The sequence below is a fragment of the Colias philodice genome, chromosome 7 (assembly GCF_061535455.1).
Source record: "Colias philodice isolate Cphi_HAF_F1 chromosome 7, ilColPhil1 Martin Lab GWU primary, whole genome shotgun sequence".
Taxonomy (NCBI): Eukaryota; Metazoa; Arthropoda; class Insecta; order Lepidoptera; family Pieridae; genus Colias; species Colias philodice.
The window spans coordinates 1160048-1232136 of record NC_143092.1 but is presented as its reverse complement, the minus strand read 5'-3'; the positions used below and the strand labels follow the sequence as shown (position 1 = coordinate 1232136).

The 72089-nt window shown below is 33.6% G+C and overlaps 3 protein-coding genes across 4 annotated transcripts; 1 reads left to right on the top strand and 2 right to left on the bottom strand.

The window, feature by feature from the left end:
- Positions 1-25619: 25619 nt before the first annotated feature.
- PlexA (plexin A) lies at positions 25620-33418 on the bottom strand. Its single transcript, XM_089696961.1, has 3 exons — positions 33103-33418; positions 32410-32516; positions 25620-31810 (listed from the first exon to the last, which is right to left on the bottom strand). The coding sequence occupies exon 3, from the start codon at positions 31753-31755 to the stop codon at positions 26065-26067; it is 5691 nt and encodes a 1896-aa protein (XP_089553087.1). The 5' UTR covers positions 31756-31810; positions 32410-32516; positions 33103-33418; the 3' UTR covers positions 25620-26064.
- Positions 33419-33730: 312 nt separating this feature from the next.
- LOC149486906 (fumarate hydratase, mitochondrial-like) lies at positions 33731-52205 on the top strand. Of its 2 annotated transcripts, none has more exons than XM_089697008.1 (11): positions 33731-33923; positions 39304-39420; positions 42300-42381; positions 43488-43609; positions 44409-44641; positions 45291-45496; positions 46601-46707; positions 47231-47327; positions 49360-49521; positions 51701-51831; positions 51950-52205. In XM_089697008.1, exons 1-11 carry the CDS (start codon positions 33810-33812, stop codon positions 52079-52081), a joined length of 1503 nt encoding a protein of 500 aa, XP_089553134.1. In that variant the 5' UTR covers positions 33731-33809; the 3' UTR covers positions 52082-52205. The 2 variants fall into 2 exon arrangements, with proteins under 2 accessions (XP_089553134.1, XP_089553135.1); XM_089697009.1 differs by lacking the exon at positions 33731-33923 and adding an exon at positions 36169-36532.
- A 1745-nt stretch (positions 52206-53950) lies between these two features.
- On the bottom strand, positions 53951-56591 carry LOC149486905 (RUN domain-containing protein 1-like). The gene has a single exon (XM_089697176.1). The coding sequence runs from the start codon at positions 56374-56376 to the stop codon at positions 54736-54738; it is 1641 nt and encodes a 546-aa protein (XP_089553302.1). The 5' UTR covers positions 56377-56591; the 3' UTR covers positions 53951-54735.
- Between the last annotated feature and the right edge of the window lie 15498 nt (positions 56592-72089).

Sequence of the window (72089 nt, the reverse complement as noted above, 5' to 3'; positions counted from 1 at the left end):
ATAACGGTATAATATTTATGAAAATAATTAATATAGTATTTCTTGTCTTTGATTTTAGACCCTTTAACGGATTCGTTTAAAATCATAATATACCAATATGACTGACAAGAAATGTGTTCGAAATGATCCGAAACGAAAAAATTACCATGCAAAAATCTTTAAGTTCTATGGGTATAAATATTTCAATAAATACTATTGGTGGTTTATTTTCAGAATTCCAACGCAGCGAAATATGCGTTCTTCATTTACAGAGTAGACGCATCAAATTTGAAACCGTATATTTTCATTGTAACAAAGAACGAGTTCTGCGGTTTCGTACTATCTTTCGACGACAAAGTACTCGCTAATTTTAGAGCTAATGCGTCAGCCTGCATTCGTTTTAATGGGTTTTCTTTTAAGGGCCGAATAAAATGATAGACCTTATGCCTTTGGTGATAAAGATCAGATTCAATCGTCATCTTGAAACAATGAACCATAGTTTAAGTAGCCGTAGCGACGTAGAAGATGTCCAGGTAAATTTTATTGTTATTCTTTAAGGTGATTGCTACGATCTGTTCCCAGCCAATATCCCGCTAGATGGCGCTGAATTCTACATTTCTAGTTTATTTGAGTTTTTGCGTAATTGGAAAAGATTAAGGTCGTAGGAATAGTCATGGCGGTTACTGAATATTATATTTTATTGAAATATGTCATATCATTGCCTTAAAATCCACCCAATTCGGTAAAAAAATGCATTATAACATCTGTCATTGCATACAGGGTCGTTTACACACACAGACGTATACAAAAATGATAAAGATTTAAGTCTAGATGGCGTGAATGTAAAACAAGTAGGATTGTTATAAAAATAAAAGTTATATTTGTTGGCGTAAACTATTTTGTTGTAATTTTGGGAAATAAATAATGTCAAAATTGATTACAATAAAACGCAGTTTTATTTTATTACCTACATTACACTATTGTTTTTTTTTTATCAAAACATGTATTTAAGTAGCAAATATGATATTATGCTGATCCAAGCATTTTCACTCAAAACTAATATCACTAGTGATTTGTAAAAGTAAATTATTTCAATATACATTTCATAACCAACAAGTAAGAATAATTATTCATACAACAACAAATCAAAAACACTATTTACTATGGAAAAAAAACCAGGAAGGTGAAAAACATATTTACGATTTCGATGCACTCGACTTTTAGTAAAATAATAGGTAAAAATATTATTATGGTTTTGATCACAGACATATTCTGTGGTTTTGATTTTAGCTACTAGTATCAGAAAGCTGCGTGTTCAATGCACGTCGGGGTCCCACAACTGTGGAGGAAGGAAGGTAGAATACCTCCATCGAATAAGTGAAGTTTCTCGACATACTCGATTTGCCGGCCGGCCTCAATGAAGATTGTCCGAAAGTTGTATATGAGCTCTGTAACGAAAAAATTTCGCTAGCGCGATTCAGAGTGAGGTGTCGTACAATATACCTAATGAAGTTTTTCATCTTTTTATTTTACTGCAAATACAAAATAAAAATTAAACAATGGTAATGTAAATTCTAAACAAACTACTACCAAAATACAATTAGAACAAAAATCATTTGACTTGTTTATTTCACCCAGAGGCCAGAGGCGGCTCGTGACAAAATTGTATAGGTGTTTACTTGAAATAAAACAACGAAAATACAATAGCGTTCGGGATGATTTATTACAAAAAAATGAGCACCACATTTTATAAATGTCTATAACACTAAAAATTACAAAGTACAGGCTATTTCAAAACGAATTCAATGACTAGGTATCAATAATTAGTAAATCACCGAATTTGCATTCGCGAGCGTAGGTATCCATAGTGTTTGTCACTGACGGTCACTGACCTCTATAACTTATAGTTATAGAGGTCAGTGGTGTTTGTTGTGTAAACATGTATGTATTTGAGTAGTTAGTAGCATATTATATTCTGAATTTCTAATCCATGCCTATTCACTCAAAACTAATAACACTAATGATTTGTAACAGTAAATTATTTCAATAGGTAGGTATTTGAACATTTCCCAACAAGACGTAAGAATAATTATTCGTAGGTATACAAGATACAATAACAAATCTAATACACTATTTATTATTTTATTATTTACTAGCGGTCCGCCCCGGCTTCGCCCGTGGTACATGTTTACGTTTTCTCTCCATAAGAAGTAATAGCTAGAGAGCTAGCGCAAAGCTACCTGTATGTATTTGACCAGACCTGGATTTTTGTGTGTTGATTCCCCTATACCTACTATACATGAGATGAGGAGTCACTAAGCCCAGAGTGGTGGACGGGGCGCGCGCTCAGGTAAGACAGGTGGAAATTTTTGGCGAACTTTGAAACCATTTGACCACGTCTGCCATTTTGATATTTGAAAATAGATTATTATTACTATCGGAAAATAACAATGGCAGACCATTATCACGCGGATAACATTCTGGCAGACACTTATGAAAGTGCTGAAAAAAATACAATTTTGAAAGTATTTGACCAGATCTGCCATTCATATATTTTATTTATTAGGGTCTTAAAAACTTATTTTCGAAACGGCAGACATTTTCATTGCGTACAGACTTCAGCAGACAACAAAACTTTACAGACTTCAGCAGTCAACAAGACTTAGCTTCTACATGGTCAGATGTATATATGTATTACGTTCCCTGACCTTACATCAATGATTTACTTTATTAATGTTTTTATGGTCATTTACATTTAATTTTGAAAACTATGGAATAAAATTTATAAATTTGATGATACAAAACTAAATATACATTTGTAAAGAATCTCAAATATAAAGTTGTGTTGCAAATAACAAATCATCATTTAAATATTTAGTTTATTTCTTTATTTAAGAAACAATTAACAATTACAAAACAACATAAAAAAACACGCATGCATTTATTGAAATGTTCATTCATCATCACTATCGTATGGCGTTGTGTGACTCGTCTTCATAATCCATTGAATCGGATTCTGTAAAAGTAAAACGTAAATTATATAATAAAAGAAATGAGTCATTATAAACTTACCTAGTAAGGCAATGCCTTTGATGTCGCACGATGCCGCCGCGCCGCCAGTGTAGGTACTTCTGCTGCTACATGAAAATATGCTAGGGTTGCAACAAATGGGAAATAAAACAATTGTGATTATTACTATTATGATGTAATCATTTATTCATATTATGTACATTCAAAACAATTGCTATTATTAAATCTGATGTAATTATTTTTTCATAAATATATAATTATTATTAATTACATAATATATTGCACTGTGAAATATTTACGTATCACTTTATTTTTGATGTTCTTAATTGTCTTTTATAAAATTTAAGTGACGCATTCGCATTGGGATCAACAATCCGATAAGAAAAGAATGGAGACAACATATACATAGCTTTGATTTCAATTCTACAGATACAAAATATACAATCTATCTAAAATGATACAACGGATGTTTCCTGCGTTTTCTCGTCAAAATACCGAAACAACGTAATTATTGTATAGTAGTTGGGCGTGAAAGTAAAAAAACAAATGAAAAGTGTTTTCCATATGATTATTTATTAAATTTACGCGATTAAGAATAATTTCAACGATACAATTTAGTAACCGAGAATTCAGAGGATTAAAGAAAATACCTGCCTGATCATTTTATCAAACTCTAAAAGAATTATGGTTATTTCGCATCACTCGGTTTATTAGTTTGGTAATAATTATTAAAGGTAGTTACAACCCTAGCCATTGAGTCGAACGGTAGGCAACACAATATCGACTTTGTGCGGGTACATATGGTACATTTCTTCTTGCTGTGAAGCGTAATTATTATTAGATTTTTTAGGCTATTTTGAATCAGCTGTTCTAATTTAATTCTAGAAATTTATTAAAACGTGATTTTTTTAAAAGTATATTATGAGTTTATAAATACCTCAACCAATAGTTATTGTGTCCTATCCTCATTTCTTTATATCTTGGTAGTTAACTAAAGTGTTAAATTTACATAACCTCAACAACAACATTTACACTGCCACTGCACTAAAACTAAACTAACTAGCTCTCTAGCTATAAGAACCATCCTCGTACTTCAAGGGATATAATAAAAAAAGAATTATCGAAATCGGTTCAGCCGTTCTCGAGTTATGCGCTTACCAACACATTTTGCGATTCATTTTTATATTAGACTAGCGGTCCGCCCCGGCTTCGCCCGTGGTACATAATATTTACGTTTTCTCTACATAAAAACCATCCTCGTACTTCAAGGAATATAATAAAAAAAGAATTATCGAAATCGGTTCAGCCGTTCTCGAGTTATGCGCTTACCAACACATTTTGCGATTCATTTTTATATATAAAGATAAGATTATGTGAAAATAACCAGGAAGGTGAAAAACATATTTACGAAAACATAGTAACATAATATGGCTGTCGCTACAATAATTATATTTCAATTTTATCTTTTTATACCTAGTAGAACTGGCCGACGAATAAAAAAAATCGTATTAGAATAAATACAATAAATTACGGAACAAAAAAAGGATTGTAACTGAATTAGGTATGTTTGTTTCTGGGCGCACCGTTTTCGACGACGCGACGCGCGACGTAAGCGTATAGGTATAGGTACCTACTTTGCTAAAACAAACTAATAAAATTGTGTGTCTGTCTGAAAATTCGGAAAAGCATATTTTGCAAGTTTGTAATTACTTTGATAGTTTACCGATTTATAATAATTGTAATTGTATAATATATAATTTGCAATGTGGTGAAATTTCATAAAAATCACGGGCCAATTTTTTGTTTTGAATCCCACCGAAAATATAATTGCGTTATTAGAATAATTAATTACTATACCTACCCACGATCAATTATTACAATATAGTCTCAAATGCATACTAGAGAAATATTGCAATTTGATTCAATTAAAATGCATAGCATACAAAAATAAATTCACAACACAAGAAATTCCGCGCGCAAATCATAGCGCGTGTCAATGAAATCAAGAATGTTTTATATCAAGCCGACGCGGACGACGACGCGACGCCGAACAAAAGTACCTACGACGGACGACCACGCTTCGAGTTGCCAAACAACATGAGTAATAAATTGTTTACAAAAAAAACAAGTTTTCCATTTTTCTGTATGAGTAGACAGAACTTCAAAACGCCACCTGCTACGGTTTATATTATGAACGATTGTTATAAAAATAAAAGTTATATTTGTTGGTGTAAACTATTTTATTGATCAATAATTTTGGAATTTAAAATTGTCAACATTGATTACAATAAAACGCAGTTTTATTTTATTACACTATTGTTTTTTTTATCAAAACATGTTTTTGAAGTACCATATAATATTATGCTGATCCAAGCATTTTCACTCAAAACTTATATCACTAATGATTTGTAAAAGTAAATTATTTCAATATACATTTCATAACCAACATGTAAGAATAATTATTATTATTCCTACCTACAACAACAAACCTAAAACACTATTTACTATGGGAAAATAACCAGGAAGGTGAAAAACATATTATTATTTACGATTTCGACGCACTCGACTTTTAGTAAAATATAGTAGGGAAACATAATATTATGGTTTTGATTTTTGCTACTAGTATAAGAAAACTGCGTGTTCAAACTACTTGTTTGTCTGTCTGAAAATTCGGAAGTACTTTGGTAGTTTACCGATTTATAATAATATTGTATATATCGTTGTTTAAAAAATATTCAAACACAATAAAATATGATATATGTACTGATTTATCACTGGTTTCAGTGATGAACTGATGAGTCAATTATAGCCACTATACTTTCGTCATACGTGTGTATGATTGATGTGATTTGCAACGTGGTGATATTTCAGAAAAATCACGGGTCAAATTGTCCCACCGAAAATATAACTGCGTTATAAGAATAACTATACCTACGATAAATTATACATAATACAATATAGTCTCAAATGCATACTAGTGAAATATTTTATTTGAATCAATAAAATAAGAAAATAAATAAAAAATAATAATAATACAAAAATAAATTCACAACACAAGAAAATCCGCGCGCAAATCATAGCGCGTGACAATGAAATCAAGAACTTTCGAGCCGACGCGGACGACGAAGGAGCCTAACAAAAGTACCTACAATCATAGGCGGCTCGTGACAAAATTGTATGGCCGTGTTCACTTGAAATAAAACAACGAAAATAGGTACCTACAATAGCGTTAGCAGTACAAAAAAAATGAGCACCACATTATAAATGTCTATTTATACACTAAAAATTATAGAGTATTTCAAAACGAATTCAATTATTATTTAGCAATAATTAGAAAATCCCCGAATTTGCATTCGTGATCGTATTCATAGTGTTTGTCTACACTAATATTATAAAGAGGAAAACTTTGTTTGTTTGTTTGATTGTAATGAATAGGCTCATAAACTACTGGACATTTTACCAATGTTTGCAAGTTTGTGATTACTTTGATAGTTTACCGATTTATAATAATTGTATACTTATATCATTGTTTAAAAATATTCAAACACAATATGATATAGGTACTGATTTATCACTGGTTTCAGTGATGAACTGATGAGTCAATGTTAGCCACAATACTAATCACTTTCGTCATACATGTGTATGAACTATGATTGATGTGATTTGCAATGTGGTGAAATTTCATAAAAATCACGGGCCAATTTTTTGTTTTGAATCCCACCGAAAATACATATATTACTAATTGCGTTATTAGAATAATTAATTACTATACCCACGATCAATTATTACAATTTACAATATAGTCTCAAATGCATACTAGAGAAACATTGCAATTTGAATCAATTAAAATGCATAGCATACAAAAATAAATTCACAACACAAGAAATTCCGCGCGCAAATCATAGCGCGTGTCAATGAAATCAAGAATGTAATTTTATATCAAGCCGACGAGCGACGACGCCGAACTAAAGTACCTACAGTACCATTTACCTTCAGTGTACAATACAGTTTACAGACCTACGACGGACGAACAATAATGAGTAATAAATAAAAAAAAACATAGTTTCTAAGGTCATTAGTTTTATTTTATTTTATTGTTATTTTCTTTGAACGATTGGAAATGAAATTACTCAATTTTTACACAGAACTTTGATTTATTAGAATTATGCTCATTATGCATAAGATAACGAACGCGAATGCACGACATCTAGCGCGTCAATGTCTAAACATCGCCTTTCGTTTAGACATTGACGCGCTAGATCTGTAATAAGTATATAGTCTATGCGCTAGATGTCGTGCTTTATGTCGTGTTTCGCTTGGCAAAAGTCACGCACACTACTGTAGAAGTGTCAAATTTTTCCGGTATTTTACTGTTGTTTTTCTAAGTAAATATTGTAAATTATTGATTAAAAAGGTCGAACGCGCACACATTTCATTATAGAGAAGTGATAAAATGATTAGTTTTAAAGAAATAGTGTCTGTGTTAAGTGTTTAGAGGTAATCAAAAATGTATGGAGGGACGGTCGGAACATCAACCTTAATAGGAACTGCTATTTGGGAATCTTTTAACCAACTGTGAATGAAGAATCAAGGATGTGTAAGTATACTTGTTTTCTTATCATTCAAGTAACTACATGTGTGTATGATTTTGAAAATCTATAGCGTAAAGGGCTTATTGTAATTAATTAGGCTTGCGATGTAGGTATCATTAGCTTCGTAAAAGTAATTTATTTTGAGAGTTAAAGAACTTTTTCTAAGCAAAATTGTAGAACTCTTTCTACCACAACGGGCTTGAAAGTCACAAAGAATACCCCGTTAGTAATTAAGAGGTTATGTCAGTAGAAACGCGACCAAAAATGCTAATTATCGACCGCATTATACAGGCCTCGCTTGCATGGGCGTAGCCACGGTGGGGCAGGGTGGGGCACTTGCCCCACCCTGGCTCTGATCTGGAAGGTACCTAACCAAATCTAAAAAACGTAATTATCTAGGTACTGACTACAAAACTAAATATCCGTTAAAAAATTCTCACTCGAAAGTTGTCACTTGCAGTCGACACAAAAAAAAAATGCGATCTAAACAAAAAGCTTGCGCTTCTATGTTACATGATTTAAACCACTTTTGGTGCCAGAAAAAGTAGTGCCGTACTGTTACCCCATTCAAAGCTGTTTTTATTTAGCCAAATTCGCACTAAATTTCCCATCCAATTTCACTTTTGTTTTAGGATAAGTTACTGACCATAAAAGCACAAAATGCTGACAGATCCAGGTGGAGCTACGCTCGCAATCTTACATAAAAGTTTTTGGCCGATATCTCGGAAACTATCCATTTTAAGGCAAAAAATATGGGGAATTTTTTGTAGGTAGTAAAATTTTACACCTTTTATACTTTGTAAACTTTATGTAAAACTTTCCGTTTACGATTTATGGCCTATTTAATGAGCCGGTTAATCATCTTTGGCAAGTAACTCTTTAAATATTGGATTTATCAATGAAATGCAAAGGCATTAATATATTATACATATGCATTATCCATTTAATAAGATTATTTTATTTGAAACTTTTTTTTCTAATCCTTTTTGAGTTATTTAACGTTTGGCGATAAATAGTAAATTTCAAGGTACCTATGTATGTTTCGTATATATTTCGTACATATGTTTCGTATACAGGGTGTCCCACTATCGGTATACTAAGCGCGAAGGGATTTGTAGTTTAGCATACACTGATCACGTAAAAAATACTTAAAAAAAATTACGTTAAAATTTTTTTGCTAATTTTTTCCTTTAATTCCATGTTTTCTTCTCTAACTTCGCGCAGGCGGCATATACCGCTTCGCTAATGTGAGCATTTTGTCTATGAAAACATAATTTTAAAAGATAGCTCACGTGCGGGTGACAAAGTTAGGCGGGTTGCTTATTAGGGGTGTACACATAGAGTTTTAAGAATTCATCTATTCGAAAAAAAAATGCGCTTGGAATTTTTTAAGTATTTTTTACGTACTCAGCGTATGCAAAACTATAACCTCCTTTGAGCTTAGTATACCATCAGTGGGACACCCGGTATATTCTAAATAATATTGAGTAGGTAGTTATTTTATATTCGGATGCAAGAATAAAATAAAGGAAAATATTTAAAAAAATGCATTAAAAATTTTCTATAAGTAACTACAAAAGAAAATCAAAAATTTTGCCGTTTCAGAAACGGTGAAAATCTCCACTTGCATTGGAAATTTATTCTTCGTTTTTATTACATCCGTAAAAAAGCTTTTGGCCTGTCACGTCACCCGCCGAGCCTCGGCATTTCTACATTATACGTGGAACAACTCAAAAAATATGGGCACTAGAAAAAAAATTTCAAACAAAACTTGTAGAGAATAAAGTGACCTAAAAACTATGTACATACATGCATTTTATTCATTAATCCAATATTTTAACGATCAACCGGTTCATCAAATAGGCCATAAACCGTAAATAGTAAGTTTTACAAAAAATTATACATGGTATAAAATATGCGAAATTTTACTTTCTACAAAAAAGTCTAAGCAACTTTTGCCCTAAAGTGGATAGTTTTCGAGATATCGGTCAAAACTATAAGATTGCGAGCAAAGCTCCACCTGGATCTGTCTGCATTATGTGTTTTTATGGTCAATAACAATAAGTGACCATTAACCTAAAACAAACATGAAATCGGAATTGCAAGGTTTTGCTTTATTTACTGAGTTATTTAAAATGGTTCATTTTTCTATTTACATAGACCTATATTTTATGGTAAAAAGGAATCATATTATTGTTTTAGACAGATAAACTATATAATATAGGGATGAAATTTGCAACATAAACGGCTGTAGTATCTTTTGTTTGTTTTGATTTATTCATTATTATTTCAGCTTGATACCGCCACGTGTTCTAGAAAAAAAAGGTATTTTTAGACAGACAGGCGCACAACAAAGTCTGCCTGTCGGTTTGTCTGTCAAAACACTTTTTCTCAGGAACGCGTAGAGTTATCAAATTGAAATTTATATCGAATACTCAAGTCTACGATCTCTTAAAGCTGTGAAAAAATCAAACTTATAAGCCAACGCAATCAAAAGATACAGCCATTTTATGCTGCAAATTATCGCAAATTTCGACATTCGCAAGGGAATCAAAACCTACATTGTACCTACTTCCCGTGAACACAGAGTCTTGAAATTTGGTTACAAGCAATGTCTTATAGCACAGATAAAGGAAAAATTGCTAAAACATACATTTTAGAGTTACAACATAATAAAAAGAAGGTTTATTCGGAGCTCTCAAACTCAAACATTTATTTATTCAATTAGACTTCTTCTCGGTGCGCGACTCCGACTCGCACTTGGCCGGTTTTTTTTTGCCCCACCCTGTGCCCATGGCTAGCTACGCCCATGCTCGCTTGCCTTCTTATGACATAAAAAGGTACACTCCAAGAATAACTGTGAAGTCTAGAATCCGCTATTAAGTCATTTTGCAAGGCCGCCGCTAGTTGAAGCTAATTGCATAATAGTTAGAGGGCTTTTCAATTGTTTCGTATCTGAAACGATATTTTCCGCTTAAAACCTTGCAAATTAATTAATTCTAGAATCTAGATCTTCTTATCTATTCAACTTGATATAAGAATTATGTCGAGTTGCAAGGTTATAAAATCAAACGTATAGTCCGGGATACATCGCCCATTTTTGTAAGTGATTACTATTAAGCTAATTTTTCGTGAGTAGCTTTATTTTGATGAGATGCCCAATAATTTCATGTATGAAACTCTCGATTGTGGTAGCTACCAGAGGAAACAAGGATAAAATATTTTGATTTGATGGTTCTCAAATATTAATTACTAACTGAATGTTTTTTTTTTTTTGTTCAATCTCAAGATAATTATCTAAATTATTCGAAAAAATATTTGTCCTACAAAATCTATGGTTTGATCAAAGAGTCCCCCTTTCCAATGTGTATCGATAACGAAGTCATCATAAATGATTACTAACAAGCTGATTTTTTTATTTTCACTTATTTAATACTTATATAATCCAACAGACATATTGTCCTACAAATTGCGTAATAAATATTTGAAACCGTCAAATCAAAAATTTTTATCCTTGTTACCTCTGTAAGCTACCACAATCGAGAGTTTCGTACATGAAATTATTGGACATCTCATAAAAATAAAGCTACTCACGAAAAATTAGCTTGATAGTAATCACTTGCAAAAATGGGCGATGTATCCCGGACTAGTAGCTACCTAAGTTTCTGGATCGTTCATTGCTTTATCTCCATAATATGCTTGAATAATACGATCATAAATACTTCTAAAAAACTAAATTACACAACAGCTCATATACGCACATACGCTTAAAATAAAGATACCTCTATGAATTCTCAATTACATATAAATTTGAGCACTATAATAATATTCTGTGACCATATAAACAGGAGCAATCAGGTCCCATCAAGTGGGTGGTACTGGTACAGGTAATCCGTGCGCACAATTATTGTGAGCAAAAATTTCCTGCGTGAAGCGGCAGATCTCTTGGAGATAATTTACTTTTAGTTATCTTGGACGTAGTGTAGATGCGAAAGTAGGTACCTAGATGTACGTTTTTAATTTTGTGTCTTGATGTAGGTACAGTTGTTATGTTTTTCATATATAGGATTCTAAAGAATAAAGAAAGGCAATACTGGGATGTACGGTGTACCGTACGTAAGTATATAAAAACGGGTTGCACTCCGGGAGTGCCGGCAGAAGTGAAAACTTGATTATTAACGTTGAGCATGTTTGATATTTTGGAATGGTATCCGTCTTACGCTTTTTCGATCAGGTCACGTGTCCTGACGCGAGTTTAAGATTTTATACCCATTACAGAAAAAGTGCTCAACGCCGCTAAATAAGTTTTCACTTCAATATGCTATTTCTCAGTTATATTTGAGATTACAGAATAGCTTCTTATAGTCTTCGTATTCTTACACAGAACAAATGACTTATTCATACTATCCCAAAACTTCTCGATCAATATGGAAAAGGCATTTGTCTAACTCCGATTCCTTTTCTTTTTTACAATCCATTCTTTCGAGTATTCCACCCTGTACGTATATGCTGGAAGTTGGAACTACGTCTCGTTAAAACTTCCGAGTGTTCCATAAATCTGCATTTTAAAGATTCCTTCGAGAAGATTAAAATCAAACGCAATAAAACGATCCAATAAAGCTATCGTCGTTATCGTAAATTATTACAAAACGATTCTCACTTTATTTCTTATTGTATTTCCTTAATACGTTTCTGATTTGAGTAAATATGTACAATGGTCAATAGATGTCTTGTACAGTTAACTAATTGACCACTCGCAATTCGCAATATAGAATTCTAGATATATATTTTATTTTGATCTACGGTCATAAGTACTTATGTATAAGAAACAATGCCGCCTGTAACAGAAAGATGTAACTTATCTTCATAGCCTACTCAGATCTTCCTGTTACATATTGATATACAGTGCTATTTATATCTTTGAATATATTTGGCCAACTTTACCACATTTAAATACTGCTAAAGAACTTACTTCGTCTTTTAGAGCTTCGTCAAAGCAAAGACATGTAAAATCCTTTGATTCTTAACTCTAATGAGAACAAGATCAAAGGTTCGTTTGAATAATTCCAATATTCTAATATATTCGTACATCAAATAAATGCTAACCGGGAAATTGAGTCACGTTATTTATGCAGTAATAAGCCAACAAAGGCAAGCAATGGACCAATTCATGAAATCGACGGAAGGATGTGTGATTCATTGCCAACGTCGTACAAGTTGAAAAAATGTTCGTTTGTTTTCTTAGTATTTGTTATGAATATTGAGTACGTTTGAATACTTAGTTCGGTTAATATAATAGTTACCATATGTATAGGTAGCTAGGCCACGGTAATTGAATGAAACAAATTATATGCCATCAAATTCGTATAGTAATCGGGCTGAAGCCCAATGCGGTATTTTTAACATGGTCAAAATACTGTTATTTCATTGAAATTGAATTAAAATCCAATCCAATGTGCTTTTATTTGTGCCAATGTAATACGAGAAAGTTCACATATTATACTATCAACTTGCATACATTACAAAAAATCGAACCTAGTAAATACCTACTGACCAAAAATCGAAGTAGACCAAAGCCCAAACACAAAAATATGTAGGTATTCCATTTCCATTAAAATAATAACAGACTTCATAAAAACTTCGATTTCCCATTAGCATTTATAAGCAACTATTTATCACTAATCAGTGCTTTGACCCCTATAATGTAATTCAATGAATAAATTCAAATTCTTACAAACCCCTGGCCAGGAAGGATCAATTGTGGACTGTGGTACAATCGAAGGATGTCCCCGTGGAATTTATAGCGGCCGTGCTTTTAAATCACTTCGTGGGCGTAACCTACAGTTTGAACTTTGAATATCATTTGTTTTAACGTATCTCATTTATTTTGATTGGAATTTTCGATATTTGGGCTTCTATTATAAGTTTATTTTAATTTTATTAAAGTACTAGCTTACCGCCCGCGGCTTCGCCCCCTTTGTCTAAAACCTAATAAATTATATACTAAAACCTTCCTCTTGAATCACTCTATCTATTAAAAAAAACCGCATCCAAATGCGTTGCGTAGTTTTAAAGATTTAAGCATACAAAGGGACATAGGGACAGAGAAAGCGACTTTGTTTTATACTATGTAGTGATTTGTACTTGTAAGTTGTAGCTTTTAGATATTGTGGTATGTTACATATTATATTATATTATGTAAAATTTACATGATTTAAAAGAGCTAAGCTCTGAATTTTTTGCCAGCTCAGCGAAACTTATTTCTGGTACTTACTGTTCTTTTCGAATTATAAAATTACCTATATTATGACAATATTGCAAAAGTGATTCTAGAAGTTTTAGCTTAAGTTTAGAATAAATAAATGTTTGAGTTTGAGTTTAGATTTTAACTTTGACCAGATAATTTGAACTTGACAGATAAACTTAAGAGGTCAAACACAGCTTGACTTAAGTAGTTCATTACCGAACACAAAAATAATACCACACTGTATTTGTTCATCTATTTAAAAGCGTAAATACTTTTCTATTACAAGGCTAGCAATATTGACTAATGGGCACGAAGGTTAGACTCATTAAAATTAATTATGTCTAAATAAATGTTAGAGCTAGTCGAATATTCTATACGTAAACCCACTATTCAATTAATTTATAAAATACCCATGTAATTAGGACTGTGTCGAATTAATTACATATCAACATCCCCTAATGGAATATTAGATGTGGTCACATACAACAAACATACAACTAGCTTTTACACGCGGCTTTACCTGCGATAATTTTCTATGGTACTGTTATAAAGCTGAAGAGTTTTTTTGAATGCGCTACTCTCAGGAACTACTGGTCCGATTTGAAAAATTATTTCAGTGTTAGATATCGAGGAAGGCTATAGGGGTATCATCATGCTAAGGCCACTAGGAGCGGAGCAATGGATAAAACCGCAGGGCACAGCTAGTCTCAACATAAAAATCACGTCAATCAGTCGTTGTTTTGACGTGAAAGGAAAAACAAACATACATTTGTAATAAAATCTATGTTTATTTAAATAACTGTATACAAGTGTAGTGTATCTATGAAATAGATATATACATTGTCTCACGTACACCAGTGGTGGGGACAGCTTATAGCTGTCATTAGTCAGTCGACGGCCGATGCCGGACTGGAATGGACGTGTTCCCGCACTATTGAGTGTAGTGGTGAGCCAGTGCAATTCTACATATATACGTGCTGTAAGCACAGTACAAGTGGCGACGAGGTAAAAGGTCAGTGTTACAATATTATAAAGAGTACGCGTGCAATAAAAAGTTTTAAGAAATTTAATAAAAAAGGGAGAGGGTATGTAGTAACATACCAGAATTCATTTTGAAATGTTAAAGACAGAATAACCGTTACGTCTGTTGGTTCATATTAAATACAAATGCAATTTCAATCTTATCCAAAATCCTTCACAAGTTAAAATAGAACGACAAAATAAAAATAAAATCTTTCGAATTTTAATCTAGTAATTAGAATACGCAGTTATTTTGGGTTGAATAATTTATTGAATATAATATAATATAATTTATTGAATTTAAGTAATTTATTTTCAAGACATCCTGTGAGCATAATATAATGTAATCAGGAGAGGTTAAACTTCTTGTTATTTTGAGTTAATTATATGGTCACACACTCACATTGAGGAAACCTAGTTTAGAGGCTTCTGTGATAATAGATATTAAATGAACAGTACCGTGTTTAGGTTGTTGGTAAATAATTACTCACTCACTATTTAATTTCGCTTATTTGTTCCACTCAGAAGGAGAAAAAATAAGTATAAACTTACTATGTACACAATGAATTCATAATACACTTATTAGAAATTAAACAATAAATGCTGATAAAAACAAATAGACAAGGAATAAGAACGAACGATTTTAAATTTAAACAGAATTAAACTGTATTGAAACATTTTAGAACTACCCGCACATTAATGAATATTTTAGCCGCAGAACGCATACAACGCTTATACTGCGACTCGTTAAATGCGAATATAAATATGAAATAAAATATTTGAAATACTTGTTTGAGTAATATATACATAATATTATAAAAATGCATACACTAAAATACTGTGTGTTAGCCACACCTAGTTTTATTATATTATTCACACAAGAGGCAAACTATTTAAGTGTCTTAACGTTTTCACGACTGCTACTTATCTGTAACTAATTTCGTTAAATTAGAAATTAGAAATAAATATTTAAAATATCGTTAGACTATAAATAGATTGGGTAAATTAATATATATCCATGTTTGTTTAATGCATAAAAAGCCACAATATAAATACAAGTGGTAACCTGTAGTAATTACCAAGATGTGACAAAGTATTATGGACTCGCAACCGCCATGGTTATAATTTTATATTATTATGACATTAGATGTAAATTGGGTGGCTATGCGTGGGACGACCTCCCACAAGATGGACAGACGACCTGGTTCGAGTGGCTGGGAGTCACTGGATGCAGGCCGTCCAGCAGTGGACGTTCCATGGCTGTAACGACGACGACGAGTAAACTCGTTTGAATTTCATATTCTATTTGAAATGAAAATAGATGGACTTCCATTAAATTGGAGGTATTGACTTCCATTAAATTGGAAGTATGGACTTCCATTAAATTGGTAGAAGGGACTTCCTTTAAATAGGAGGTAGGGACTTCCTTTGAATAGGAGGTATTGATTCCCTATATATAGGAGGTATGAAAGAAAGAAAGAAAGATGACTTCCTTTAAATAGGAGGTAGGGACTTCCTTTGAATAGGAGGTATTGATTCCCTATATATAGGAGGTATGAAAGAAAGAAAGAAAGATGACTTCCTTTAAATAGGAGGTAGGGACTTCCTTTAAATAGGAGGTAGGGACTTCCTTTGAATAGGAGGTATTGATTCCCTATAAATAGGAGGTATAGATTCCCTATAAATAGGAGGTATTGATTCCCTATAAATAGGAGGTATGGACTTCCTTTAAATAGGAGGTAGTGACTTCCCTTAAATAGGAGGTATTGATTTCCTTTAAATAGAAGGTCTGGACTTCCTTTAAATAGGAGGTATCGATTTCCTTTTAAAAGGAGGTATGGATTTCCTTTGAATAGGAGAAATTGACATTCCTTAAATGGGAAGTGTGCCATCGGGACGAGGCTACTTTACATTCGAACGTTTTCAATGGGAAAATGTATCCAACAGTAATTCTACGTGTCACTCTTTGGTTGGTGCCAAAGGTAAGGTGTCGACTGTCGAGGTCGACAAGTGCCAGCAGGCCGGCAACTTCACTTTGCGCAGCATGGATGGTGCTGCCGCTCTCACCACCGCTTCGAACGCCATGTCATCGCGTCGTGCACCGCAGGAGTCGAGCTTCGAACGTCATGCATCGAGTATCATTCGTTGATACGCAACACGATATCCTAGGTACCGTGACATCACATCTGGGTCCGCGACACCATGCCTGGTGTCCGCTACCACGTCGAGCAACGTGTCAACACATCCAGCCGGTGCTCATCGGAATCCAGGGTGACGTATAACTGGGTGACTGGTACCAAACTAATCTGTATTGCAATCATTCACATAAAACGGTCAGTAGATAATATAATTTCACATTGAGTGTGCAATTAGAAAATAAAGTAAGTTTTCAAACTGTAGTAACTTCACAATGATGCGATGGTAATACTGAACAGATTTTGTTGTAGGTTGTAACGTACAAAACCAGTGTGTAGTTAAATCTTATTACATTAAATTTAACCCAACGTTTTACGTAGTTATATAATTATTATCTCGTGTGATATTACTAGTATTTCACGTAGTTTGGAACCTACTGATGATCTACATCAGTAATTCATGATACATATTTGAAAAAAATAAATCCTGTGGCGTAAGCACGTCTTTCATATTAATTGCACGAAAAAAAGGAGGAATAAATACTCAAATTATGACCAGATATCAGAATAAACTATATTAGCAACGTGTAAAGTTTATACTGCAAAAATAGTTTAAATTCTAGAAGTATTACAATCTACCTTCATAAATACCAGACAGTTTTAAACAACTACCTATAAATATATTGCAGACAGGGTTGATAAATTACTTACTCACTTACTTACTTATTAATTATTGACATCATATTGGACATGCATTTGCAATAATAATATTATAAGAGTAATTTCGTTATGTATCGAAATAACACTAGTGACATACCTACCTAATATTGTTTAATGTAATTTAAAATACCTATAAATAATTTCTCGTTCAACTACGAGTGGAAGGATTAAGAATCTTATAACTTGTAGGTATATAGGTAATATATTTGTAATTACATTCCGCAAATAATGATGATAATATGGATTTAAATATACCTTAACGGTTTTGTAGTTAGCAAGTTAACACTAGCAACGAAAGTCATTGAATTGAACGTAAACGGTAAACATTCACTTGTCCATATATTATAATGAAAAACCATTTGCGAATTATTTTGAATTGATTTCTTGACTACCCACGTTAGTACGTAGGTACTAGTCGACAGATCTTACCCTTGACAAATCGAAATGACATGCTATGCAAAGACAGCTTTATAACTACTTGAATAAAGATGAAAAGTAATGCGTTAAGTACATAGTTGCATCAAGAGATTTAATAAGTTTTTCGTAACTTTTGATTAAGGCGTGATTTCCATTTGACTTTAATGCATACTTAATGAAAAAACGTGATGTACAGTGCCTAATTGACTATGAAAAAGAGGCAGGTTTAATTTAATCAAATAGAAGGTAAATCGAAACACTTAATACTCGCATATTTTAATACTTTCTTATTTACGCAGTTCATAATAAAATGTAACAGATAATTACGTGTTTAGATAAGCAGCTGACATAACGTAAATCCTATGGTTAGAATACGTATCTTGAATTGGTTTTGAAGGTTGTTCATTTATTGTATTGTTTAAGGTAATTTAGAATTCAAACAAAAGGTACTTAGATCTCAAGAATGTTTGGGTCTGTTGAAGATTAAGATATTTAGATTGTTTACACAAAAAATACAAAAATAGCACGGTTATTGGCGTATACATAATACATAATAATATTATCGTCAGATAAAGTCAATTGGTTTAAAGGAGAAACTGAACACGTTTTTAGTAGGTAATTGTGTAGCTTTAGAATTCAGAACGCAAATCCTAAACATTGAGACATTTGCAGTTTGAGTAATAATCAATATAAACATGTAGCATTGAATTTGGTGGTGTACACTCATCAGTACGGAATCTTGGCCACTTACAAATTTGCTGATATTAAAAAAAAAATAAAAAAAAATAAGAATAAGAATAAAGTTAATAAGTTTGAAGATATGCAGATACTTTAAACTTATGTTAGGTAGTAAAACATGAAGTTCAATAATAAGTTTTGTACTATTTTTTGAGCAAGCCAAAATTTGTAAATTTAGATAACAATGTCATATTTTCTATAATTGTCTAAAGGAGATTGCCCAAGTGACTATGGCACTTGGTATCGCAATCAAACTTGTTGTGTCAAGATGAAATATAGCTCAATTTGAAGTTTGATGTTGGTACTTTTAGAAACGATTAAAGTTTTCTTTAAAAAAATAATTTATCGAGTTTAAACTAACGATGAACGTTAAGTTTTACATTTATTACATAGGTAATATTTTGATTTACAAGACAAATGTGAAAAGTGAATCGTAATAAACATTATTTCAAAAGAACGTCAAACAATGCGTCGAACACATTCATTCAACATTCATTTCAAATAGATACTATGACATATGACGCAGGATGCTTGCTAGAGAGATAGATAACTATATGTGTCAAAACAAAAACTTTTACTTTTATTTCTATTTATTCGGTATTATTTAGACTTAATATTGATACATATGATCATTGTAAATGCAATAGGAATTAACAATATCGCGAATACGTGGCACAACTAAAATTTTGCCGATGCCACCCGTGGTCATTCTCCTTTGTTGAACTGTCGAATACTACAAAATGTCTAATCATTTTGAAGGACAGACGCTGTTTATAAAATGTTGGATAATGTTATACACTTCTATACAATATTCGTTTGAAAATAGAAAAAAAAATTTGAAAAGGAAGGGCAGGGGTAGAAGCTAGTACGGAATGAGTTTATCAAGTATCAAACGAGTAGGTTTGATAAGTATGTTCTGATTTTAAGAGTTCTTCATTAACTTAGGTTTCAAAGTTCTATTGGGAATTATTGATTAATAACTTGATAACTGTATAATTCTATAATTTTTCATTATGTGATTATTTGGAGCGAAAATTAATTAATTTTGAAAAAGGAAGGGATGTAGTGTATCTATGAAATAGATATATACATTGTCTCACGTACACCAGTGGTGGGGACAGCTTATAGCTGTCATTAGTCAGTCGACGGCCGATGCCGGACTGGAATGGACGTGTTCCCGCACTATTGAGTGTAGTGGTGAGCCAGTGCAATTCTACATATATACGTGCTGTAAGCACAGTACAACAAGTATCAACAATCCAATCATTAGCAATTATTGAATAGGAACCATCAATCTCACCAAACCTGATTGGCATATCTTGAGAATATAATACCGTAATGAAGTGCAATAAACTCTTACTTGTGTTTGCGTGAAATGATAATTAGCTTCAAATTTATGCTCTATATAATAATGTATATTTTAAGCTTATTAGTTGGTATTCAATATTTTAATTAATTACCGTTGAGCGACATTTTAGAGAATATATCTAGCTGTATAGAAATTAGAAACGTGTCAATTTGTAGGCATCAAATCCGCACATCATGTTAAATCACAGGATATATTTATATTTTCAAAGAAGATTCAATTCCAATACATTTCAATAGGCGTAATTGAAAATATTTTTGAAGTCCGTTCAAAGATAAGACCCTCTCATTAAACGCATGTTCCTAAATTACTTGTAAGTTCAACGGTCATTCATAGAAATCCTTATCTATGTATTATATAGATACATTTGAAATGTATATAGAATTAGCCTTGTTAATGATAACCTTTGGTAATTAAGTTGTATCTACCAACAAACGCTTTATCTTTAATTACTAATATTTATAATGAGATAAAAAATTCATTGTCTTTGTATAACGATAACTATGAAACTACCGTACAATTTATTCGAATTCCTCGGATCTAACTTTATATATATTTTATAATAATTTCTCGTTATTAATAAGGTTGAATACCTATTTAGGTAGAGATAAACTACGATAACATGGCGCGCCCCTCCAAATTTCAAAACGTTTGAAAGTATTTGTGAAATTCATAATAAATAATATAATATAATAATAAAAATTAATAATTTAATTATTATAATATTATAAATAATAATAATAATATAATATTTAAATATTCGTATTTCACTACACACATTGAAACAGTAATTTGGAGGGGCGCGCCATGTTATCGTAGTTTATCTCTAATTGGATATAAATAAAAATAAATAAAGCTGTAACTATGGTTACCAATTATACCTTAAATAATTTTGACATGTTAATTTTAAGCTAACTTCTCAAAAAGAGCATCTAAATTCCCATCTTATGCAATAAGTTGTATATAAATGAACTTTATAATTATTTCCTTACATAATATAAGACTTAAAACAACCGTCAAGGCACGTTCACATACAAATTCTTAATATTCAAAGACAATGCATATTTAACTTGAATGTTATCATAATTTGGATTTATCGTGCTCACATCATATACCTACTATTTTAATGGTGTCACAGATCAGTCAAATTAAGAGAAATTTAATACTTCACTGAAAAGTGAAAACAGTATTTACCTAATGTAAACAGTTAATGTATTTTTTATGTAATGTTTTGTAACACGTTAACTTTATATCTCAAATCTATTCAAATGGGAATCCTTTGTAAAAAAGGTGTGAACTGTGAAGGGCTATGACCCAGAATTTAGGTTTTTAAGGTTAATCACTTTAATTATCAGCTGTATAGGACCAATGAATTTATTATTAAGAGGAGATAAAATAAATTCTTTTCGACATTTATTTGTAAGTATTAATTATTATGTTAGTAAAGTGTTAGAAATGCAGGATGGATTAAAATAATTGCTTTAAATCTGTTGCAAATTCTTTTATTTCTTAAAACAAACAAAACCACTAAAACTGACGCCATACAAGTTCAATGAAGGTCATTATGTCGCCACAGCCAGATGGCACACGAACTAATTAAAATCAAGTCTCAATGAATCATAAGCAATGTTACACGCTCGGACAAACAGACTTGTGTTTATATGTACGTACGTTACATGTATGCAACGGCCGTGTGAGTCATCTCAAGTTATTGAGAAAGTGGGTTGAAATGAAGGAATTCGCCAAGAAATTTGAATACATTTACATAAAACGAATCTAGAGATGCTACACACAAAAATGTATAATCAATATCAGGTGTTTAAAAATAAAATAGGAAAACTAGCTTTAGCTAAGTCTATAAGTTCTTATTTTGTATACGTGTTTAATTTATCTAATTCAAGTAAAAAATATTCAATAAACTATAACAATAAATATAATTCGCATAACATAATCCATATAGCAAGCAAACCACAATCTCCACGATAAAAATCCAAGTCCCCTCTCTGACCGGGCGATCTCGATCGTCGCTTCACCTAAATTGGAACTCAAATACATGACGCAAAAGTTTAAAGTCAAATTCCGGTGACATGCAAATCCGCCACTCGGTGCACGTTTGACGAGTGGGGGCACTCGGCATTCCTAGTTGGTAGGGAGCGGTCATCGACCGTCCTCACGGCGCGACGTAGACCACGCAGTCGCATAAGGTCAATACTCAAACCGGACCGGTTCCATCGAAATACCATTGTTCCATTGACGGCCCGCTATACACCGCGCGAAACCGATTACCTTACCGCACGCGAAATCTAATTTGCGGCTTGCGCAAGAGGATATTAAACGCAAATCAGATTGTAACGTGTGTAATACATTGAAGCCTACTTTTACATAAATCCGGTCGCAGTGTAGCAAGTCCGCTAAATTACATGTGCGATTTGATTTTCTTTCCGCTCGTTGCGTCGCGCTCGGCGCTGAATCACTTTCGTAAGCCTATAATGAGCATCATTATGTACATACATTTTTGGCTTAAATTTAAATGTACAATGTTTTATGTTGGATAAAGAATTTACTAGTACTCTTGGCAACAACTTTGTCTCTAGTACAAAATTATATAAGTATCTATCAATGTGTTTATAAAAATATGCAAAACAAAATTACTAATTTACACACAATCACAGGATTTAGCTACCCCGGATACACATCCCGAATAGCGAATACAAAATTAGTCATAACTTCGGTTTTTAGTCACTAAGTTTAGTCATAATTATTATAATATTCATGTAAAAACTACAAATAGTCGGTAATCACGTCAACATGTGACTCAGCTCAAATGCTTTTTCTAGGTTATCACGAGTTCATAAAAACCCGAGAATACAATCGAATTCCAATCTCTTATCGTTATCGGAATTTAACTTTATTTATGGATAAGGATATATGTATTTAACAGGATTAGTCAAGTAAGAGTTATTATAAATAGCAATAGGAACATTATTAAATAAGAGGATGTTGAGGCAAAAATGTCTCATGTAAAAAATAAATGCTTATGTGGACTGTAGTCTGTAACATAAATACTTAATGCATATAAGGTAGGAGCGTCAGGAAGTATTATAAATCAATTATTGCGTATAAACTATAAAGGTATATAATCCATTTATTAAATTTAAAATTTTAATAGCAAAAATGTGTTTTATTTTCACATGGAACCTATAAAAGCGATTCTGAGGAAATTCAGTATTCAGATTCCTCACAGGCTAGAATAACATAAGCTATTTCTTAGTTACCTACCAACCCTATATTACATTTTACATAAGGATCAACACCTTACGAAACATGTCTACCACACAATATATGAAAATTAAAATAGATATGAGTATCGTTAACTAGCCGACACAATGATTGCGTGTGAACATTACATCATGGCTAAATTATAAAAACGGTAAATATTAAACAACCCTTGCTTCCGTATTCTAACTGTTAAATATTCACAAAATAAATACTCAAGGCAAAAAAGATAACTTACACTTAGTAATATAGATAAGATTATTTTAGTAATGAGCATTAGGATTTGGTAATAAATTATGATTTTTAATTAATTATTTTTTTATTTTCCCTTGTCATTTGGTCTGCCTGGTAGAGATCGCTGTTAGCGAAAAGCCTGTCCACCATATGTACATTGTTAATTAAGTTTGAAATTGTGTCCAATATGGTGCATAATAGATATAATTTTACACATAATTCTAAAATATCCCAATGTGATATTTTTACATGATGTTATGTATGAAAGATTGTTTTTAGGTTCGTGTATCTTATGTATGATTCTTAAAAATTGTTTATCACTGGGTCAGACATTCTTCAATAAGGTAAATTCAAATTTAACAATTACTCGTGTGAATTGTACTAATCTCTATAAATGAATGTAATTACTATAAATTAGTGATTATTTTTGGACAGCGCACTATCTATTTTATATTTCCTGTATGACATCATGAGCATATCAAATATTACGACTATATTATACTGTTTAAACTGATGACACTTACCTTGCGTGATCTGCCTCCAATCTTCACGTTTCAAGGTCACGGCGTTCCGTTGTTTCAACTTATTTTATATTGTTACTTACATTTAAAGACTTGCTACTTTTTCCAAATCCAAAGAAAAATTATTCGAAAGATTATTCTCTCACGTCATATTACTCAAAACAAGAGGATTATTTAACTTTACTTGACGATTTCTTTAAGCCTATCATGGTCATAGGTTCGATACTTATGAATAGATTTTTTAATTCCCCAATAGCTATATTTTAGACTGTTTATAATGATGCATTAGACATATTATCAATTTTTTAGTAAGCTATGATTTAGCTTTTAACTTTTAAGACAACTAATTCAGTAATGTTGTGTACAACAAACTAATATAACGTTTGTGATAAAATATTAATTAGTATCATTAATCATATTATGTATGTAGTTGCCACTATGATATTCAGTGATACTGGTTTGACAAAATCGGATTTGTAATTTAGATTTCAATATAATTATTGAATCATTGTATACAGAGGTTTTTGTGTGCAAAGTTAGCTATCGAAATGAGCTTATGTCAGAATAGTTTCTCATCTTTAAGAGTACATTTCAATTTAACTTTTTCAGTTTACAGTTGTTAAACTATGATCTTGTTATTTAGTAAGTACACGTAGGAACGTGAACATATTTCAGTATTTGTGTAAATTTAATAACTTGAATTAAGTAAATTGAGTAGCAATTAACAAGTATGAAGCATGAAATTTCATTAAATGCATGTACATTTTACATTCTCTTTTAATTCTCGTAGTGAATTTTGCAATTTCCCTAAAGCATCAAACTGTATAATAATAAAAGTAGTTACTAATTAGCGTTATAGCAGTAAATATTTACTTTCAATTGTTTCATAGTATACTTTGTTTTATGTATTATACTTTCGGTATGTACTCAATGACTCGTGTTCGAAAGTCAGTTATTCATGTGCATGTACTCACTCTCATATCCGGCGGTCCAGGACCAGAGGGACACCATCGCCAGCAGCCAGTGGTACATGAGCCCTTCGATCTTCCAATAGAGGGGGGCGTACAAGGGTCTCGTTAGGCGCAGCGCCAACATCCACACGACGTAAGCCGGGATGCTGTATATGTTGTTGACGATAGCGAATGCCGCGCGGGCCGCGATTCGGACGTAGTGGCTGAAACAGCAGGGCCACGTCGGTTCATGCTCGCCGCCTCGCGCCGCGGGAGGCGAGGCGGCGAGGCGGCAAGCGCACGCAACCGCGCCCTCCCTGCTACAGCTGCCGGAGCGCGTGGGCTTTCGTCGGACGCGGACAATGGCGCTGCGCGATAAATCAAACACAATGCATACATTCGACGATATTTATTAATGGAATCGTTCACCGGTTCACTTTCGGTTATTTCGTTAAGTAGACTGCGAGTACAAATTTAAAAATTAACCCGGCGGCGAGTGCTTCGCCGGCGAGCTTACATGCGAATTCATTTGCGACACACATTTTACACCGATCGACGTAACATTAACTCGTACGCGAGCACACATAGACATACATACACAATTTTTTTTATAGTTTACGATGCATACTGTGGCACGACCGCGGCCGGTCGGATTCGTCGTGTAAAATTAATACAAAGTTCATTATATAAAATTAAAAAACGACATCGGACCGCTGAAATTATACAAAAATTACAATATTAAAGACTGTACACTATCTAATATATACAATAATCGCCAGCAATAGATATGTGCGAGGGCAGTATGTACAGAGCGGTGGGTTCGGGCCCCGAGGGAGCGGTTACACGTTATAGTCGTGCGCCATGAGGCCGTGCACCTGCTCGAGGCGGTAGGCGAGCCGCTGCTTCTGCGAGAACTCGTCCTCCTCGAGCGTCACCATGAGCTGTTCGTTGTACTTTACCGCGTATGCGTACAGCTCGTTCAGCGCGCAGTTCGTGTTGAACTCTTTCGTGTGCAGGCGCGACTCCTCGGCCAGCATCGCGTTCATGTCCTGGTCCGAGATCGCCGGCATCAGCTTAATGTCGGCGTAGTAACGCTCCACCCATTCTTTGTATACCGGTATATCTTTAGCGTACAGAAGCTTAGACGAAGGCGAATCTTTACCTAGAATGTGATCCGAAGTGGAACAAGAGTCCATGAACGTTTGCCCGATGACCGACAGGCAGGAGTCGACCGTGTTAGATTTGTGAACGTCGAATACGAAATTCGGATTTTTGATTAGATTAACCCAGAAACGCAACGGTAGGGAATTGCTCTTCCACGTGTGAACTACTTCCGGATCGGATATCGCATGCTGAAGCGCTTGGTCGTCGAGGAAATCGAACATGTATTTTATAGCGAGAGGCAATGCGGAGCCCCGATGCGCGGTGCTAAATATAGTTTCGAATAAATCATCGACAAACTTTTGCAACGTACCCTTGGTAGCGAGCAGACGCGTAAGATATATTTCTGAAACCATTTTATTTCCACGCTCTCCCTCCTTATGTGCGTCACCGTCGTGGTGTCTCACGAGATGCCAGTATTTAAAGCCGCCACCGTGCTCGTACTTGAGAGGACTAGCCGGGGGACTAGCGGAGCCGTATTTGCCGCGGTTCAAAGTTTCGTAAGTGTGCGATTTGTCGTTTTTCTCCATGTTAGATAAGTTATACACGGAACTCTGTTTAGCTACGAGACTGAGACAAGCACCGTCTGGTACGCGATAATGGTTGAGAGTATTAAGTTTACGCCATTCACCTTCGCATTTAGTGGTACTGTCTTCGTCGTACAGAATTAATCGACCGCAGGCACCCGTGCGCCATTCCAAATCTAACTCGTCACGACTCGGCCTTTGCGAATACGGTGTAGCGCGGTAAATAGCATCTAAACACTTCTCCTTCACTTGGCTAATCGTATCACAGTCGAGAACTTTAACTTGCACGTTTTCCGTGGGAGCCTCTAAACCACTAACGAATAGTGTCTGTTGTGAAATGGACACGCTAACGGTCATCGGTTTAAAATCGATCGACTGTCTAATTAGTTTCTCCTCACTGAGCGAATATCGTGCCTCAGAGGTTATTACATCTACGGGGCCTTTGTCTACTTGACCTTTCATCGATCTAAACAAAAGATAAAGCGGTTCGCCGGCGCACTCGCGAAGGAATTTGTATAAAAGAAAAGTGAACCAAGCGCTTAGCATTTTCTCAGCGACGCTTTCAGTTCTCCTTAATAATAGCTTGGGATGACTTTTGCTCTCCATACATTTTTCTATAAGCTCGGCTAATAGGGTCTTTAAAACGTCCGTACAATACTCCATCTTACTTTGTAAAGTTACCATTATGAGTGAAGCAACATTGACACGATCGCGCATTGAAAAATATCTATTACTTTCTAAAGTACGAATAAACAATAAAAGGAATGTTTTATTTAAAATTAGCTGACCGAACATTCTGAGACCTTTCTCTTTCCTCATAAGCTCTGGACGCTCCCATTGAAGGACAGCGTGGTCGTCTATATTAGGAAATAATATTTTCATAGCGTACGTACGATAATCGAGAAAAGGTATTCCACCGGTTATGTCTCCCGTCAAATCAGTCATTTCAGTCTGCAGTTCCGCGAAAGCCTCTTTGCATTCCGCAGCTACTCTTAATTCTAATATATCCATTTGCTCTTGCATATTTTTTAATACTCTAATATTTTCAGTTGATTTACGCCTATACATAACTAGAAACACGACAAATACTAAAATGAGTATAATAATACTAGCTATAACACCGAATAATACTGGTTTACCTAAAGCCGACTGTAGGCCAGCTTGAGAAGAATAAGATAATTTACCAATTTTATACGTAAGAGCCCGGCCGACCCTCACTACGACCTCGGGGGTGTCATCCCCGTCAGGCAACTCGTCGCGCGACGGCGGGCGGCATGTCAACTGATGCCTCGATAGAGACGTTACGTTGCACAAGCTTTCCCCGATATGAACTTCAACGTCACTCTCCGTACACGCCCTATCTAAATTTTGACCATTTATCGTCAAATACTCTGATTTATAATACTTTACGTCTTCGTCGAATTTTTCGTAAATTGGATCGGGATAAAGAAGGAACGCGTCGCCGGTTTTCGTTGTTAGATTTTGCACGCTTTGTACGTCGTCCATATTAAAACCGTATTCTAACTCTAGCGGTCTATCGGGATCTAGATTAAGCCCAGCGCTTTCGATGCCAGGAGATTCGCAAATGAGATGCGTTTGAAAGTCGACTCTATGACAAGGGGCAATATAAGGCCGGTTGTCGTGATATACGTATATCTGTGGAAACTGAATGGAATGGAAATTTCGGCCCATCACTTTGATGTTTATCCCTCCGGACGGAATACCTTTAGGCTGTTTTCGTTGTGATGCTAATGGAGGACCAGATTCGACCGAAACTACAACAGGGTCCTCTATATATTCAAACTTTTCTCGTTCCAAAGTACGCATTCCATTATCAAACCGCATCCGTAGTGTACCCATTTTAAGCTGATATGAATGGCTCGTTCTACAGACGGCTTCCTCGTGCGATACGGATAAAATAGCGCATGGTAGTTCGTCGATGAACGCTTGAATATTACTTCCCGCGTTTAGATACTCGCCCGTAATACGTAACTTTGTTCCACCCGATTGAGGACCGTATTTTGGTTGAATTGAGTTTATTTTAGGATTAACAAAAGCGTAGTGATGTTTCGATTCGCCGCGATAGTCTGCAACGCGAACAACTACAGGACCGTCCCTGGGAACTTCTTCACCGGGTCCATCAACCGTACATACAATTCGCCTTGTCTTAACGTATAATTCAATAATTGGTTGACATTTAATACCAGCTATTGTAACGCCATTATAGATATCGGATATATTACGACCTAAATTAATACCTTCAATAGTTATATTTGTACCGCCGTCCCAAGGACCAAGTTGCGGTCGAAAGGAATGAATTTCAGGGTTTGGACAAGTTTGTGTTCCGTTAAGCCAAACACTTGGAGCGCCGCATTGTTCTTGTACTTCGCATTTATCGGAACCCTGACACCAGCCGCAACCGAACTTTTCTGGTAAAGCTAAACATATACCGCAATTATCCGCCATATCATTACATCTATAAATGAGTATATGAGTATTATCTGGGTTATCTAATGGCTTCGAACTACCCCATATTACCGCAAACGAGGCCGTTATATTAGGAGCGCGTGATGTATACGTAAACTCATGCGGTTCGCAATAAATAGTATCACCAAGTAATTGAGCATTTACATGAGCAACGCGACCTTCAATATTAAATTGACATACGAACCGAGTTTGAACTATAAATTGACCAATAATATGCACCCGGACTTTAATAGCTTTTTTGACGCCAGAAGGAACTAAAATTTCGTTGCCATCTAAGGTTGAATTTATCGTGGGACAAAAACCTGGACCAGATCGATAGCTTGGACCTATTCTACTAACGCCAGTAACAAGTATATCGTTTCTACAATTTTCTGCTGTATCATGGGTGCAGCGATGGCCGTCTACGCACCAGTCACACGGGAAAGACGAGCTGACGCACTGAGTACACGAGCTGTACGTATTACAATCAAAAAACGTAAAATTAGTTGCTACAAAATCAGGTCCCTGTGTTGTGCGCACCGACAATTTTGCGGTGAAATGATGTTGCCCTGCCGGTATCGGAGGCAATGTATCAGTTCGTGGTGTAGTACAATTAACCCCATAAGGTTTCCGAGTAGCGTTAGTTATTAGTGTACGATCTAAAGCCGTAAACGCACATAAAAATTGCCCATTAAGCGTAGGTAAGTTTTCGATAACTAAATCTAATGTTCTCGCCGTCGTTCGTTGTAGTTGATTTGGTGTTACTTGTGTAATGGTAGTGCAACGACCACTACGATATGAAATCCAATACAAGGGATCATCTGCTGCCTGTTGACAGTCTGATCTCAGACTACACTTATTTTCCAACGAACACCAGCCGCAGTAAGGGTCCTTTGCTCCAAGACAGGTTAAACATGACTTGTATATGCTGCACTCTTGAACTTTCACTTTAGCCACTTTACGTTCAGTCATTACGTATAAATGCATCAATTGCGTGTCAAAAAATAAATCTTTGTTGACTGGCGAATTTTCATCGACAACAATATCTCCGTACTCGAAGGCCAAGGTTGGGCTTTCAACGACGATCTTTTTGAGATGACCTTCTGCGGTGCCGGCAAATACAACCGTATAATCTCCAGTCGCTGTAGCAGCCACGGCTGTTAAACGTTCCTTAAACCTGGCAACAGGTACTGCTTCAACTGGTTGTTCACCACCCAGGGGTGTATTCACATCCAACCCGCAAAAATCTTCACTAATCGATTGCAGTTTCGTACCAATACATGCATGTGATGGAGATATGAAATCTAATCCCCTTGATCCGTTACCACTAAAGCAGGTTTTAATATTTTGCATAAATTTACGACGAATAGCTTTTAAAGTATAGACACATAAAGCAGATAAGTTCGATGGAACGTTTGTATTAATTGATTCACTTTGGCTAAAAGCTGCAAACAATACATCTTGTTGTGCAGTGATTCCCAACTCGCCGGCTAATACTGATCCTGCTTTCCCAACAAATGCAGCTTGCACAAGATTGTATCCAAAGTTACCGCCTCCTTCACCCATACATGACATTGGTATTTCAGTGTATGAATAATAGTTCTCATCGTCATGGCAAACACGTACTAATTTACTATAATATGTATCAGAACCCACACCTCTTAACTGCGTCGTTAAAAAGTAACTGAACCCTTCGGAGCTAAAGCCATATACATAGTTAATGGGATAACGCTCACGAGATAGTGAATTAACAAACATCCGCGTGCCAGTAGTCACAGCCGTCCGTGCTATCATAAAAAGTCTATCATCTTCCAAGGATCGACTGCTCACAGTGGGTACCTCCGATCGATACGGTGAATTACCAGTAAACGTAACTCCGACGTACATAACTTGAGTCATAGGTGGGTTCGGAGGCCCCGGTGCAATAAACGCTACGGTGGAAGCACTCGCATTGTTCGCGACGACCGGTTCACGCACTTCCCGCACATCATGCGAAATATTGTTTAGATTACGAACAGAACACAGTCCCTGTAGCACTGAACCGCATGTGATGAGACGACTCGTCGCGTAATCGATAACGAGCGCCTTGTTAACATTGTCCGTCGGCTTCTTGACAAAGTTAGGCGGGCAATCGAACGTACACTGGGACGAATCGTTCACCGGGCCCGTGTCGATTCTCTGTGCCACTTCTAAGTCCGGGGACAACTGGAACAGCCGGTTGACGGCGCCGACGTAGACTCTGCCAGTGTTGCGATCAACGACTAGGTGGTTGAACTGGGTGGAAGGGTCGATTTTGTCGGAGAATGTGCGCACCACGTCCTGCGAGGCGCGCGCGGCGACGCACGCCGCCCCGAGGGCGAGCAGCACGCGCCACATCGCGCGGGCGCATGTGGTCTACCGCCGTCTCCCGCGCAGACATCCACCCGCCCATCTGGAACGCGATACACCGCTCAGCCACTGTCCGACGTCGCCGCTACGATCCCATCGCACCGCACCGCTCCGGCGCCCGCATCTCCTGACCGAACCGTAACTACCTAGCTATCATTGTGTCAAACGACAAACCCGTCATTACTGACGCCTTGGCTCGGAGGGGTCCAGTGCGATTGGAGCGATTTCGCGAGCTGAAACGGAGGTGTTCAGTCCCGTTTACGTCGATGTACCAACCTATTTCATTATGCCGAACTGACCTGAACTAGAGCCGACAAGATACAATTTAGAGAGATGAATAACGTGCGATGTTATTGTAAACGATGAGAATGAAACCTGTATGTATGACGGATGTTTTTTCGACGCGTACAAAAATAGGTTAGTACTGGAAATAAACGGGCACCGACAGCCCCGACGCGGTCAGTGCACTGATCATCACACGCCGACGAAAGCCTCAGCATCACAAAGGGAGGTAACAAAAAATCATATAATTTGGCATGCTGTTCGAGGGAGCGAACGTGGTAGCGTAACGATAAAAAAAAGTAACTAAATGAAACATTAATCAACAGAAAACATCGACGACAACAATTTTGTAATACTTACAGGATTGCCATGACTGATCAAGAACGGACGGGCTTCAAAGTTATTTCTACTCGATCGAATTCATGTACAGTGCTCTTTCATAATGCGGAAACCGCCTGTCCAAAAATCTGTAACAACAAACAACACAGTTTAAAGCCCGTCGGGGCTCCTCGATCCGATACCTAGCTGTAGCTTTTACATTTTAATCTAGACTACTTAATAGAATTTCAATTTTAATCTAGAAAACCTTACTATGTATGTACTAAAATCGTCACATAATATTATATTCGTCTAGACATGTCGTTTTACGAGTATAGCTTAATTAAAGTAAATAAGTTATTGACAAAGATAAAATATTTAAATAGTTATTCATAAAAATGTTTAAGTACTCGATAAAACATATTCGATAGCTTGAACGCAAAACTACAACACAGCTATGACCGGTCGGTCTCGTTGATTGCATTCCCTGCCACCACCCACTCGGCCTAATCTTCGACCTACGCATTGAAAATAACGTAAAAATCTCAAATAGTGTCATTAAAACGGAATAAGTATGGGTAAAAGTTTAATTTAAGTATTTTTTTTATGTTGTTTCTGTTGGGATTGAGAAAGAAAGTCAGCCATTACCGCGCACGCGAGTCGATAAACGGAAGCCATTCCAATAAACGCCACGCATTCCCGAGCAAATTAACACAATTTTACACTTAATCTTACCTTGTTGTATGTGGCTGATGTGTATATAGGCAATCCTTATAGAATCCTCAATCGGGTCAAGGAACAGCTAACACTATTGCACCACTTCACAAATTTGTACAATTTATCACTTGTTCGAATATTTACAACAAAACACTTAAAACACTATTTAAGCTAAAATCACAACATCATTCTTAAAATATAACTTTTATCGAGGTACAAATCCCGGTTTGTTGAGTAAAACTAGCCATTTACACAAGGAGTCCACGACAAGAGCATCAGTCTTGGTACATCGCCATGGAATGATGTCGGTTTCGCTTTTCGAACGAGTCTAGGCGTGACTGATACGAGAAAAACCGAGTCTACCCGATTCGTCACTTAATTCAAATAAATTCCGCAAGAGGCAGCACTGTAGCAAAAGATGCGTTCAATATTATTATAACATTTCATTATAAGATAAATGATATCAAATATTAATAAAAAAACTACACAATAAATCAATAATAATTTTGTATAATCTAAAATATAAACAGTTGTTTAAATATTAAATGTAAAATTGTTTAACCATAAACAATGGCTTATTTTCTCGTGATGATGTCATAAATGTCAAGTTTGACAATTGACAATTTAAATTCATATTGACAGTGTTTTGCACTCAGAGGTTTTGCAGGTGTTATTCTCGGCCGCGGCATTTCGACAAGAAAAAGCCGTTATTATTTCAAGAAATAATGGCTTCCTCTATATTTAAAGTGTCTTCCGTATTAGTCAACTCTTCAAAGAATTTGCGATGCGTTGTTAAACTGATTGATAAGCGGGACTTCACCACCACAAATGTCGTCGCGGTAAGTTGCATAACCGCTCTCTTCATTCGAAATACCTGTATTCCAAATCCTCAATTTCTATAATTATCTCTATTTTTATAATTATGGAAATAAATTTATAAGTTAACGATAATCATATTTTAAATTTTAGTATTGTGGATGTTTATTGTTTTTATTCAAGATGTACATATATAGGTATCTTGAGGAATTTACTCCTCTTGAGATTGAGAATTATAATTTAATCCAACTGATATTATATTGTTGTCGGAAATGCATAAATATGAAATTTTGCAATTAAATATTTTTGTATGATTACTTAATATTTTTAAGTGAAATGTCTGCACAGAAATGTATTTATTTGACAGTACCATAAACCATTGGATGCTGCAAATTAAGATGTAACAGTACAGTAACAATTTTGGGTTGGAGTGTAGCCTTGGGGGCGCTATGGAAAAAAGACTCGAAGGTTGATAGTTGACTGAAAATCTGAATAAAAAATGTTCTACAGTAAGTTTCTCGAAAACTATCAACCTTAGAGAAAAAATACAAAGAATAAAAAGGGTTTATTTTAGGCTATTCTTGCCGATAAAACCATAAAAAATAGGTATTATATAGACTACAAAAAAATTTCTAAATTTCGTCTAAGTCCAGATCCCATTGTAAATGAGTATATTATAACTCGATTATCTCGAAAACTATCAACCTTAGAGAAAAAATACAAAGAATAAAAAGTGTTTATTTTAGGCTATTCTTGCCGATAAAACCATAAAAAATAGATGTTACTTTAGCGCCCCCAAGGGTACACCCTGACCCAATTTTGTCTTATTTGTCTGAATTCATGAATTCAGATTATCTAAGAGCTAGCGCGCACGAGCAACTTTGTCTCCGCAACTATTTTGTCTCTCCACCCATGGGCTAGTATGAAAGTGCGCGCACGTAGCAACGCAACTCCCCATACAAATTGATGGGAGAGACAAAATAGTTGCGAAGACAAAGTTGCTCGTGTGTGCTAGTTCTTAGTACATACCCACCCACAGATTTATTAAATTAACAGCATAATATAACTGATGTCTGATACCTACTATGAGATCAACATAGAGATATAGATTTAAACCATGCAATTGTACAGAATAAAATGGAATCTCTCTAAATAAGAACTTAGTTTTTAAAAATGCAAAAAATCTAAAATTCAAATTATTATATTAACTCAAAAAACATTAAAGTTGGGTTGTACAATGTAACTTAGGAATAAAAAAAATAATAAAAATGTTAAAGTAATAATTAGGGAAAACGTGAGTAGCATTGGAGAATTTCATAGAAGACGTCATAATTTTAAAACTAACTAGTAACTACTTTACCAGATAAAGCAATGTTCAAACACCTTGTTTTCCCAAGTGGGGTAAGGGGCAGATGTATTATGCATATATCTGTTTCACTGATCAATTTTCTGTAGGGACAAGTAGGTGATCAGCCTTCTGCATCCTGCCAGACCGAGACATTTTATTTTTGACAAATTTCGCAGTCACTGTAAAAGTACCCCTTATATAATATAGCCAACTAATATATTATGGCCCTAACAACCAGTTCCGAAAGCAATTTATATTATTTTATAAAGGGAAGACCCATCTGAAACTAGTTACTTGACCAATTTAATAATTTTTTTTTTCTTTTGGAAGATCTGAGTTATTAAAACAATTTTATACCTCTTGGTGATAAGGGTATATTAGGTATGGAGGTAAGATCCCACTTGATGAGTCATGATTTAAAAGCATAAAAAGAAGTATTAAGTTTTAGTATTTTAAAAATTGCACTAAATGTAAAAAATAAAAATTAGGTTGTGGTTCTTACTTCTTATATATGTCCTATCCTACCTGGTTGGTGGTAAAGTTTATAATAGTTATGGTTATAATCATTGTTTACATTATTTTCTATACTAGAACATCTTAGTTTTAAAAAAAGTATTATAATTTATAATATATTAATTTATTCTTGCCGTTTTCTAGTGGAGATAATTCTTAGTACAGCTCATTCCTCCAGAATTTTTTTTATATAACAACACATATGTGTTGTTTTATTAATATTGTACCTTATTAGCACCACAAGTTAATTTTTTCTCATGAGCCACGGTAACAATGATATAACAATCGCAGTTACGTACTATGTAAACAACGATCAAAACAAATGAAAAAGATAACAAAGTACCTATTCTCACGCGTTCTATAATTGGAACTGCAAATTGCCATCGAAATGCCGAAAGCGATTAAGTTCATTTCGTCGCGGACCGTCTTACGATACGCACGTACTTTTAATCTGGGGTCTTTATACGCGACTGTGATTTCATTTTGTATTCCACACGACATACAACGTGTTACGTGACTATACCAGTAAAACAAGTTTAGAGAATCGCGTACCGGCGCGGCTGAATTAGATTTTTTTTATTATCTGTGCTAGCCATAGCCAACGCAACAGTTTAGAAAGTCACTGGTTTGATAGATTTAAAAAAATAAATTGTGACATTGTTGTGTACGACAACAGTTGATTGTATTTTTTGTATTTTATATTGTTAAGTTTTGATCGTAAAAATGGCTTGTTCTGTATGTATGAATCCAGATGGAAAACCTGTGAAAATGGTAAGGAATTTTGTTTAAATAAGTAGTTAAAATTGTTAAATAAATGTAATAGTCTCATGTAAGATTTGTTTGCGTACTGTATAGAACTTACTATGGTAATAAATATATGATAATGTTATCAGTAATTCTAAATTTTAATGAACTTGCTACCTTGGCCTCATCAAATTTATTCGCTCTTACTAAATAGCAATTCAGTTAACTGTTAAATTCCATTAGATAATAAAAATGTATCATAAACTGTAATAAATATGAGAAAAATATACAATGTTTGTACCTACCTACCTACCAATAATTAAAAAATTAAGGGACACATACTGCGCGAATTAAATACGCAATATACTAATATAATATAATACTATAAGTTGTATAATATTTCAGTAATGTCTGTAAAATGTTTAAACAGGTATAGTATTCGAGATCGAGGGTCTAATTTATTACGTAACACTAGTATTATATGATTTCATAAAGATTTGTTTGTTTTTCTCGTAAGATATATTTTATCACACTATTAGGAGTAGGTACCTAATGTAATTGCCGGTTTGCGTAACTCGTAAGGCAGTGGACTGTGGAATAAACAACTTGATATCTTGCTAGTTTATTTTATAACACTGTTCGATTAAAATATAAATGGTAGTATTCCTTTTGTACTTACTACGATCTATAGTTTGTTACACCCCATAGGTAGGTATTATAGATTACAACGGGTCACCATGAAATTTGACTTTGATTGCAAAGCATTAAATTTCGTAGTTTAGGTCGTAATTAGACGGAAAAAAAATATATGGCATGAAAAACTTTGCTTTTGTGCTTAGAAGACTGATTGAAGGAAATTTTAAAAAATCTCGGATTTTAATTTTTGATTGAAAATAAAACTATTGAAATAAAAATGTTTATTATTTTTATTAAGTTTTACTATCAAATTAGCTTACAGAAAAGTGGAAAATAACTTAAAAGTGCACACTTTTGCTTTTTCTTTTATGTTCATAGCTACTTTCTCTCAATAAACCCCAAATATAGTCGCCCATCATGTTTTCATTGTATTGGCCTTGATAGCGTTGTTCAAAATTCATGATGTCCTGATGGAAACGTTCTCCTTGCTCTTCGGAATAGGCTCCCATATTGTTTTTAAATTTATCCAAATGAGCATGCAGCATATGTACTTTTAATGACATCCTGCAGCCCATGGCCTTAATATTTGTAATTGGAATTTGCCTTACCTTCCAAACACCATTTACAATATCTACAAGCAACATGTGGAGCCCATGGCTTATCTTGATTCCGTACAGGACAGTCAAAATATGCTTCATAGGCTTCACAGAGAACGTGAGATGTCTTTAGTTCATATTTCACGTCTCGAACTTTAATAAATTGACCACATATAAAACAAAATGCATTAGCATCGTATTTGCACTTTCGTGACGACATTTTAAGTTATTCTGGGCTTGTAAATAATACAAAATGGTTGTTTATCACTCGGGTGCCATCTAGCGGCACAGTGTAAACGTTAATATCCCACTCTCACCACGCGGTCTTTTTAAAAAATTAAAATTTATGAAAAAATTGAAAAATTTGTATTATTATTATAACTATCACAAAAGCAAACTTTATACCGAAAAAAGGTATTTTCTTTTCGTTTTTGTGCATAACTAACTGGAAAATAATAGTATAAACTTTAGGACAAAGAACGAAAATTTTTTTGTCGAGTCGTGTTATATGTAATACCTACCTACGCTTTATGTAGGTACCTAGGTATTTGTTTGGGAGGTACCTACTTATGAGTATTTTAATAATAGTCCGGGATACATCGCCCATTTTTGCAAGTGATTACTATCAAGCTAATTTTTCGTGAGTACCTAGCTTTATTTTGATGAGATGCCCAATAATTTCATGTACAAAACTCTCGATTGTGGTAGCTACCAGAGGAAACAAGGATAAAATATTTTGATTTGATGGTTCTCAAATATTAATTACTAACTGAATGTTTTTTTTGTTCAATCTCAAGATAATTATCTAAATTATTCGAAAAAATATTTGTCCTACAAAATCTATGGTTTGATCAAAGAGTCCCCTTTTGCAATGTGTATCGATAACGAAGTCATCATAAATGATTACTTACCAGCTGATTTTTTTTATTTTCACTTATTTAATACTTATATAATTCAACAGACATATTGTCCTACAAATTGCGTAATAAATATTTGAGAACCGTCAAATCAAAAATTTTTATCCTTGTTACCTCTGTAAGCTACCACAATCGAGAGTTTCGTGCATGAAATTATTGGACATCTCATCAAAATAAAGCTACTCACGAAAAATTAGCTTGATAGTAATCACTTGCAAAAATGGGCGATGTATCCCGGACCTTTGTCAATTTCGAAAATATTTAGGTTTTCAATTTTTTTGTTTTCCCTCATTTTTTTCCTACTATCTTGTTCTACGTATTTTATCACGAATATTTACCTACCGAATTTACGTGTAAAATTTTCGAAGAATATGGCTACGAACAAGAATTTTACGAACAATAAAAAATGTATAGGTAGTAGGTACTGGTTTCACTATTAAATCCATACTAATATTATAAATGCGAAAGTAACTCTGTCTGTCTGTCTGTTACTCAATCACGCCTAAACTACTGAACCAATTTGCATGAAATTTGGTATGGAGACATTTTGATACCCGAGAAAGGACATAGGCTATCTTTTAGTGCGAAATATGTACCACGGGCTAAGCCAGGGCGGACCTCTAGTAAAATATATTTTTTTAATTTCCAGAGGAAAGAAAAAGACACGATGGGCGAGCTGGACGTGCCGGACGACAAGCTGTACGGCGCGCAGACCGTGAGGTCCATTATGAACTTCCCCATCGGAGGGATTGAGGAACGGATGCCGGTTAGTTTGTTTGTCATTATTTATAGACATGTTTTAGTTTTACATCGTCATAGGTACCTAGTTAGTTTTATCTCACTGCATATAGGGTCATTGCGCCTGTTCGCGTCCACATGCCTATTCGCGTCCATTTTGCGGATATCTTTTAGAAAATTCACGAAAATAAGTATACTTTAAGTAAAATTGTAATAAGAAAAATTTCCGACAATACCTCAATGTATAAGAGACATGCACACATATTCAAAATATGCCTGCGCACCGCCTATCCTATTTAAAAAAAATATTTAATTTTGGCTATTAAACGAGAAAGCTAAAACGCGCGGGATTTTGAGAAAAAAATAGTGCGCAGCGTCGCGTTTGACGGTAAGTATCTTATTGTTAAATGTGAATTTTTGAATATGTAACTGTTTCTTTACTTTGCTAACAAAACATGGAATAGTATGGATTATAAATCAGCTAATTTATTTTACAATTAATTGCACGCCTCATAAACGAAGCGTTGAGGTGGGTACTACTGTCACTTCGCGCAAAACATCTAATTTTTCAAACTTAAAATGTCTTTATGTATCATACATTGCACTTGTAAGATAATACATACACACACATATTAAGAAAAAACACTATTTTTAACGTTCATGATATTTTTGATGTCATTTTTGTTATTTAAACTAGTTAAAAAACAGTTTAAAAAAGTTCTGTCTTGGACGTCCGTGTGTCTGTATGTGCGGATCCTTTTTCTTGTTAACACGATAGCGACCGAAATACTTTACTAATCGAGTCTTTTTTTTTCTCTTACGCTTGAGTATGCTCAGGAATAGAACCCTTTCATTTTTCAGTGTCTGATTCGATGTGGTTTAATTGTTATTAAATAAACAAAAATAATAATTAATAAATATTTATTAAAAAAAAATTATGAGGCGTGCACTTTTGGATTTTCCAAATTATAGCTAAAATAAGGTGGACGCGAATTACTACACCAAATTTGTACAACTTCCATTTTGCGTCCATGGTGGGCGCAAACTATACCTATAGTGCATAACAATAGAACATATTGCGTCCACATTGTTTTTCATTACGTAGCAATGAATTGTTTGATAAAATATGTAATTTAAAATAGACTGTAAATTTTTGACTAAGACTACAAGTTGATAATTAAAATTTTCATTCAAATTAGCTAATTTTTATGCTATTTTTTCATTTTAAAATGGGTATTCTAAGAATGAGACTAGTAGGTATCTTTGAGAATGAGAGTCAATAAGTCTGTGGTTAAGAAAATAATATAAACAAAAAATAAATTTAATTCATTACAAACTAAAAAATAGGTTTGTAGATAATCTTAATAGAACTGATTATTATTTATTTACATAACGTAACTTTGCTTTTGTTAATTTATGTCTATTATTGATGAGAAGATAAATATAAAAATAAGTTTTTCCAGTTTCCTTACAGTGAATTATATTAATAATATGTTGATTTTAGGGTTCCGAACCTCAAAAGGAAAAACCGGAATCCTTGTAGATCACATATCATACATCAGTATCACTTTGATATCCGTCCGTCTGTATGTCCGTCTGCCGGTCTGTCTTTCTGTCAAGACCCTTTTTCTCAGTAACGCGTGGAGGTATAAAGCTGAAATTTATATTGAATACTCAAGTCTACGGTCCCTTGAAGCAGTGAAAAAATCAAACTTATAAGCCAAAGCAATCAAAAGATACAGCCGTTTATGCTGCAAATTTTCGCAAATTTCTACATTCGCAAGGGAATCAAAACCTACAGGGTACTTTACGTGAACACATACACTTGAAGTTTAGTACGAAGCAACGTCTTATAGCACAAATAAGGGAAACATTGAAAAAATAATCATTTACAGTTAAAACATATGAAAAAAAACCAGGTTAATACGGAACCCTCGGTGTGCGAGTCCCATTCGCATTTGGCCAGTTTTTATTAAATAACTATATTCGTAAATAAATAATTTATTAAAATCTAATTTTTATTTGCATTTATCTGATAAAATATCACCCAATACACTCTTAATTCCTTTTCTAAGCTGGTGGACGCGAACTGGTCCACGGGTGGACGCAAACTGGAATTTTTGGACGCGAACTGGGTAAAACGCCTAATTCTGCTATTTGTCTAGATAAATAAAAACCACATGATATTTCCAACACAATTGAAAGTAAATCTTAAAATAGACTATGTAATGAACACGTTACATAAATTTTGATTTGTAATTTGTTTTGGAACATTTTTATTTTCTCCTTCAAACTTTCCAACTGCACTAAGTGGACGCGAACAGGCGCAATTACCCTACCTACACATTTTTTAAAATAAATGCGTTGGTATACGCGTCGCATTCTACTTTATTCTTGGTTTATTGAGAACTAGATTTCCGCCCGCGGCTTCGCCCGCGTTTGCAAAGGAAAACCCGCATAGTTCCCGTTCCCGTGGGATTTCCGGGATAAAAACTATCCTATGTGTTAATCCAAGTTACCCTCTATATGTGTGCTAAATTTCATTGTAATCGGTTCAGTAGTTTTTACGTGAAAGAGTAACAAACATCCATACATCCATACATCCATACATCCATACATCCATACATCCTTACAAACTTTCGCCTTTATAATAGTATTAAGATTAAGATTGTGACGTAAAAATACATAAAATGGAAAAGAACTCCACTGATAATAGAATGAAGCAAGAAATAATAAAAATCTTCATTGTAACGCTCATATTCGCGTTACAATAAAGATTTTCATTATTCCTATGATTAGCCAAACAGTATTTACGCACCTTCTACATACTAAAATAAATTTGGAAGTTAAATTGATTACATAAAAAGATATTAAATTTATGTCAAAGGTCTATTTTTTAATTTTCAGTACCCAGTAGTGGTTGCTATGGGAATCTTGAAGAAAGCAGCTGCGAAAGTCAATATTGAATATGGTCTTGACAAGAAAGTTGGTAAATATCAATGCATTTCAATTTATTTTTTTATAAGCGCAAGTATTTTAGTAATAATATTAAATATAGTTACTAAGTTTATCTTTAGTAATAATATTAACTAGAAAATCTAATAAAGTGAATTTAGGTAAGTTAAATGACGTCTTTATTCACAAATTATTAACTGATAAATAACAACCTTGACATTAACATTCAATAAGTAATTGATTGCAAAAAAATTCACAACCACATTTAGTATATATGCAAATAAAATTTATGGCTTTGATAACTGTTATCACAAGAGCTATTGTGGTTCGACGCTTTTATAAATTTTATTGTTTTTGCGGTAGATAAAATGTACCAATAAAATTTGCCACGGGTCTGAGAGAATGACCTTAAATGATCTGTTTTTAAATTGAAATCAAAATCTTATGTAGTGAGTAGATCGAATTTGAGAATATTATATCAAAATTATTTTTAATTATTTAAGTACTAGCTTTCCGCCCGCGGCTTCGCCCGCTTTGTCTAAAACTTAATAAATTATATACTAAAACCTTCCTCTTGAATCACTCTATCTATTAAAAAAACCACATCAAAATCCGTTGCGTAAATTTAAAGATTTAAACATACATAGGGATATAGGGACAGAGAAAGCGACTTTGTTTTATACTATGTAGTGATAGTGACTAGTAATAAGCGCGGAATATCAAAACTGCTAGGTACTACTTAGTTATTTAACATTTTTAAACTTCTTTTTATCACAAAAAAACCAAAAGTGTTTTTTATAATTATCAATATGTGACCTTTATTCTTTACAATCATATCTTAACTATAGTAAGTCACAGTCGCCTAGACTGGTCGACAGTGCGTAATAGCTCTTATCCTCATTATTTCTAACAAAAAAAAAAAGAGACTCCGGGAGTGCCGGCAGAAGTGAAAACTTGATTATTAACGTTGAGCATGTTTGATATTTTGGAATGGTATTCGTCTTACGCTTTTTCGATCAGGTCACGTGTCCTGACGCGAGTTTAAGATTTTATACCCATTACAGAAAAAGTGCTCAACGCCGCTAAAGAAGTTTTCACTTCAAAAACGCAAAATAAATTAATTTTCTTTACAATTTGCAGCGGAAGCCATAGTGCAAGCGTGCGACGATGTTATATCAGGCAAGTTGTACCGCGAGGGTCACTTTCCGCTCGTCATTTGGCAGACTGGATCCGGTACACAGACCAACATGAACACTAATGAGGTGAATGTTTAGTATATATTTATAACTATAATAGAACTCATAATATGTAACTACATATTATTTTATTACTTACTAGCTGCTCCGCGCGGTTTCACCCCCGTGGCTCCACTCCTGTTGGTCGTAGCGTGATGATATATAGCTATAGCCTTCCTCGATGAATGAGCTATCTAACACCGAAAAAATTTTCCAAATCGGACCAGTAGTTCCCGAGATTAGCGCGTTCAAACAAACAAACTCTTCAGCTTTATAATATTAGTATAGATTATTACATAGCTTGTTCATTTACATTTTGACTAAAAAAACAAGCTATTCATTAAAATAATTTATGATGTACATAAAAATTGCGCTTTGTAAACCTTTGTTTGATTTCAGTAAGAAATTATTAATCCTTGAAATACGATTTACCATATATGTACTAAATAAATACATGACATAATATATCTTTGAATATATTATTCGAAGCACAAGTTCTATGTAAAATTTAATTCCAATCTTCTTTCACCGAAAAACGAAAATATTTACACACACACACACGCCCACACACACAATACACAAACACATCACACACACACACACACACACACTCATAGACTCCACACTTTACTATTAATATTAAGTTATAAACAGTTTATTTTTTTCATGTAGATAACCTATTTTAAGTTAAGGAAGAGGGTCCTCCTGACACAGCTTTTATCTTAAACTTACTAGGAGGGCCCACTCCAAATTGTGTAAAACTAAGAAACGAAATAAACTATTTTCATTTATTATTTTATTTCCAACCTCTATATTAAATTCGCAGGTAATAGCCAACCGCGCGATCCAAATACTTGGCGGCAAACTTGGCAGCAAAGACCCGGTACATCCAAACGATCACGTGAACAAATCCCAAAGTTCCAACGATACCTACCCAACGGCTATGCACATTGCGGTGGCGATGGAACTCAGGGATAGATTGATGCCAGGTCTAGTGTGCTTGAGAGACACGCTCGCTTCTAAGTCGAAGGAGTTTGAAAAGATTATTAAGATCGGCAGGTTGGTGAACATACATTCAAACACATACACACACAATAATAACAAAGCAGTAAATAATATTGGAAAAAGGAAAACAAATAACTTGTATTTTGCACACAAAAATATACAGGGTGTCCCAAAAAGTAGTGATGAACGGAAGCTGGGAGGTAGAGGACCTAGAGGGCTATCCGAATCACCCCCAGCTTCCGTTCATCACTACTTTTTGGGACACCCTGTATAACAAAATAAGTATTTCAAGACATTTTTCATACACGGCATGATCTGATCCCATACTAAGCATTTCGCTTGTGTTATGAAAACCAAATGGCTGATAAACATACTTACATACATAATTTTAAATCCAATCAAAAAATTAGTTAAAAATAGTTCATGCTGTCTCCGTATGGCAACTAACACTATGACACGGGAATTTAATATCTTAATATATATAAATCTCGTGTCACAATGTTTGTCCTCAATGGACTCCTAAACCACATAACCGATTATAATAAAATTCGCACACCATGTGCAGTTCGATCCAACTTGAGAGATAGGATAGGTTTTATCCTGGAAATCTCACGGGAAAGGGAACTATGCGGGGTTTTCTCTGAAAACGCGGGCGAAGCCGCGGGCGGAAAGCTAGTATATTATAATATGTATTATATTTCAGAACGCACTTAATGGACGCCGTACCGCTAACACTAGGCCAAGAGTTCTCCGGATACGCGTCCCAACTCACATATGGTATCGAGCGAGTGTGTAGCACATTACCTCGTTTGCACTATTTGGCATTGGGTGGAACTGCTGTGGGAACCGGGCTTAACACGAGGGTGGGATTCGCTGAGAAATGCGCTAAGGAGATCGCCAATTTGACCGGTGAGTGACGTCACTAACAGATATATAACTCATATTGTACCGAGTGAGTGAGTACTTGGCATTGGGTGGAACTGCTGTGGGTACTGGGCTTAACACGAGGGTGGGATTCGCAGAGAAATGTGCTAAGGAGATCGCCAATTTGACCGGTGAGTGACGTCACTAACAGATATATAACTCACTAGCGGTCTGCCCCGGCTTCGCCCGTGGTACATATTTAGCAAGAAAAGGTAGCCTTTGTTCTTACTCAGGGTCTAAAGATTATCAAATTTCATCAAAATCGGTCCAGTAGTTTATGCGTGAAAACCATACATACATACAAACTTTTCCTCCTTATAATATTAGTATAGATATGGCACTGAGTGAGTGTGTACACTACTTGGCATTGGGTGGAACTGCTGTGGGTACTGGGCTTAGCACCAGAGTGGGATTCGCAGAGAAATGCGCTAAGGAGATCGCCAATTTGACCGGTGAGTGAGGGTAGATGTAGAAATTACATTTATTAGCTACTAGCTGTGCCCTGCGGTTTTACCCGCATTACTCCATTGGTCTTAGCACATAGTGGATATACGGGCTCTCTAACACCGAAAGAATTTTTCAAATCAGACCAGTAGTTCTTGAGATCAGCGCGTTATTAGTATATAGATTAAGATACAACAAAATAGAATTGAAGTCATAATTTTTTTAGCTCTTTCATTACAGAAAGAGCAAAAAATGTTTAAAGTTTATCAAAAGTGTATCATATGTATGTTTGTCAATAAATATTATCAAAATGTTTTTCTCAATTCTTTAATACCTAAAGTGCAGTTTCTACCTTGCTTAGCAAATAAACTGCTGCTGTTTGACGTTTCAAAGTTTTTAATTTTATATTTTAAAAGTTTATTTTCATGTACAAACTCAAACTCAAAAATTTATTTATTTAATCAGACTTCTTCCAGAAGCACTTTTAAAACGTCATTACAGATTTTAAACATTTACCACCGATTCGGAAAGCAGTATCTACGGAGAAGAACCGGCAAGAAACTCCATTGTTGCTCTTTTTAATCATGTCAGTTTTACAATTTAATTTTACAAAATACATATGTAACATCATGTATTATCATACAGGTATTCCTTTCGAATCTGCACCGAACAAGTTTGAGGCGTTGGCCTGCCACGACTCGATGGTTGAAGTATCTGGAGCTCTCAACACTATCGCTGTATCTCTTATGAAGGTAATTCATATATTTTCTAACATTTCTGCCATTTAAATGGTTTGGATTACCCTATGTATGTATTATTTATGGTATCTACTCATAAAAATGTCGCTTTAAATCATTCTATAATTGAGCGATTTTACAATAATAAAGAATTGGTAATTTAAACAAAATATGATCAGATAAATATCTAAGTAAATATTGGTCTAATTTACTTTGTCCCTTTCATTGTTCCTTTCGTGACAAAGCTTCGAACTTATCTATTTAAGCTTATCTATATAAACTTATAAAGAATAGACAAAATTCGATCACGAGGCGGGACTCGAACCCGCATCCTTTCGCGCCAAACCGGGGCGGATGCCTCGTGATCGAATTTTTTCTATTCTTTATATATTTATATTTATAAAAGCATTTGAATGCCATTAAACCAAAAATATCAAATTCAACATGAATCTTATATGATAAAAAAGAAACATAACATAATCTCAATCGTGAATCATTAACAGCAACATTTTATTTCACAAATTATTATTACTAACAGATCGTGAACGATATCCGTCTATTAGCTTCCGGACCCAGATGTGGTCTTGCTGAATTACTTCTGCCAGAGAACGAACCCGGTTCATCTATTATGCCAGGTAATAAAGATTACAACATGTGTCAAAATAAAAATTAATTCTGCGAACTCATATAGAATGTTATAGTAATGCGTTAGCGAAATGATATGGGCTATCTAACAGCGAAAGAATTTTTGAAATCCGACCAGTAGTCCCTGAGATTAGCGCGTTCAAAAAAACAAATATACTCTTCAGTTTTTTAATATTAATATAGATTCTTCACAATAATCTATATCCAAATTTCTATTATAATCGCACTACATTATTACATATAGATAACATAATATAGATATATACACAAAGATAACAATTATAGACTGGGGTAGAAGCCTTTGAAAATAATGAAAAGATAAAAAAAATCGCAGTCGGATGAAACCCATTAGAAAAGGAGGGGAATATGATAAAAATGTAAGGAAAAATAAATTACGGTCAATCCGAGTTCGGGAAGCGGGAGGGGGGAGCTTTTAAGAGAAAAAAATGGTTTCTCTCGATTTCCGACAAAACTACAAGTCCTATAGAAAAAAGTTCAATGGCAAAGTTGTAGGTAATTAAAAGTTCTACAACTTTTGTATTCACAATTTTTTCACATAACCTAAAAATTTAGGTGAAAAATTCAAAAAACCAAGTTTTTGGTCTTTTATTTCTATCTACTTCAAAATTTATTTTTTTTCTACGAAATTTGGTGGAAACTTACATTATTATGTCCCAAATACACTGTAATTTATTTGATTGAAAATATTTATTTTTTCGCCTTATTTTGAATTAATACCAAAAAAACAACCTAATTTTCAATCGAAAAGTCACCCGTCAAAATATCAGCTTTTTTCAAAAACTTGGGGTGCCTTTTATTCATTGAAATCTCTACTTTCATATGGTGTAAAAAAAAATAAACACCTCCATAATAAATGTTCTCAGGAAGTGCATACAAACAGTCTGAAAATTAGCTTTTACTAAATCAGGCTCACTTCTCGAACTACCTGAAATGTTTTTATCGACATCGTTTTGCTTTTGAATATGCTGTAAAATATTAAACTTAGAACAGATAATTATTTTTCTTTTGAAATATTACCGAAAAGCCGATACAAGAGAAGATATAGAGTTCAAGAAGTGTGCCTGATTTAGTAAAAGCTCATTATCACACTGTTTGTATGCATTTCCTGAGAACATTTACTATGGTGGTGTTTATTTTTTTTTACACCGTATGAAAGTAGAGATTTCAATGAATAAAAGGCACCCCAAGTTTTTGAAAAAAGCTGATATTTTGACGGGTGACTTTTCGATTGAAAATTAGGTTGTTTTTTTGGTATTAATTCAAAATAAGGGGAAAAAATAAATATTTTCAATCAAATAAATTACAGTGTATTTGGGACATAATAATGTAAGTTTCCACCAAATTTCGTAGAAAAAAAATAAATTTTGAAGTAGATAGAAATAAAAGACCAAAAACTTGGTTTTTTGAATTTTTCACCTAAATTTTTAGGTTATGTGAAAAAATTGTGAATACAAAAGTTGTAGAACTTTTAATTACCTACAACTTTGCCATTGAACTTTTTTCTATAGGACTTGTAGTTTTGTCGGAAATCGAGAGAAACCATTTTTTTCTCTTAAAAGCTCCCCCCTCCCGCTTCCCGAACTCGGATTGACCGTAATTTATTTTTCCTTAAATTTTTATCATATTCCCCTCCTTTTCTAATGGGTTTCATCCGACTGCGATTTTTTTTTGTTTCAAAAATTATCTACTCTAGTCTATTATTACAAAGTTTGACTTAAACATAAGGTACAATTAGACACAAACGATACAATATTAACATTAAATAGGTCCACTTCAGATTTAACACGTAAGAATTTATTTAACAAAAAATTGGTTGCCTGTAAAGTCGGTAACTATACGGGCGAAAGTTTTACGTGACAACGACTTTTTATGTCTGTCTCTCTCGCTCTTAGGCGGGCTAACCATGCCCGCGTGCCTCTCACTCGCTCTCATTGTGAGCGCATAACGTGAGCGGAGCGTAAAAAATTAACTGTAACAATAACTTTACTTATTGTTTTCCAGGCAAAGTGAACCCCACCCAATGCGAGTCCCTCACAATGATCGCCGCGCAAGTGATGGGCAACCACGTGGCCTGCACCATCGGTGGTAGCAACGGTCACTTTGAGCTCAACGTCTTCAAGCCCATGATTGTGGCCAACGTTCTGAGGTCTATACGGCTTTTGGGTGAGTTGGAATAAAGAAAAGAACAAGACAGATAGATATCCACCATAGGACGCCATCTTGCCTAAGTGAAAAAAAAATATGTCAGAAATATATTTTATGTCAATCGAAAATAAATTCAAATTACATACCATGCCACACGTTATTATACAGCAGGTACAAAATAGGTTTTTTTAAGATCTTCAAGTGTAGAGCGAACAGGTACTTTATAGGGAAGCGAGTACCATATTAGACCACTTCTCGGCTTAACATCAGGCGAGATTGTGGTCAAGCGCAAAATATGATAAAATTTCAAGATAAATCGTCCATGACATGATGTACTGTACCTTCAGAGATGTCTCTTTAAACCTTCTTTTTGAAGTGAAACTTCTCTATCGGGGTTGGAAAAAAGTTTAGTGTAACATTTTTTCGTTACGCGTGACATTTTTCCGTTACGCGCCATCTTTTTCTTATCCCTGCCACGCGTGATTCGGCGTATTTCTGTAAAGTTGTATTAAGTAAATTAATAATAATAAAGCCTTTATTTCCGAAAAAGTTCACATATATAAACATACAATTTAGAGATTACTTAACACTTAAAAACAAATTTCACTATAAAATATCCCTAATTTCGGTATGCCTTACGGCAAAGGCCTCCTCCAACTCTTTCCATTGTACCCTGTCTGCTGCCACCCTTGTCCAAAAGGGCCCTGCGGTCGTTTTTAATTCGTCCTCCCATCTCCTAGCTTTGCGACCCCGGCTCCTTACTCCATCCCTAGGGTACCAGACAGTAACCTGTTTGCTCCATTTTTCTTTTTTGCAGCGGAGCATATGTCCAGTCCATCTCCATTTTAGTTGGTCGATGTTCTTAAGGATGTCTGTTAATTTTGTTTTATGTCTGATGTCTGTACTCCTAACTTTGTCTTTTAGTTTCAGACCCAGCATGCTCCTTTCCATACCTCTTTGACAACTTGCTAGTTTATCCCTATGGCGTTTAGTTAGAGCCCAGGTTTCGCAGCCGTATGTTATACAGGGTAGGATGCAGGTATCAAACGTTTTCTTCTTGATCTTAATTCCCAGAGTCTTGCTTTTCATGATTTCTTTCATGGCCCAGTATTTCTTCCATCCTGTTGCAATTCTTTTATCTATTTCTTTGGACATTTGATCATAAGGTGATATAATCTGGCCGAGATACACATATTCCTCTACATATTCAAGTTTTTGTCCATTGATGGTTATGTCTATGGGTGATGAATTCGTCATTACTTTAGTTTTACTAGAGTTCATTTCTAGACCCACTTCCCTGCTTCTGTCTGCTAAAGTTTGTATCATGGATTCCAGTAGTAGCGGGTCTTCTTCTAATAACACCAAGTCATCAGCAAATCTGAGATTATTCAATCTTGATCCATTTATGTTAAGTCCCACATGCTCCCATTCTAGTTTCCTGAACATTTGTTCTAGCACTGCTGTAAACAGCTTTGGTGAGAGTGGATCACCCTGTCTTACACCCCTTTCAATTGGAAAAACATCTCCCATTGATTCCAGTCGGACACTAGCTTTACTTTCCTTATATATGTTTTTGATAATGTCTATGTATAAATTTGGAATTCCCTGCTCTTTTAAGCTTTGCCATACGAATTCGTGTTTGAGACTATCGAAAGCTTTAGAGTAATCTATAAATGCCAGATAAATAGTTTTATTGTACTCATTGTATTTTTGGATAAGCTGTTTAATTGTATGTATTTGATCAATCGTACTGAATCCTTTTCTGAAACCAGCCTGTTCTATCGGTTGGTTTTCGTCTAGTTGGTTTGATACTCTGTCCAGGATAACTTTTGCGAAAACTTTATATACGTTCGAAATGAGAGATATGGGCCTGTAATTCCCTATATTGTCCTTTGCACCTTTCTTGTACAAACCTTGCTTCCCAAAACAAATCACTGTTTTTATTTGATTAGTATAACCTAAAAAAACGTTATTAAACATTCCACTGAACAATAACTGTCAAATATCAAACAAACTGTCAGTGACAAGTGACAACAAACATTGACTTTGACATTTCAACCATAAATAGTAGTGATAGTGTTACCAGCATTCAAAGCCGAATTAAGTAAATTATTTTTTGAAAAATAAGGTCAATAATAAGTTTCACTTTTTTTTAATTGATATTTCAAATTCATTAATATTTGTTACTCCATTCTAGGTGACGGTTGCCAAGCGTTCAACAAGAACTGTGCGGTCGGCATCAAAGCAAACGTGGCTCAAATCGACAAGATCATGAAGGAGTCCCTCATGCTTGTCACCGCTCTTAACCCGCACATTGGATACGATAAGGTATGTTTTTTGAAGTTTTTAAGCTATTGCATAGCTTAAATGGTAGTTTTATACATTATTCGACGTAGTTTTAACCAAGGATTGAAAAATCAGCTCTAAATGAATTAATTTGTTTCAGGCTGCTCAAATAGCGAAAACGGCGCACAAAGAAGGCGGTACTCTCAAGGACACGGCTATAAAACTAGGCATCCTAACCGCTGAACAGTTCGATAAGTGGGTCCGACCTGAAGACATGCTGGGACCCAAGTAGACCTGATGATGCACTGGATCGAGGGTCTGCTGCTTCGTGTATGGGTAGCCTTGACGTGGATAATGTAGTTATGTATTCTAGTACAGTAGAAAGTATAAGGCTTGAAAATTGTCTTGAAAGTTGTCCCCTATATATTTATATCATATTCATAGTGAAAATAAACATTATTTAATATGTTGTCACTTACATATTATAATCTATACATATAATAAATCTGTAGAAGGGTCCATTCTGTTGTAGTGTGTAATGTATCATGTCATTGCACAATATGTGATTAAAATTTTTTTGTCTATCTGTATGTTCTGGCATCACGTGAAAACTAATGGTTCGATTTCGATGAAACTTGGTATAATTATACTTTATTATCCTGGACATAAAATGGGATACTTTTTTATCCTGGAAAAATACGTAGAAAAAAATCTTAATTTTTCAGTTTTATAGACCGACATCTGCGCGAACGGAGTTGCGGGCGGAAGCTAGTACTTACATAATTAAATAATAACACCCCGTCTTTTGCGTCGGGGGTTAAAAAGGGAACAATGAAATAAGCCTTTTCATGACACCATCGAGTTGTCTGCTATCTACTGTATTAGGATATCAATGTATTATTTCAAGTTTACTGCTATGTACAGTCATAAATAATAATTATTGTTGATGGAAAAATGTCAGAAAGTAGTCAAGGTTACCCTTATATTTATTATCGATGATGAAAACACAGTGTACATGTATTTAATTTAATTTTTGATGTATGTTCCGATTATTATACATTTTTTATTCAAAGTAGTATCTGCGAGTGTATTGGTCTCTTGAATACGACTTTATGATGATTATATTTGATTATGTGATGCCCTGTGGTGATGCCTTAGAAACAAAAATGTTCCAATTGGAATTAACTCTACCACAAGAAAATACGTAGGACAAATGAATAAATATAACTGCCAATGATATTATAAATTAAAAGGTGTAGATAGGTTACCAATAAAACATTCAATCTTGAAAATGTCAGAGTGAGATGGCAGGATTCAATTATCGTGAGCGAAAAAGAGATAACATAAGTAATTCTGGCTAATTTGCCACATTAACGTGTGCTTTTAGCCTATCTACACGTTTTATAAATTAAAGTATACATTATAATTTGTGCCATCACTGGATGTTAAAAAAAATCAATTGTCTTGTGCATTATTATGCACTAAGATGGCCACATCAGGAAAAGCAATATTTTGAATGTTTTTTATTTGTAAAGAACAGCTATTGTATGGTTGATGTGTTTCTGTTATTTATCGTTATTAAACATTAATGTTTTATTCTTTGTTTTATTTTATAACCCTTTAGCTTCCTATCAAAATGAATATTCTTTATTAAAAAACGCGTGAGCGTAGAACCGAGGGGTCCTGGGTTCGATTCCCGGTGGAGACGAAGAAAAAAAATGTCTCGGTCTGGTAGGACACAGAAGGCTGATCACCTACTTGTCCCTAAAGAAAATCGATCAGTGAAACAGGTGTATAATGCATCTGCCCCTTACCCCACTAGGGGACATGAAAATTCACTTAACTATCTATCAAATACAATTATTAGAGACACTGGTCATTTAAAACTACATGAAATTCTTTTACATCAATATAAACTTCTTAAATTTTTATCCGAATAATAAAAGGTTTCAATAAAACAACACATTTTTAAACTGAATAAGTATATTTGCAATAAAATTAATTCCTATGTTAAGTACATTAAATCTTTGGTAAAATAAATGGGAATGTTTCTTTGGTTTCTATTTCATAAACTTACAGCCGTACTATCACAAAATAAATTCTGCAGAAATAACATTATATACTTATTTCACTCATATATATGGAATGTTTTAATTCTATATTGTACTTGTAAGACAAAGATTGAAAATAGGTGCAACTGTATTTTCACTATTTTAGGTAAAGTGGTACATCATTGAACATTTTTCTGTCTATAAACTAAATATTGCAAGTAAGTATATTATTTTTAAGAACAAAAAAGCATGAGCATAATATGAGATAAGAAGTAATACATAAACAATTTTTGATCATATTAATATGTACACACATACTAAATTTTATGTTGAAAGGTTGGTATAACTTTTGACTTAAAACAACTTGAATTTAACGCAATTCATTATTTAAATAAATACAAAAACTAAAACTAATGTGAAAAGATTTATAGACAGCACAAAGTCTAAGATATAAATATTGTATAATTAGCCATATATTTTGTTAATACATTTACAATAACATATCTCTTGAACAAACCTACATAGTCAACTTCTTTAAAACTGAAGCAAAGGATTGTCAATAGAAACCTAAAATAAGTCATGAATACTACCTATAGTAAAATTGCAAATCTTCCTCACAGAGTATCACTTCTTTACAGATAAACTACATAAATAATAGTTGCATTTGCTATACATTACAATTAAATCTAAATACATATCTATACATTAAAAAAGCATTTCACTAAAATGATAGGCCAATATATCAGATCAAAACTAAAAGTAATCAAGTCAATGAATATGAAAATTTGTCAAAATTTTACATGCATTGAGTTAACTAGTTCTTTAAACTTATAATAGTGGACTAGAGTTTACACATTATATAAATACACAGAGCAATATGGAAGGCGACTTAAACTTACATAAATACGTCTTTTATATTTTGGAATTGCTTCACAGCCAGATCAACAGGCAGATCAAAACTATATGGCGTTAGTCTATCGAGACTCTGTAAGGCATCTTGAAATCCTGTATTAACTACATAACTTGTGGAGGAGTAGTAGGAATCTACTAGAGACCTGCATTTCAACATTATATTCAACCAAATGACAAGTTTGTGAGCATTCAATGCAGCGCAAACAAATGCTTTAAAATGGGCATCATAGCTTCTTTTATATGGAGTGTGAGATGCTAGAATACCTCCAATGGCACTTAACAAACTCTGTTTATTGGTAATTGCCGTGCCTCCAACTATATCTAGATTAAAGCTTTGACTTAGTTTCCTGGCGGGCGTTGAGTTAAAACGATCACCATCATTCAAATCATAGTAACGTAAGATAACTTCCCATATGTGAATAGAATGAGATGTTGATGATCTTCTGACTGGAAAACAGCCTATAATTGGTACTAGGGAGGTTGTTTCTTGTCCAACAAGGCCATGCTGTAGTAAGTCCCTCAAATTAATAGCCAAGTGACGTCTTACTGCCGTTGTTAATGGAGCATCATTGATAATTATACCTCCTTCTTCCGATTCACTATCATAACTGTCAATAATAGACTGTGACAATCTTTCCCTTGAAACCATATGAAGTACAGCATCTATTGACATTTCTAACTTTGCCCTCAAGTTCCCCCAATGTGTAACTAGTGTTGAAGATTTACTTTCATACCTTTTATTTGTGTTTGGCGAACAACCAAACTGAGATACAGTAAATATTTGAATCAATGTTGAAGCTTTTCTCATCAAGTTTATAGTTTCAGCTTTAAGCTCATCATTTACTTTATTCTTACTGTAAGTCTTGTCAAAAGAATTTGGCTTACCCACTTTTTTTGGTTCGGACTTGCTAGACTGAGGTTTGCCATTAAATTCTTCATTTTTCATCAGCCTAATGAACTTTTGCATATCATCTATATGTGTTTGAAGTTTGCTGATAATTTCATCCTTTGAAAGCTGCCTATCAGCATACTGGCGAACTGCACAGTCGATTTGATGTCGTAATTCATCTGTTGTGAGTGGTTGATGACAGCCTTCTTCTAAGCTTCGGTCGATTTCCTTACGCAGATGCTCTATGAGGGATCTATGTTTTGAATCGTCAAGTTTAGAAGTACTAGCAGCGAATCTTTCGAGCTCTTTCAGTTGATTTTTTAATCTGTCCACGAATCGTGCTTGCTTTGCTCGCTGACTGCGTATTTTCCTTTCTAACTCTACACATTCACTGCAAGCGCCATCGTCTGTACTTCCTTGGGGTGCCTCTCTCGAGTCAACTCCGCGAGAAGTAAACTCTTCGAGCGCTTGTAACATAGCATCTTTCTCTTCTGGAGGAGCCTTAAGAATTTGTCTGAGTCTAAATTCAACCTGTGCGAGGTGCGAAGTCAACGAAAATACTGACGACGATAGGATTTCTTGTTCCTCTTCCAAAGCATGTATTCGGTCACCCGACGATTGTTCGGGAGATGCTTCATCACAAAGGTTTTCTTTAGGTGCTCCTAAAGGTTCACATCGAGGCTCCTGCCAAATAGGAATTTCACCATCTTCGTAATCGCACGCAGTAGAATCCATTTTTGAGGGCTTTAATCACTTAAGTTTATTTTACCACACGATACAAAACAATTTGTTTAGATAGCTCATTATTGTTTACTTCTATGATATGTAGATAGCAAGGCAAAATTAATTAAACTAATTAATTATTTACACTATGCGACCGAGAAAAGAAAATGTGAATGAAAATTATATCTATAGTAGGCTCTATGTGTGTGTACAGAAGTAGGCGATAGACGTCATACTTCAGTTTTCAATTTTCACAGTGACGTCATGACAATACGAACAAAATTCAAATATAGCTCTTAGATCTCCGCGTTAGAGTTGAAAATAAAATAAAAATTTTCGATAGGAACAGCGGTGAGCCTGCCGCATAGATGTATGGATTTTTGCTAAGGATTTTTGACATGACCATGCCCATGGAATTGATCGTATTAATAATATTTTCTTTAAAAAATAACAAATTGATCAATTGATCAATTTTGATAATCAACGAAATGTGAATAATATTTTGTCTTTAATAATTTTGAAATTGTATAGCGCCATCTTTGGGAGCATTATATAAATTACGTTTTGAATGATGCTCCCTAGATGGCATGAACTAAAATTATTATATTATAACTATTTTATTTGATACAATACCTACTAGTTTACCACCCCCGGCTTCGCCCGCTTTTTTTTTAAACCTAATAAATTCTATACTAAAATACGTTTGAAACACTCAATCTATTAAAAGATACCTCGTCATAATCCGTTGCGTATTTTTAAAGATTTTTAAAGCATTTTCTAGTGTTTGATTTAACGCGAGATACATTTAAATTATAGACTTTTTAACGGATTTTAAACGCTATTTATTCATTATATTAGACTGGCGCGTCGTGGAGTTGAGTCTCCCCGTGACCACGCTCGCTGTAGTGTTCAAAACGTCGGGAAAATAATATAATGAACTAGCGGTCCGCCCCGGCTTCGCCCGTGGTACATATTTATGTTTTCTCTACATAAGAACCATCCTGGTACTTCAAGGAATATAATAAAAAAAAGGAATTATCGAAATCGGTCCACCCGTTCTCGAGTTATGCGCTTACCAACACATTTTGCGATTCATTTTTATATTATAGACTAGCGGTCCGCCCCGGCTTCGCCCGTGGTACATGTTTACGTTTTCTCTACATAAGAACCATCCTCGTACTTCAAGGAATATAATAAAAAAAGAATTATCGAAATCGGTTCAGCCGTTCTCGAGTTATGCGCTTACCAACACATTTTGCGATTCATTTTTATATATGTACTAGCGGTCCGCCCCGGCTTCGCCCGTGGTACATGTTTACGTTTTCTCTACATAAGAACCATCCTCGTAATTCAAGGAATATAATAAAAAAAAAATTATCGAAATCGGTTCAACCGTTCTCGAGTTATGCGCTTACCAACACATTTTGCGATTCATTTTTATATATATGAATAAGATAAATCGCGTTTAAAATCCGTAAAAAGTCTTTAATTTCTAAGATTTAATCATACATAGGGACATAGAAAGCGACTTTGTTTTATACTATGTAGTGATGATGATAGTGATAATATTCTGCTAACAAATAAAATCAACTAAATTTATTTGAGAACAACTAAAACAAAACTAACTAAATTTATTTTTTAGTCATGACAATATGTCTGAAAAACAGTGCATAACAATGGACAGCAACCATAACAGCAACATAGTTGAGAGTTGAGACGCAGCGTTTTGCTTTCTTGTAACGGTGCATTTACACCAAACGAACATAGAGCTAGAGCGAGAGCAAGAGCATTCTTTCGTGATCTTTTATTGAACAACGAAAAATTATATTCAGTGTTGTTCAGTATTAGAACATTGCATAAAGTTTTTTGAACCCAATACGAATAACGACAGAATGCTCTACGCCTGTTTACTCTAAGATAATTTGACATAGAGGGGCTAGAATGAGCATTCGCTCGTTTGTTGTAAATGCATCGTAAGACATAATATAAAGTCCTATAACCAACTGTAATGTAAGTACTGCATAATTCAATATAATGTGATAACAGAAAAAAATGTATGCGTGTACTAGAGTACACACGTAAGAAGTGAAACTTCTATATGACCTTAAAAATGTCACTAGTATGGCGTTACGCAAAAATGTCACGCGTACGGCGTAACGCAAAAATGTCACGCGTACGGTGTAACGCAAAAATGTTACACTAAATTTTTGTCCAACCCCGATAAAGAAGTTTCACTTCAATAAGAGAAACAATAAACGATTTTTTTATTATTATACTTAATATAGAGAAATCAAGTTTTCAGTAAAAGTAAAAATGTGTGCGTGTAGGTACTAGTATACACACGTAAGGAGTGAAACTTCTATAACCTTATTTTTCAAAAAATAACTTACTTCTTATATGCAAATTTACAGAAAAATGTCGAATCACGCGTGGTAGGGATAAGAAAAAGATGGCGCGTAACGGAAAAATGTCACGCGTAACGAAAAAATGTTACACTAAATTTTTTTCCAACCCCGATAAAGAAGTTTCACTTCAATAATTATAAATAAACGAATAATTACAGAAGTGGAGCAATTACTGGTTCTGTAGGAGCATTTAAGTAGCAAATTTTTTTTTTCAGATATTAATAATTAAAAAAAAAACTTACCGAGCTAACTCCTTTACCTACCGGTATAAACGGAGCGTTAAATTTAAAACAATCAGTTAGCATACAAACCACTAACTACATCGGTGTTGAACAGCATCTTTTTTGGCACATATTAAATATGTATTTTATTCAAGCGAAGTTATTTAGCCGAATCGAATCCGAATCTCAAATCACTAGGGAGAAAAAGCAGTCACATTAGGCTGTTACTGTAAGCGTAGGCCGTAGGTTCCTACCTACCTGAAGTTTGACCTCTACAGATCTTCGATAAAAGGGTCCTTCGCTTTTATTAGTTGCCCAGATAATCCCACTTTCGGTTACGTACGTTTTAGAAATCTTTTGTTGTTTAGGCGTCAGTAATTTTACGTAGCCATTCACGTGAATCTTTTATTTCATTTGAGATAATAGATAATTCAAGGGAACAAGGGGATTATACGCAATATGTTATTCTCTTTTAAACATTGGATATCATTCTTTGATGTATGTAAATATGTTTGAAGATTTATAATGAAAAATATCAAAAGTCAAAGGTTAAACTCGTAGGAGAGAAAGCTATGAAGATGTAGTGGGTTTTCTTTAGTTAAGTAGGTAGAACCCTCAAGTGGGAATTGGAAATATAAGCACTTCTATCTTAGGAACACCATAATAATAAGTAATAGTAAAGAGAAATATTTAAATTTAATCATTGCACTTCTGTTTACCAAAACTTTAAAGTAGACAGTTTACTTACTAAGTTTTGCTCAACATTAGGGGAAACAAGTACTATAAAGTCTCCAAAACTTAGTACCTAAGTGTAGGTTAAAAGTAGGACCGAAGACGTAATTCTAACTTTTAAGTTTAGGGTATCTACCGTGGACAAATGTAACGTCTCTATTTTATATATATATATATACATATATATTATATATATATATACTGTGGTTAATGGGTTGAACAAAAAGGGGTTACCTTAGTCCTTACCTTTACCTTTTTCCTATGGGACACTTAGACAGCTCTCAAGTACAATATCTTCAATAGTTACTACCACAGGTCACTAAATAGTTACTATGTAACTGTTTTTCCCCTTCATACACACAAAACTATACACTTACCTTCAATTTTGTCTAATATACTGGCCTACAATTCCTTTTTCCACCATTGTTAAAAATAATAGGAAATCTATTATCTTTCTCTGCATATAAATTACCTACTCGCTTATGAAAGTTCTTATTTTCATTTCTTTCGTAAAAAAGCAGCTCTTAATTTCTTAAGTATTAACATGGACCAATATTAACTAATTATCTAGATATCTGGCACAAATATTAAGACCATACATTCTGAAAGCTCTTGAACGCTAATAATAGCGTCCTTAATTAGTTTTATATCCAACAAAGGTGAGAAAATTATAATCTTAAAGTTAATTAACTGAAACACAGAGTTAAAAGGTTCATTACTCGAGTTTTTCTACCACTACCAATTGACTAATTAATGGAATACTCCATCCATCAACGTAATTTAATTAACGACGGAATCTTTGTAAATGATCAGGGTCGGGTAAGGTTTTCCTAGTTGTGTCTATCTTTCTTATTTATTTAGTAGGAAAGTTATACTATACCAGTAAGAAGTGAGCTTTTTTTCAAAGGCTCCTTAAGATGTAGGTAGGTATAAAATAGTAAAACTCAAAAGCGAACACAAAAATATTTTCAAACAGATTCGAGATAGAGACTAAAGAAAGCTTTTGATGACTTCTATTATTTCGAAATACAAAAACGTTTTTCGCCTCGCAGTGGAAATTACTGTTTTATATTTTTAAGCATTAACAAAACTGAAATTTTAACATTTTTGTGGCAAGTTATATCTATTAAATAAGATTGGGAATACATTTAAAATATAATATAACACGTAATACTCAGTATTCATTATAATCCCTACTTATATCGATAAAATATTATGTATTACCTTGGTACTCCTACTCCTATAACTTTTCATTTATCTTTCAAGAAATAAATTTACTTTCTGTTATGAAGCTTAAAGTAAATACAAGATTATCTCTACACATATATATTATTTTAAACATTTCATATTTGATCATACAGATATTTAATACAATAAATTTAACACCAATCTTTAATGGAGGCATTAAAATTCCCCGGTGCGTCTGACCCAAATTGTATTGAAGTATGGCTCGATTTCTACAATAATAAACGTTCTTTATAAGGCATAAGTAATTTTGGAAGCGTATTTAAATAAAGAAAACGAGAACAAGAAGAAACTTGAAGGGTCGCTTTTATTATGATATTTAAATTGAAATAAAATAACTTTTTATATGCGACTTATTTTAACGTTCATTGTTATCTCTACAATACATAGGAATATTCCAAAGAGATTTAAGAACCTTCGAGAAAATTGCGTATAATTTTTTTTCATACATGTTTTGTGTGCAAATGGGCGATGATAATCATTTTCCATCCGCCGTGTCGTGTCTGCTCGATTGCCTCCTGTTTAAATATTTTCATCAAAAGAAAAATATTACCTAAAAAATACAACGGATATTTTGAGAATGTAAGAATATTTTATACTATGGAAGTGAATGTACCAGCCTATATCCAATTTATTGCAAAATATAAAAGTTCCAAGTTAAATAATGCTTTTACTCATCTTTCATAGTCTTTTACATGCTGTTTACAAATTAAAATACAAAGACACCTTATCTTCTTGTACTGTAGGCTGTATCGTATAGGTAATTATTCTTCATGAAAACATCGTACATCCAGTAAATGTTATACCATTTCTGCCGTATACTGCAGCGCCGCTGAAATCATGTATTTTTTTTCATAGCTGAGCCTTCAGTTTAATTTTGAGCTGACTCTTTTAGACCTGATTTTAGTACACACGTAAAGCATATGAAATGACACAAATTCCCATTCCACATTGATGCTATTGGCTCCGGAAATCGTCATAATAAATCCCTTAACGAGGACTGACATCGATTTTCCAAATCTGATATCGCCTTGTGAATTTCGGGGCCATTACTTCGATCCCTCAGGCTTCATATGGAGGAATGTAAAGTGAGCTGTCTTTAAGATATCGTTTTTTATCTGTGGGTAAGTCAGGTTGATCTTGGTAGTGTTTGTATTAGTGTGTTTGTGAATTATGAATATTATGACTTATAGGAGTTGAATGCTTGGTCTGAGTTTAGAGAGTTGAATGTCTGGTGTAAGATATACAATCGTGTATCTTTTCCTACTTATTTTTATCTGAAAGTACTTTAATAATTAATTTTATTGTTATCTAATTATATAGGCAAGCCTTGAGAAATATTTGTAAGTAGTAACAAGATCAATGACGGATGAATTAAAATTTTACTTTTGAACTTATTGTATGTATCCAATATCCATAAATCGAAGTCTAATAAAAAACTCAAGGCTCAATACTCTATTAGAATCGTGAAGCAGAAATGCACAAAATAAAGAGCTTTTGAAGTACCTAAAAACGAATGTTATATCGATTTCACATTAGCTCGATTTTCTACGATCATCGTTCCTGCATTTTTGTACGAAATTGAATGAATGCGAAGTTTCCAAGAAACTGGACTCAATCCTAAAGGGGATATAAAATAGTGTGGTTTATAATATGTTTTATATCAATAAAATTTAGAAGTCCAGTTAACTTTTGATATCAAACGTGTTGTATGAATTTTGATGAAATCGTTATCTAGTCATCAGCTTAATATTTGGACCGTGGCGATGGTCAAGGGATGGATTACTTTAAATAAAACGATTTTGAGTAAACCGATAAAATTTATTTTAAACTGTTTATATTTTAGAAAATCTTCCATTGTCTTAAGCGAAAAGTTAATCTGACTTCTAATATCTCACTGGCAACCACACTGGTAAAACTATTAAATAGTAATGTAATAAGATAAAAAATACTCATGTATTTTATATAAGTACTCGGTTTCCTTAGCTTCAATAATTTATACTACAGTAAATTCAATCGTCGAGACAAGAATTCAAGTCAGTCTAGACATAATATTTTACGAAAGAACGGATAATGTACCTAATTAAATTAATTAACTAAAATTGGGGTTTTGATAATTATTACTCATGTAATATCTTATAATTTCGTAAGTCTCTTAAATCATATACTTCATAAGCTATTTTGTGTTCGTAGGTCCTCTTTTATGTATATTTTCGGAATATTTTAAAAACAACATTCAAATTTTATAAATATTAAACAAAATTGCTCTATCTTGCAATGCAAAAAACAGTTTTTAAAATCATTCGTGGGTCCTATATAACAATCCCTATACTATAATATGAGGAAAATTAATAAAATTAATTCATTCCTATTCCTGAAAACTTTGCCTTCCCAATGGTGCTATAATTTTTGTATACTTATTAATATTATTTAAGATAAACGAAAGTTCTTTTAAAAGAAGCTTAGTTTTCTGTAAAAGGTAAGATCAATCATTTTACGTATTATTTATTATATTATGGAAATATTTGAGGTTTAGGTTCCATCTCTTGGGGTTAAATCTCTTTCTAATACATACAATTTAGTTCTTGTATATAGTTAAGATAATACAGTATTAGTAATATTTTGCAGAAGTATCTTCGTTGAATTCGTTCTTTATTATTTTGTCCTTTATTGAAGTCGATTGAAAAATATAGATCAAACTCAAACTCAAACTCAAACATTCATTTATTCAATTAGACTACTATTTAGTAGTCACTTTCGAATCGTCATTACATAGTATTTTTAACATTTACCACCGATTCGGATCAAGTAACGAAATCGCATCGCATTCGAACTGCGAACATTATCATGATGCCATTGTCTGCGTTAAAATATCTTATCGTTAAAGTTGTACCAAAATTGATGGAGCAGTTCATAACATAAATCTGATAGATAGGCAGTTCGTTGAAAGCTTTCGAAGTTACTTTCTATGAAATATGACAACGCCAATAGAGATACAAAAATGTTCCGATAAATTCCGAATAATTGCCATTCTACATAATGCTTTATTGCTCTGTCGCAATCGAAATGAAAATTTCGGCATCGCTCCACGAACGATCGTAAATTGTTAACTTGTGATTGCGTTTGTTTTAGAAAAAGGGGAACGTGGATATGTATAGAAAATAATGTGTTTAAAAAAGGTTAAAAACCTTTGCTCTATCTTTTTAATAAACAATAAAATAAACTATGTTAAATCGTTGTATATAATTCAATTATGCATCTTCAAGAAGCACTTTTGAATCGTTATACCATATTAGATTTACCACCGATCGCGATGGGGAAAGCAGTTTCTACATAGAAGAGTCGGCAACTGAACTGTTGCTCTTGTACTTTAAAATCATGTCAATTGAACATAATCATATAACATAACATAAGAAGAGAACTATAGAATTTCAGTAGTTTCTTTAGAAGTATGAACGTCCAAAATCACCTGAAAACATTTAAAATTTTATCACGTAACAATTATCAACCGTAATACGTTCTTGAAACGCGATGTTTTAAAGTCTTATTCTGGTAATGTTTACACAGACCGGTCTGCGGTCTGCAAGTTGTAAACATTTATCTCGAACAAAGAAGATTTACATGCTCCAAGCGGGATTGAAACGTTTCGACTGAGAGCAGACGTGTTCAGAATAAGGGCACTTAAATATGAAGATATTTTCATATTATGCTGTTCTTGAAAGAGAAATTTGTTGCAAATTGTTACTATGAAATATTTAGTAGCTATTTTATTGTAATGAAATATTATACAATGTATGCTGCATATATGTGTTATATTTAATTGGTGTCCGTTTACTTAATAATTTGAGAGCATAATAGGTAGATATAATACATTAATTGTATTAATTATGCGTGATTTCAGTACAATAGTTGCTTTAAATTACCTATTATAATTATTTAGGTACCTATTACATTAATTGTGCAGTTACATTAAAAGGACAAAATTAAAAACATACAAATTAGTAAATACTAATTTAATTTTAAATGTTTTTCACATAAAAATATTCCATATTAAGTCATTTCAAAGCTTTTATTTCATTTTATCATTTAATATTGGAGCTAAACAGTAAACAGTTGATTATTCACGATACCACATATTATGTAAATCAGTAAAATAAATAATGTGTTTTTACATTGTTACCCAGTATCCACACAGAATATATGAAGTAAATATCATCGCTGTCGTTTTCAATTCCCCACATATTTGCATAGGCAATACAAATAATAGATATTTACTAGCTATAACTACTTGACCTATAACCCGAATTGTTCTAAGAATACACTTACATATTTTCTTTCAATCAGTTGGTAAGAAAAGTGTTTTTCTTTGTAATTCTTCTGTTTCATCTAGTATTTCTATAAGGGTAAATATAAAGAAGCACCTGGCATTTATGAATATAAGTAGGTGTTGAATAAATGGTTAATATATAGATATACAAAGATATCTTATCTCTTAATCTCGTGTCACAATGTTTGTCCTCAATGGACTCCTAAACCACTTAACCGATTATAATAAAATTCGCACACCATGTGCAGTTCGATCCAACTTGAGAGATGATAGTTTAAACATGTAGGTACCACGGGCGAAGCCGGGGCGGACCGCTAGTAATATATAAAAATGAAACCCGTTTTCCTTGGTCACTGCATCACGCGTGAACGGGTGGACCGATTTCGATAATTCTTTTTTTATAATATTCCTTGAAGTACGAGAATGGTTCTTATGGAAAGAAAACATAAACATGTACCACGGGCGAAGCCGGGGCGGACCGCTAGTTTTATATAAATATTTATTTACATTCAATTATTAATTATACTTGTCTTTTATAAACTAGTCTCAAAACCAGACAGACCTTTCTGACAAATCATAATTATAACAAAAACAAAAATTAAATGTAATATTTTAGTACGGCTGTATTGTGTCTTAATGGAGGCTCTAACCTTCTAATTGCTAAACTTAACAAGGTTATAAGATGAAAGCAGATTTTCGATCCGTTTTGATATTAAATTCCTTTGAGGATAGTATAATTATTATATACAATATTATGCAACTAGATAATATTCAACTGTTTTCTGAATCATCTGAATAGAATTTTACTCCTACATAGATTAACACAGTCAATAAAAGCGACCTCGTAAAAAATTGTAACTCTACGTAGACTTCATTTCTACAGAAGTGATCATTATTATGATTGAATATACAAAGAAGTCGCATAAATTATTACTTACAAAGTAGTCGCATAAATTATTAAAAGTTATTATTCGTAGCATGGCCATGACCTAACTTTAAGCTTGCCTAAAGCGCTACTACTACGCTATGCTACGCTTTCCGTAGCATTTGTTTTTTACAACCACTTTCCTTAGGCTGCTTGAAATATTAAAATCTATAAAAAATATGCTATACCTATGCCCTAACCCTATCATGCTTACATCAAGGTACCTAAAGCTAAGAATGTTGTTCAAAAGGAAGTCACAATGAAGATTACACTCAAAATGCATACATTGCACTGAAGGCACAGCTGCAAGCGACTAATGACCAGGTACAACCGTTAAGGCTACCATATGACATGCTGTCTCTCGAAATCCTTAAGTATACACATTTTCCTACTAATTAGGTTAGGTTTTGGTTTTGGCTGGGTTATATATTGCACGCCTCATAAGCGAAGCGTTGAGGTGGGTACTACTGTCACTTCGCGCAAAACATCTGATTTTTCAAACTTAAAATGTCTTTATGTATCATACATTGCACTTGTAAGATAATACATACACACACATATTAAGAAAAAACACTATTTTTAACGTTCATGATATTTTTGATGTCATTTTTGTTATTTAAACTAGTTAAAAAACAGTTTAAAAAAGTTCTGTCTTGGAGGTCCGTGTGTCTGTATGTGCGGATCCTTTTTCTTGTTAACACGATAGCGACCGAAATACTTTACTAATCGAGTCTTTTTTTTTCTCTTACGCTTGAGTATGCTCAGGAATAGAACCCTTTCATTTTTCAGGGTCTGATTCGATGTGGTTTAATTGTTATTAAAGAAACAAAAATAATAATTAATAAATATTTATTAAAAAAAATTATGAGGCGTGCACTTTTGGATTTTCCAAATTATTTTGAATTATACTGTTACTTGGAATAGTTATCTTACTCATTTTAATACTAAGAATGATTATATCTAAAAAAACATGTACTTCAATTCAATATTTATAAACAGGTATTACGTTTGTGTATGAGGTTGTAGGGCATAATCTCTGAATCTACTGAACGAAACTTGATTTTTTTTTACCAAGAATAATAAAATAATAAATAATATATAGCACTGGCAAATAACATGTTATTTGCCAGTGCTATATATTTTTATTCCTGGTCAACCCGAGTGCAGCCGGGGCAAGTGGCTAGTAATTAATATACATCGGACTATGACAGTGATGGAATAGTGATTGGAATTGCGTTTGCACGTACTATACATTTATGGATCTCTATTGCAGTTGGTTATTAATCTCAATCTAGATTGGCCACCATAGCGATATAATCACTACATAGTATAAAACAAAGTCGCTTTCTATGCCCCTATGTTCCTATGTGCATACATAGGGACAGATACATAGGGACAGAAACTACGCAACGGATTTTGATGCGTTTTTTTAATAATAGATAGAGTGATTGAAGAGGAAGGTTTGAGTATATTATAATTTATTAGGTTTAAGACAAAGCTTGTATAATATAAATTCAGACAATATATAAAGATACAACTAGGTATTAAGTTATTTTTAAAGTAATTATCACAGTGAAAAAAATAAGCAAATAAATGTACACAATCATAATACAGAACATACTTCAATTGTATTAAAACACTAGTTCTACACGTAAGAACTAGGCAATCAATTAAATTATAAACTCAAACAGACACACGCTATTAACGGCCAGTTACGATCGGCCATTAATTGGATTGGCCGGTGGAAAAACAAATGAAAATGTTTAATCTCGTATGAATTACTCGAACGATTATAGTCTCACTACTAAAGCCGATGATCTGATTGGTTTTTACATTTTATTTAGTCAATCAATATAATTGATGGTTTTTTTAACCTTTGCGTGTACGTTTATTTTGTTGAAATGATTGGAAAATGGTTTAAAAGGTCGAATGGCAGCGCTGTCAATTAGATATTTTGTTTTTTTAAAACGTTTCCAATTAAGAGCTAAAAGCTGTTGAATATTTACATACTACATATAATAACATATTATTCGGGCATTTGAAAAATTATTAGGTATATATATGTTAAATATCATATATGTTGCATTTCTTTTATTATATACCAATGATCAGGCATTTCATATTTCTTGTGTAGGTTCTAATTTGGTCACTTTCAATTAATTATTTGAATGCCAGCTATTTACGTGTCACAACTCACACTGTGTCCTGCCGAAGAAAACTATTTTTCCGTCAAAACTAAATGCTGCAAAATGCCTTCAATATTAAAAAAAGCACTGAGTACCATAAACGAGTTTAAGTATTTGGTTGTCACTAAACTTTGTCGAAAAATGCTGACATTTCGCTTACTGTCAGCAGAAGGGTCATTATTTGCTGACGCTGACATAAATTATGATAAAAATACGCTAGCATTTGCTAGAAATTGAGCCTGTAGGCTGTAGCCTACAGGCTCAATTTCTTTATGTATTTAAAAATTGTAATTCTCTCTCCCCATTACATTTCATTACCTGTGTTTGTTTAGGATCAAATCTCGTTAATTTACACTGGTATGTTGCTTTATTTTTTATTTGTCTTTTGTTTTTAATAATACATTTTTATTATATTTTTACGTTGTATTGTTGTACAATAAGCTTTCTTTCAATAGGAGAGAACATTTTTTTAGAGATAACACTGTACGTAATTTTATATAGGTATCTAACTAAAATTACGTTATGAATGCACCTGGTATGTTACATTCTTTTTCAAATGTTTGATTTACATTGCAATGAAATTAGATCACCACATAACTCTTTGAGAAACTGGTCTAAGAAGCTTTAATATTAAGATAAATTATGTGTAAATACATTTTATAATGCGTAAAGAACACATTTGTTATCTAGCTACTGTCTAAGTCGATATCAGCAACAATATTTCATCATTTTTTACCATTCTCAAGCTCTATCTCCAAGAACCATTATGAGTGTATCACTTCCATTTATCTTTTTTACCAAACAACGAGTAGATTCCGTAATTAATGTCAATGCCCCTTGTCCACTTAACTCCAAATTGATTACCTGTCACTTCCGAACTAGTAAAAAGCCGAAAATCATCGCGTGAACAGATTTCTATGAAGTGTGTGAAAACGGAAAATTGATGGTAGCTCAACGTTTGGTGGCGATAGTTTACGCACAGATATAATATAATACTATATAACTTACTAGTATACATGTACCTATTTAATAGGTCTTTAGAAGCTATGGTTTGCTCTTTTAATGGTGTTTCAACTTTCATGTACAATGCTTAGAATGTTTTCTATAAGTAGTATAGGTATTTTTAATAATATTTATATTGAAGTCGATGGAAAAATAATTGTAAAGGTGCTTTTTAAAATGTCTTCTGAACTCTTTTTATATAATAGTGTCTTTGTCTATGTATACGTTTATGTCTATGGTTCTGAAGGCACTTAAATTTCAACAACGTGGGCGAAGTCGCGGGCTGAAAGCTAGTAGAAAATATTTTGCCCGTAGATAATATATTTCAGTCAAAATAAATGATTTAGTTTGATTTGTTATAGGTTCGACTTAATGGTGTGTATTTAATATTAACTATGTGGCCATTAATATGAAATCGATTATAAAACGACAAAGACACGTTAGTTATCTTTCGATAAAACTGTCATCTATTAAAAAGGAACAAAAACACCGGAAAAGTAATTTTCTTGCATGAAACGAGACGCGGCAAATGAATAATTTTTCGTTCAAATGAATTTCGCTTTAATGGCATCGCTTAAATCTCTTGCTTTGCTTATAATATCTAGGCTAATAGAATGTTTTTGTATTGTTTTGGATTTTTATGAAGGAAGTTATTTTTAAAGAGTATATTAGGAGTTATGTTACGATGTTATAAAAGATTAATCGCGTAGTAACATACTTTCATATTTTCAGCGATGTTCTTCAATCTCAGGATTGTTCATTTTCATTAAAATTAGTTGCGTTATGAATTGTATTTACATATATTAAAAACAAATAACCTGAAAACTAGGTAAAATGTTGTTTGCGTGCGTTGCAATCATTAATGACGTGCAATGCGTTATAATCATAATGACAACTAAATCATAAAAGAAAACAACTTAAATTACACTATTAGTTTAACTTATATGTGTTGGCAATTTCATAAAGTTTACATTAAACATTCTAAAGACAATCTATCTCTCTACCTAACAATAATTCTTCATGATAATTATTCACAGAACCCGATTGTAACACCACTCTCCACTGAGTCAAAATACACGAAATCCTTTGAATAATGTGAACATCAGCCCTTCTCGTGTTATGCGTATCGGATTCTAAGATGGCGACTACAAAACCTACTGATCCTGACATCAATAAATAATAGATTTGACACCGCCTGGGTTATCCTTTTAGGGAACTATTGTTAATCGAATATTTTGGACGAAATTTAAGGAGATCTTTTTGGGTATTTTGTACCTACATAAATTATATTTTTTAGTATTCTTGTGTTAGTTTTGAAAAAGTTGTATTTCATATTTCTTAATAACTAAAAATTAAACAAAAAAAAAAGGATAAATTGAATAAAGTCTTTATCCAAATAATAACAACGTAACAGTAACATAAAAATATGGTGACTGAAAGGGACACATTGTAAAATCGCAACACAATAAATCCGGAAAAGCAAAGTGAAATGTACGAAAAAAAAATGATTTCTTTCTTTTTTAATAAATTTTATCAATAACTATAAGTTTGAGACACTCCATAGAAACTATTGAATTTTTCACTGAGGAATAGTAATTTTTGAGATTATCGTGTTCAAAATATCTCTGCTCAACTTTATAACATTAACGGATTATGAGAACCTATAGGTACGTACCTACATAATACGTTTCAAATCTATATAAAAACCTAAAGATACTATAATATCCATTTATACTGAACAGTTTTTACTTTACATTCCGACGTTCACGAGGTAATTTTAAAGACAATATTTCCGCAGCTCAAAGTTTAATCCCTCCACGCATTTAGCAATTTAGTGGCTTTGCATGCGAGTCGTAACTCAGAAACCTGGAAGTGAAATGTACGAGTATGTTTATGGAATATTGTGCACAGACAACAGTCTGTGTTTGGATTTGTTTATGTATCTACTGTATTGTGTCTGCCGTTGACGATGTGTTGTTAAACAAATATAAATATGGTTATTTTCTTCTTTATAATTTACGGCCGACGACATTTGAACATTAGCCAAGGTATAATAATTACTAGCTTACCGCCCGCGGCTTCGCCCGCTTTGTCTTAAACCTAATAAATTATATACTAAAACCTTCCTCTTGAATCACTCTATCTATTAAAAAACAAACGCATCAAAATCTGTTGCGTAGTTTTAAAGGTTTAACTTTGTTTTATACTATGTAGTGATGATGATTAGTTATTTAATTAAGCTGTATCTATATCATTATGTACTATATATGCTTATTTAATTACAGAATACAAGCAATGCAAAAACATTAATTCATGTTTCTTTGTTTAAAAAACTGTTCAAAAGATTTTGAAACTTCTTGTACCTTTTTATTACGAACTGAGAACAAAAAAAAAATACAAAGACATCTTTATTGCTTATTTCTTTTTTATCGAAGTTAATATAATAATGATATTTCAAAACTTAAACTGTATTTAGAATATATAAAAAAATATCTGTATCTCACGCAACGACATCTCTCCGACATTCATGCAAAGGCTCTTCGGATTAAAATATTTACGCAAGATATTGCTCGCGAAATTTTAATTAAATTAGGTTTATTTTTGATATCTCGTTTAAGAAATTACTTGTTGCTTCTGAATATTGATCTTTCTAAAACCACACACTACCTAAATATCTAATCT

What these genes read in the sequence shown, in the direction of transcription:
- PlexA (XM_089696961.1), bottom strand. Translation starts at nt 31,755, where the DNA reads ATGTGGCGCGTGCTGCTCGCCCTCGGGGCGGCGTGCGTCGCCGCGCGC.
- LOC149486906 (XM_089697008.1), top strand. Translation starts at nt 33,810, where the DNA reads ATGGCTTCCTCTATATTTAAAGTGTCTTCCGTATTAGTCAACTCTTCA. An exon ending in TGGTCTTGACAAGAAAGTTG is followed by an intron (nt 42,382 to 43,487) that starts GTAAATATCAAT and finishes TACAATTTGCAG; the next exon opens with CGGAAGCCATAGTGCAAGCG. An exon ending in TCGCTGTATCTCTTATGAAG is followed by an intron (nt 46,708 to 47,230) that starts GTAATTCATATA and finishes TATTACTAACAG; the next exon opens with ATCGTGAACGATATCCGTCT.
- LOC149486905 (XM_089697176.1), bottom strand. Translation starts at nt 56,376, where the DNA reads ATGGATTCTACTGCGTGCGATTACGAAGATGGTGAAATTCCTATTTGG.